Source organism: Gossypium raimondii, chromosome 4 (assembly GCF_025698545.1).
Source record: "Gossypium raimondii isolate GPD5lz chromosome 4, ASM2569854v1, whole genome shotgun sequence".
NCBI classification, from domain to species: Eukaryota; Viridiplantae; Streptophyta; class Magnoliopsida; order Malvales; family Malvaceae; genus Gossypium; species Gossypium raimondii.
The window spans coordinates 9,576,287-9,648,375 of NC_068568.1; the positions used below are offsets into that span (position 1 = coordinate 9,576,287).

General features: G+C 34.7%; 2 protein-coding genes across 6 annotated transcripts; one reads left to right on the forward strand and one right to left on the reverse strand.

Moving 5' to 3' along the window:
- Positions 1-22,591: 22,591 nt before the first annotated feature.
- Positions 22,592-26,796, reverse strand: LOC105780057 (auxin transporter-like protein 2). 5 transcript variants are annotated; one of them, XM_012604154.2, is made up of 9 exons: positions 26,273-26,796; positions 25,790-26,010; positions 25,509-25,694; positions 25,295-25,407; positions 24,998-25,181; positions 24,791-24,888; positions 23,974-24,181; positions 23,596-23,853; positions 22,592-23,085 (listed from the first exon to the last, which is right to left on the reverse strand). In XM_012604154.2, the coding sequence occupies exons 2-9, from the start codon at positions 25,964-25,966 to the stop codon at positions 22,858-22,860; spliced, it is 1,452 nt and encodes a 483-aa protein (XP_012459608.1). In that variant the 5' UTR covers positions 25,967-26,010; positions 26,273-26,796; the 3' UTR covers positions 22,592-22,857. The 5 variants fall into 5 exon arrangements, with proteins under 5 accessions (XP_012459608.1, XP_012459613.1, XP_012459611.1 ...); XM_012604159.2 differs by having other exon boundaries at positions 26,614-26,793; XM_012604157.2 differs by having other exon boundaries at positions 26,402-26,793.
- A 17,516-nt stretch (positions 26,797-44,312) lies between these two features.
- On the forward strand, positions 44,313-51,777 carry LOC128040417 (uncharacterized). Its single transcript, XM_052629161.1, has 8 exons — positions 44,313-44,352; positions 44,471-44,817; positions 44,923-45,025; positions 47,423-47,569; positions 47,649-47,740; positions 47,858-47,989; positions 51,412-51,462; positions 51,580-51,777. The coding sequence occupies exons 1-8, from the start codon at positions 44,313-44,315 to the stop codon at positions 51,775-51,777; spliced, it is 1,110 nt and encodes a 369-aa protein (XP_052485121.1).
- The last annotated feature ends 20,312 nt before the right edge of the window (positions 51,778-72,089 follow it).

Genomic DNA, 72,089 nt, shown 5'->3' on the forward strand with positions numbered 1-72,089 from the left:
GTTTTAAATACGATCGTTTGACACTTTTTTTTATTTTTTTGTGGACGACTTGGATACAATGATTCTTTTTTTCAGAAAAAATGGTGTTAGAGTTTGAAGTAGCTGAGATGGGTTGGGATCTATCACTGCAAGCCCAATCTTAAAGAGCCCTTGCGATGAATAGCATGTGGCTTTAAGAAGATGGAGAAGGAGTTAAGGGGGAACTTTTTTAGTGATTGCAATTTGGGTAGATGTATTGATCCCATGTTAGGAGTAAATTTGGAGGGGCATTTGAATCCCGCATCTTAGTTTGGTGAGGGATTGTAAAAAATACATGACTAGACGAATATGGAGCATGACTCGAAAGAGAGTGTAATTGAATAGAGTGATGGGAAGAAGAGACCTAGAAGAGAGGGTGACAAAGTTGTTGATGGGAAAGAATTGGGATCTCTTGTTCTTAGGAGTAGGAGAGGGTTGGGAGGTAATCATATTATATCGACGACTGTCAGAGGGCAAGCTGATCGGTCGCAATGAAAACATTCTATTAAAACGTCCGTGGTTTGAGGAGACCACGGGCTGTTAGGAGACTTCGGCACATATTAAAGGTGTATAATCCCTAAATTATTTTATAAATGGAGATGAAACTAAATTCAAGAAAGATGGAGACTTTTCGTAGGAGATATGATTTTTGAATGGGATTAATGTTGCAGTTGATGGATCTCGACGGGTTTTGAGTCTTGCTTGGAAATGTAATGTCACGATCATTCTGCGGAGTTTTTCAAAACATCATATTGCTATTGAAGTGAAGAAGGGTGAGAAGGGTAATAAATGGAGATTTAAAGGTTTCTTTGGAGTTCCAGATTTGCATCATAGGGATGACATATGGAATTTACTCAAGACTTTAGGTCAATCCCAAAATCTACCTTGGTTTGTGGGAGGTGATTTTAATGAAATTTTATATTCTTTTGAAAAGAAAGGGGGGCTACCTAGGGTGGAAAGGCGAATGGAGGCTTTTAGAGAGGCTCTTAATGATTGTCAATTGGTGGATGTAGGATATTATGGACTGTGGTTTACATGGGAGAGAGGTAATCTTCCGTAAACGAATATCAAAGAGAGATTAGATAGGGGTAGCAAATAAATGTTTGATGGCTCTGTTTCTTAATGCAATGGTACGTCAGCTTCCACACTCTTTCTCTGATTATTGTCCACTTCTCATTTAGCTAAAGCAAGAGAGATACAATTTTCGACCAAAGTGTTTTCGTTTCGAGGCATAGTGTGTGTTGGAGGAGACTTTTGCACAAGATATTTGAAATCTTTAGGGGGTGATGATATTCTTACTAGGTTGGAAAGGGTTCGGGTTGGCTTGGGAAGATAGATAATATCTTTATATATATTATTTATCTAAATTATCAAAATACATAAAGATATATATATTAATTTAGATAAATAATATATATAAAGAAAAAAATAATAATAATGTAAATAACATACGTATATACTAATAATAGTAATAAAATAATTAGTAAATTAATATAAAAAAACCAATAAAAAAGGGTTAAATCACAATAGATCTAAATTAACAAGCAATTAATGTAATTAAAACAAAACGGGGGACTATATCGCAACGTACGAATTATATGGGGGGATGAGTAGGAAATATTCCCTCTCTTCCAAAACGCAGCGTTTTATGCGGATCAAATTGAAACAAAAATAAAATAAAAGATTAAATTTAAAAAAGGAAATGAAAATGAAAAGGGTATTGAATTGAAATATCGCGAAACAAGAAGGACTCGGCGTGCAATTACCCCTCCCCCTACTAAACACACGGATCTAGCCGCAGTTGGACCGGGTCATCGGGTTAGGGCTCATACGGCACCGTTTTGGAGCCACTGATCAGACTCCAAACGGCATCGTTTCACAGTACGCATAAAGCCCCCCAAAAAACCCACGCATTACGCCATTTCCGCCAGTCCTACAAACCCTAGCCACTCTCTACTTAAAACTTAGCCTCCCAAACACCGATTAATCTCCGCCCAGACACCGGCGGCGATGGAAGGAGCGAAGATCCAAGGGCGCCGCAAAAGGTGATTTCCTTTTTATTTTACATCTCCTTATACATCTATATATTTGATAAGAAAAAGGAAAGAAACATGAATCGAAAATAAAGGGGCAGAATCCAAAAGAAAAAAATGAAAGGAAACTTGAAAGATCACCTTTCAAAAACTCCTCTATTGCTTTTTGATTCTTTCTGTATATGGATCGTGTGTGTAACGTTTGCAAAATTTAGAAAATGGCTTTATAGCCGAAGATAAAAAAAATCCAAAATACAACCAATATCTTTTTTCTTTGCTGGCGTTTTCTGCTTATTTTTTTCTGTTTGTCTGCTTGTCTGCAAGTACGGAGGAGTCTAGCTAGTGGTACAGAGGCCAACGTGGCGTGGAGGCACTGCATGCATGGAGAGTGGCTTGGCACGCGCGGAGGGTGGCCTTGGTGGCTGTGGCGCTGGCGAAAACCCTAGAAGCCTCTAGGGTGCTCCACTGATTTGGGCTGAGTTTTGGGCCTGGGAGATCCGAGTTTAGAAAGTTGGGAAGGGCAAATTTATTATTTAATTTGGGCCGGGCAAATTTGGACTATTACAGCTGCCCCTCTTTGCTCATTGTCGTGTAACGGGAATGCAGCAAAGAGTTTGATATGGCCAAATTTGCCTGGTCATGCAGGATTCTGGTATTCCTCTTCAAGTAACCTTATTCTATCCTACTGCATCTTCAGAGGTATAGGAATTGGTGCCTCGATCCGCTCCACTGCGACATCGAGGAGATAGGATTCGTATCTCGTAACTTAAATCTATTTAACCATGATGTTGGGGAAGCAAGATTCAATGTTGTAGCTTCAATCTGTTCCACTACATCGCCTGGGAAATAAGATCTGTAATTCTTCAGTCTATTCCACTGTAATCTCAGGGAGATAAGACCTGATGCGATCTACTCTACTGTAACTTTAGAGAGATAAGATCCTTTATCTTAATCCGCTCCGCTGTAATCTCAGGGAGATAGGATTACTAGCTTCAATCTGCTCATTGTAATCTCGGGAGATAAGATTTACGCTTCAATCTGATGCGATCTACTCTGCTGTAACTTCAGAGAGATAAGATCTTTTATTTTAATCTGCTCCACTGTAATCTCAGGGAGATAGGATTACTAGCTTCAATCTGCTCCGCTGTAATCTTAGGAAGATAAGATTTCTGGCTTCAATCTGATGCGATTTACTCTGCTGTAACTTCAGAGAGATAAGATCCTTTATTTTAATCCGCTCCACTGTAATCCTAGGGAGATAGGATTACTAGCTTCAATCTGTTCCGCTGTAATCTCAGGGAGATAAGATTTCTGGCTTTAATCTGATGCGATCTACTCTGCTGTAACTTTAGAGAGATAAGATCCTTTATTTTAATCTGCTCCACTGTAATCTCAGGGAGATAAGATTACTAGCTTCAATCTGCTCCGCTGTAACCTCAGGGAGATAAGAATTCTAGCTTCGATCTGCTCCACTGTTGCTTAGGGAGACAAGATTTGTAATTTTCCAAATCTGTTCTCTAGGGAACAAGACCTGCATAATGAACCTAATTATGCCTAATGATTAGGATGGCATGATCAAAATGAATCCAATGCTCCTAACTAGGCATGTGGATAGTGTTTGCATGAATGCAAAATTTTATTTTTTCCAAGAATGATCCCGCTTAGGTTGTCATTACTCGAAATTTATCAATGCATTAAGACTGACGTGCTACAACGCCTTCTCGCTTGACCGGCTTCTTCAAAGTATCACTTAGTCAGATTGCCCCCACTGTAAACCTTAAAGTTTAATCAATTGGGGCCCCAAAATTTGTACCACCACTCTCCCACTGTAATCCAAGGGTAAAAATATGTGGCATTTCCTCAATCCTCTCTTATCACAATTCAATGAGACAGGATTTGGATCGTTCTGGTTTCTTACACCATTCTCGGGGTGTCGTACCAAAGACTTATACGGAAGTGAAGGCTCTCTTCTCTGTGGTAACCTCTTCCCATTGCCCGATGATAATTTCTTACTCGTTTATTTAAGCTTTATGACATATTGTTATTTTGTTCAATCAATGCATTTGACAAAAAAATCCAAAGAGAAAGTCCAAATTTAGACTCTTCCTTTTCAAATTTCCAACCTTTAAATTTGGTGTGTTCTAAACAATAGTCCTGTTTCAGGTTTCTATATTATTTAGAAACTTTTCAAAGTAATATGCAAAACCTCCTTTGTAAAATTTTTATTAGTCCATTAATCAATATTCCAATGCAACATGCTTGCAAAAATGGTCATAACAATGGATAAGAATAAAATCGGTTCTGGGCATAGCTCAAAATGAATAAATTATCACAAATAGTAAAGAAGGATAATAAAGAAATTGATTGGGAATGTATATCTTGGAAAAGAAAAAAGTATTCCAAGAATCAACAAATTCAATATAAATAATAGGAGAATTAAGTCTCTCAGATATCGTAGCTTGAACTTCTCTGTACAAACTTTCTAAAGGCCATTCTGAGTTTAACATGTGTTTAGGAGATCTTCAGTGTTTTGTCGATGCCCTAAGACATCGCCTATCCCTTCCTGTTGATTCAGGCATAGCAAGATTGCCATACGCCCTGATCTGATCAAGGTACAAGCTGCTCTAAACACTTCATGCCCCATTCTGATCAATATTTGAGCCGCCCTTTTCGGGTTTTCAACTCAAATCCCCATTTGGCCTAAGGTGCCCTTTGCGGGTTTTCCCCTTAGCCTCTCCATTTTTATTTTTTCATCATCATTTTTTCATTCATTTTTTTTAGGAATCAAAGCGCCCTTTGAGAGTTTTCACTTTGATCCATTTCCTTCAAGTGCAGTATTTCTTGACTGAGTCTGAGTTTACAGGATTTGGCAAGTTTTTTCCATCCATCTCACTTAGAATCAAAGCTCCACCAGAAAAGACCTTCTTTACGACATAAGGACCCTCCCAATTTGGCATCTATTTTCCTCTAAAGTCTTTTTGTATAGGGAGAATTTTCTTCAATACCAGATCCCCTTCGTGGAATTCTCTGGGACGAACCTTTTTGTTATAGGCTCGCATCATCCGTTTTTGATACATATGACCATGTTGGATGGCTCTCAACCTTTTCCCTTCTATTAAGTTCAACTGGTCGTATCGAGACTGAACCCATTCTGCCTCATCCAATTTCAATTCAGCTAATACCCGAAGAGATGGAATCTTCACTTCAATGGGTAAAATAGCTTCCATCCCATAAACTAGAGAAAATGGTGTTGCCCCAGTAGAGGTCCTAACAGATATTCGGTAAGCTAAGAGAGTGAATGATATCTTTTCATGCCAATCCTTGTAGGTTTCAGTCATTTTTCTCACAATTTTCTTAATATTCTTATTGGTCGCCTCCACTGCACCATTCATTTTTGGGCGATATGGGGACGAGTTATGGTGACTGATCTTGAACTGACTACAAACCTCCGCTATTGTGTTATTATTCAAATTCAACGCGTTGTCGGATATGATTCTTTCAGGCATTCCATATCAACAAATGATCTCCTTTTTCAAGAATTTACTAGCCGCCGATTTCGTGACATTTTCATATGAAGCAGCTTCCACCCATTTGGTAAAGTAATAAATGACCAAAAAGATTAAACGATGCCCATTCGAAGCCTTTGGTGATATCGGCCCAATAACATCCATGCCGCACATGAAGAACGGCTACGGAGCAGTCATAGCGTGCAGTGGTGAGGGAGGCACATGTATCATATCTCCATAAATCTGACATTTATGACACTTCTTGGCATAGCTAATGCAGTCCCCTTCCATAGTAGACCAATAGTATCGAAATCTCATGATCTGGCTGGCCATTGTAAAACCATTTACATGGGTTCCGCAAATGCCCTCATGGACTTCCTCCAGGATCTTTCTAGCCTCCATGGCGTCTACACATCTTAACAGCACTTGATTTTTCCCTTTTTTGTACAACACTTCCCCATCTAAGACATACTCAATGGCTATTCTTCTCAGCATTCTCTTGTCGTTTTCTGTCGCTTGATCAGGGTATTTTCGATTTTTCACATACTGTAGTATACTCTGATACCAATGGTGATCATCTTTTCCCTCTTCTTCAGTACTGTAGCAATGAGCCAGAACTTCGTATATGCTCATCTGAATAGGCTTCATGATTTCTAACTTGTTCACCTTAATCATCGAGGCTAGAGTAGCCAGTGCGTCAGCCATCTAGTTTTCCTCTCGTGGGAGATAATAGAAAGTGATGTCATCAAACTCGTCAATCAATTCAAGAACCAGTTCTTTATAACTGATCAACTTAGGATCTCTGGTTTCGCATTCTCCTTTGAGTTGGTATATCACCAATGCGGAATCTCCATACACTTTAAGCACTTTGATTTTATGTTCAATGGCCGCACGAATACCCATAATACATGCTTCATATTCTGCCATGTTATTTGTGCAATCGAAGTCCAACTTGCTAGCGACAGGATAATGATCTCCACTTGGGGATACCAAGACTGCCCCAATTCCATTACCTATAGCATTTGAAGTCCTATCGAAATTTAACTTCCAGATGTGGTCTATTCGAGGGTTTTCTTCAGTGTTTGCCACATACAATAAGTCCTCATTTGGAAAATCAAAGTTCAAAGGCTCATAGTCTTCCAAGGCTCTGCTGGCTAGAAAATCAGCTATTGCACTTCCTTTTATAGCCTTCTGAGTTACATATACTATGTCAAATTCAGAGAGCAGAATTTGCCATCTAGCCATTCTCCCATTTAAAGTAGTTGATTCCATCATGTACTTTAAAGGATCTAACTTTGAAATCAGCCAAGTCGTATGATACAACATGTATTGTCTTAGTCTTCGGGTTGTCCAAATTAAAGCACAACACAACTTTTCAATAGACGAGTACCTCATTTCACAATCAGTGAATTTTTTGCTGAGATAGTATATTGCTCTTTCTTTCTTTCCTGTTTCGTCATGTTGGCCTAAAACGCATCCCATGGAATTGTCAAACACCATCAGATACAATATCAAAGGCCTATCTAGACTAGGCGATGATAGTATTGGAGCATTAGCCAAATATTGTTTTATCTTGTCAAAAGCTTTCTGACATTCCTCATCTCATTCTCCTGGGTTATGTTTCTTCAGAAGACGAAATACTGGATCGCATTTCTCCGTCAATTGTGAAATGAACCGAGCAATGTAGTTCAACCTTCCTAGGAACCCTCAGACCTCCTTCTGGGTGCTTGGAGGAGGTAGATCTCGTATTGCTTTAACTTTATCTGGGTCAATCTCAATCCCCTTCCTACTAACTATGAAGCCTAACACCTTTCCTGATCTGGCTCCAAATATGCATTTTGCTGGGTTGAGCTTGAGCTGAAATTTTCTCAATCTTAAGAACAATTTTCTCAAGACTCGGAGATGATCCTCTTCAGTTCTAGATTTTGCAATCATATCATCAACATAGATCTCAATTTCTTTGTACATCATGTCATGAAACAGGGTGACCATTGCCCTTTGGTATGTTGCTCCTGCATTCTTCAATCTAAAGGGCATTACTTTGTAACAAAATGTTCCCCATAGGGTAATGAATGTGGTTTTCCTCATGTCCTCAGGATGCATCTTTATTTGATTATATCCAGAAAAGCCGTCCATGAAAGAAAATAATGAGTAGCCAGTTGTGTTATCTACCAAAGTGTCAATGTGCGGCAGTGGAAAATTGTCTTTTGGACTAGCCTTATTCAGGTCTCTATAATCCACGGACATTATTACCTTTCCATCCTTTTTGGGAACAGGGACGATGTTTGCTACCCATTTTGAGTACTCAACCTCCTGTAAGAACCCAGCATCGAACTGCTTTTTGACCTCCTCTTTTATTTTCAACACAATATCAGGTCTCATTCTTCTGAGCTTCTACTGAACTGGTTTGCAATCCTCTTTTATAGGTAAACGATGTACCACAATGCTAGTATTTAGCCCTGGCATATCCTGGTAGGACCATACGAAAACATCTTTAAACTCTCGGAGTAATTCAATGAGGTCATACTTTGTCTTTGCGGTGCTATCAGTTCCGATTTTCACCTCTTTTCCTTCCTCTAGACTCACAATTTCTAATGATTCCTTATGAGGTAGGATTTGTTTATCCTCTTGCTCCATCATTCTCAACAAGTCCGGAGATACACCACAGTCTTCGTCATTTTCAAAGTCATGAGATCCTTCCAAACACATGTCTTGCTCAAAAAGAGACTCTGTGTTTGGAACAACATCACTCATGTCATTGATATCTGAGGACCTATAGAGATACACCAAAGAATATACAAAGTATAAATTTATGAATAATTATTTGCACGACTAGGTTATAAATGAAAAAAATATTTGGAAGACAATTAATCAAATGGAAAATATTTACTCGCTTGGAAAGAATAAAAGAATAATTGCTCGAAATGAATGCAAAGATGTATTTTATTAGGATAAAGATATTCAGACTTAAGCCTACGTCACAAAGGATTTCTTATCATTCTTAGGCTAAAAACAACAATAATGTTTTGAACATTACTCTGAATAAGCTCTAAAGACTACAGGTATTTCTTTCGCGGTCCAATTGTTTAGCTCACTCCCAGGTTCGTAAGGGTCAATCTCCAGCAAGGACCTTCTTTCAACTGTCTCTATAGCATTGATATGAACTCTTTCCAACATCTCTTCAATGCCTTCCCTTCTTGACACCCCTCGCTCAGGGTAAATAAACCCACCTGACACAAAGGATTTAGATATGTGAGGGAAGGTCAAAGGCTCCCACTTGACTTCCTCTCCGCTTAAACGTGCCCTTATTCTCTCCTGCCTTTCTCCACTTCTTTTCTCCTTTGTTTCATATCTAGCTTGTAACCTAAGCCAAAACGATCAAACTTTCCCTTCATCATGGGTGCTTCGGCCCTTCCTTGAAGGTACTTTCCCAACCCTTTTCTTGGCGAAGCTCCTCTTTCTACCATAAACCATAGACCCATCTCAGTAGTCTTGGATATCTTTGGTACCAGGATTCTATTTCTTTCAGCGATAAACATTGCGTTCACAAATTCCAAGGGCCGGAAAGAACATTCCACTGCCTCATCATTGGTCTCTACATAAGGTGCATCACCCGTTACCATCGCGATAATATCCTCCTCCGCACTTATTGTTACCAAACGACCCTCTGATATTAGCTTCACCTTCTGATGTAACGATGAAGGTACTGCCCCTGCCGAGTGTATCCACGGTCTCCCCAATAAACAATTGTAGGAAGGCTTAATATCCATTACTAAAAAGTCCACCTCATAAGTAATTGGGCCAATTCTTAATGGTATTTCAATTCTTCCTATAACCCTTCTTTCTATTCCATCAAATGCCCTTACTATATTCTGGCAAGGTTTCATATGTGAATTGTCCACAGGTAATCGATTAAGGGTGGGCAAAGGTAATACGTTCAATGCGGATCCATTATCGATCAAAACCCCCGGTAATGTGTCCCCCTGACAACAGGTAGTAATGTATAGAGCTTTAGTAGAACCCTTACCTCCAGACGGTATTTCATCATCATTGAAGAAGATAAAATTGTCAGCACATATATTGTTGACCAAGCGATCCAATTTATTGACTGAGATGTCCTCGGCCACATTGTTTTGTTTAGTACTTTCATCAGCGCATTTCGATGTACTTCTGAACTTAGGAGTAAAGCTAACACAGAAATGCAGGCCAGTTGTTTGTGCAGTTGCTCCACAACACTGTATTCACTGTGTTTCAAAAACTCCTTTGCTTCTTCTTCTTTTATTGGTTCATTAACCAATGGCTCAAATTCCACCGCTTTCCCTTTCCTCTGTTCCACCGTCGGAGTCTTTTCTCTTGGCAATTCTACTCGAGTGTCATAACGCTTCCCATTACGTGTATAAGAACCCCTTTCCTGGTATTCTTTTACCATATTGCCCTCAACTTCGTTCCTTGGGATTGTCACATTGCATCCGTAATTCCACGGGACCATTTTGTCATCCTTATATGCGAAACTTGACGGTTTCGTGATTACAATTTTTGGTGTTACCTGAGCCCTAGCCTCGTTACTCTTAGGTCGTGAGATAATGACTGTAGGATGATTTATTTTTGGGGTCCCCGTTCTCGACTCTGTCGCGCATATGCTCCTCCTTTCTTCCGCATCTTCATAGAACCTCATCTCCTTATTATCTATCATGCTTTGAGCCAAATCCCTGAATCCTTCACATTCTTGGATCTCGTGCCCTGTTTTATGGTGGAATTCACAATAATTTCCCATATCATACCTTCCTCCAAATCTAAAATAACTACCCCTCTTTTTGCCATCTCTTTCCATACCCGCTTCAATGGAGTTCTTACTTCAGCGATGTCAGTCTTGACTTCTTCCCTCGTACCTTCGCTCAACATATTCACTCCCTTATCATCATGATTGGGCAATGGACCTTCTGTGCTGGGTGAGTCATCAAATTTGACAACACCCAATTTTATAAGTCCTTCTACGACCTTCTTGAAAGCGGTACAATTTTCTATTGAGTGTCCTGAATCCCTACATGGTAGTCACATTGCGCGTTCATGTCATACCATTTTGGATACGGGGGTTGTAGAGGATTTAAGTAACGAGGAGCAACAACATGGGTATTAAATAACTTCTAATACAACTCTTTATATATCATTGGAATGGGAGTGAACTGGGGCTTCTTAGTATTTTGCCTCATTCCCGATTCTGGTTTCGATGAGCCTTGTTGATTAGCAACCATCTTCCCTGTTTGATTCACTGTAATTGATTTACTGTATGCGTTCACATTGTTTACTTCACCTTCTCTTTTCTTTGAAGCTGATCTTCGACTATTCTCCCCACCATATATTTTTCCACTTTTAATAGCATTTTCAATCATTTCGTCATTCATGATTATATCCGCGAAACTCTTCGAGGCACTTCCTAACATGTATGTGATAAATGGTGCATTCAATGTGTTGATGAAAAGTATCGTCATTTCTTTTTCCAAGAGTGGTGGCTGAACTTGAACTGCAATCTCTCTCCACCTCTGTGCATACTGTCTAAAACTTTCGTTCGATTTCTTTTCCAAGTTCTACAAAGTAATTCTGTCAGGCATTATTTCAGATACATGACTGTATTGTCTCATAAAAGCCTGCGCCAAATCCCTCCAAGTGTTGATTTTGGCCCGGCTCAACTGGTTATACCATTTAGACACCGCCCCAATGAGGCTATCCTGAAAACAATGTATTAACAGCTGATCATTGTTAATGTACTCAGTCATTCTCCTACAGAACATTGTAATATGGGTTTCATGGCAACTGTTCCCACTATATTTCTCAAATTTCGGCATCTTAAACTTGTAAGGAAGTACCAAATCCGGAACCAGACTCAGATCTTTTGCATCTATTCCACGATAACTTTCAATGTTTTCTATTGCCTTAAACTTCTCTTCAATCCATTTCCATTTCTCCTCAAACTGTTTTGCTAATTCTTCCTTTTCTTTATCCTTCTCAGCTACTTCATTGAAGTCCAGGATAGCAAGATTAACTGGGTTTTCACCGGGGTTAGAACCTGATCCAGCTTGGGAGTTCATCGGTATTGGAGTATCTACTTGAAACCACTGAGGCCTTATTGAGACAGAGGATCTACACGGCTGCACCTCAGTCTAAACCTGCGCATGCGGAGGTGTAAAGCCTGGAGGATAGGTGGGTCCAATCTTGTCTTCTTAATCATCATTGATCATAGGGTCTTTCCCCTTATTTAATCCTTTTAATAATTGCGTCAGCTTAGTCATCATATCCTTTTGAGTCTCCAACATCTTTTTTGTCATGTCCTGTTGAATTTTTTCCAATTGTTCCTTCATTTGTATCTGTAACTGATCTTGCATTTCCTTTTGAAGTCGCTCCAACTTTTCCAATCGTTGATCTATAATTTTTGATTTTACACGGGTACCGTAGCAGTGTTTGGTTGACGAGTTTTTGTTGGTTTCCAGGTTAATTGTAATGATTAATCAATTAGGTTCTTTCAATGGACCTTAATGCATATTATGCAATCTAATGTAATGCATGAATGCAAAGAGGCGTCGATTCTGATTCAATTTCATTTAGAAAACTTTCACTAGAAAACAAAATTCTTTATATAAAATAGGTTACATATATGCTCTTGCCCTAATACTCGGAACTTTAATTTTCCTAAGTAATGAAGCTAACTCCTGTCCTCGAGTTGATTCCAGCTCATACTTTACGCTCAGTGCATCGGCTTGTACCGCCAAAGTCTGCAAGTGATCAGCTACCTCCCGGATCTGAACCACGGCTTCTCCCATGATACGATATCTATTTTCAACTTGATTCTGAAGATGGTAAAGTTTCTTATTCTGACGACTTTTATTGGTTTCCAAGTACTCAGTCCGGATCTCACAACTTCGCAATGCAGATTCCAACTATTCTATTCTTCCTTTTATTTATTCGATTTTTCCCAAGCTTGCCCTTAATCCCATCACAGAATTTCTACTTCGATACTGATGAAGAGATCTTTCCAACTCAACCACTCTATCTTTTAGTTTGCACTTTTCCTTTTGGCTTTCTGACAAACTCCTTTCTAAAGCTCCATTTCACGTCTGAACCTCTCGAAATTTCTTTTCCCATCCATCAGCCTTGATATTTTCCTCTCGATTCTCCTGACGCCATTATTCTGGAGTTTTCCCTAGCCCAGCAGTTCTTATTGATAACCTCAACTTCTTGTAGTCTGTCTTCAAACTGTCCAAGTCTTCCTCAGCCTTATTCTTTCCTTTTCTTAATTTCTCCGTCTCTAACTTTTGAACATCTACATCTCATCCTAAGTGCATCTTTTCTTCTTCCAACTGCTCGATCCACTTTTCAAGCTCTGTATTCCTCTCCTCAAAATCATGCTTCATAATTTCCAGTTCAGAGGGAACAACCCGTAAATGTTCTTCTATTGACTGACTATCACCTTGACTTGGCATTGGGATGTTATCATTGATTCTTCTAACCCACCATTCATTATATTCAGGAGTCGTCGTCTGGCCTACGGCTAATCTTTTCATCTGTCGAGTCTGGTCCCATGCACTGGCTATCTCTCGAATCTTCTTTTTACATCCATTGTATTTATATGAGAATTCGAACTCAGCTAAGCCTTGGGTTGCAGGTATAAACTGCCTTGACATGTACTGTCTTAGCACTATCAATGGAGCATAACCAACCGCTCTCCAGATTCTAAGTAACGGGACCCAATCAAAGTTACCACATTGGTACAAGATTTCATCCAGAAGCAACTATGGGGCTCTCCACTCGACGTCCTCCTCACGAAGATTTTAAAGAATGACCAACCATTTCTCCTCCGAGATGTCATCTCTCCTTGGTGTAGCTGCTATCTCCTTTAACGGTGAATAATTTTAAAAAAAAACTCGATACGAAACCTTATCAATTTTCTAAAAATGACTGTGGAACCATGCAAGTAGAAGCTGCACACACCCAATAAATCTGCCTTCCCCTGCCCTTCGACATGCATTCAATAACCTGAAGGTTTCTGCCAAAATTGTCGGAACATATGTGACCCTCTTATCAAGTCGGTCAAAGAGATCTAAGGTTGCCTCATCTACGTGCCCTAGTGGCTTAGGGAAAATTACTAGCCCATAAATGCTTAGAGCAAAGGTATCGACCCTTTTCCTCGAATCAAGGTACCACAAAATCAACTCCTGCAGGCTTTTCCAAGGGATACATTTACTTTCTCCCTTTTGCTTGATCCGTGCTGTGACCCATTGCTCACTCATTCCAGTGATGTTCATCAACTTCTTTATAAAATTTGGATCATTAACGGCTCTAGAGTAGATTTTATCAACTTGGATCTTTGGACAACTTAGCAAAGCTGTATATTCTTCTATAGTGGGCACCAAATCAACCCCTCCAAAGGTAAAACAATCATACGCGGGGTTTCAAAATTGAGCGATGGCCCGGAACAAATGTATGTCTACCTTAATGTCGAGTAGATACGGTAAATCTCCATAACCTGAGTTAAACAAATGCTTAGTTTCGTCATTCTAATGGTCCCATATTACATTTAATTCCTGAAGGTTAATTTGCGTCACATTGATACGGGTGTAGTCCCATAACTCCGACGTATACCCCTCAGCTAGACCATCTCCTTTCTCTGATTGTGTTTTCTCTGACCACACACGGACAACAGCATTGTCCTCTACTTTATCAAAAAATTCGTTCTCCATGCCAAGCTTTCTAATTTAGTAATCGAACCTGAATCGACACTGTTTTTTATATGAAATGACATGCAAACATAAAAAAACATAAGTTAGTGCAACAAAAAAATGCAAAGATTCCTCGATCTTCACCCATTATAGGCTCATACGGACCGAGTTCGGTTCAGAGGAATACATTTCCCTATGGCTGGACGGAGATAAAAATCTCACGAAGACATAGGTACGGATGTATCCCGAAAGCGATCCACTATCCTGCACGGAGGTGAAAACCTCACGAAGGAATAGCTTCTTACTCCCACTTAAAGGGGTAAGACCAGAATAGACTTTATGCAATATGATGCAAAGATATTAAAACTTAATTCACAGTAATCATACAAAAAATGCAAAGCGGATCGTAATTTTTCAGATCAAATTTTTAATTTTTGAGAATAAGACAAAAGACAATCAATTTTACGACTTGACTCTCTAAATGGTTTCCCCAGTGGAGTCGCCAAGCTGTTGAAACCACTTTAAATTTAAAGAAAAAAGGGGAATCGAATTTGAAAATAAAAAAGGGAGTCGCCACCGATCTTTTATTAAGGTGTGATCGGGAGTCAATTACGCACGAAAAAGGGTTAGCACCCTCGTAACGCCCAAAACTTGGTACCGAATTGATCATTTTATGTCTTAGTGTTGAAACTTTGAAAAGCTTTTAAAATACGATCCTTCCCCTTTTTATTAATTTCATAAAAGATGCACGGATAAATCGATTTGAATACCAAAGACCTCCTTATCTTAGAGTAATAAAATGACACACCCAATACATTAGGGCACGACATTTTTAGTCCTCGAGAATAAGTTTGCCTTTTGATTTTCAAAACTTGCGTGGTGAGATTTAAAAAGTATATTCAATTGCTTTAAGTCCGATAAAAAATTGAAACCCAATACGTTAAGGCACGATTTCTTAAAGTTTCGAGCATTGAATATTGCCCTTATTATTTTTTAAAATCCTCATTTCGAGAAAACGACGTATCACATCCAATACATTAGGATACAACTTATCGAATTTTCGAGAGTGAGTTTTATATTTTGATTAAAGAAAACTTTCGATTATTTAGATTCAACGAGGAAAAATAGAACCCAATACATTAGGGCTCGATTCTCTCGGGGATTCCAAATATCGAGTATATGTGCTATTTTGAAAGGCTTTTGTATGAAATAACTTTGACATTTGTGAAATTTAAAAAAAAAACGATTGCATAATAATGTACCACGCGAAATAACAATTTTACACTAAAGCATACGCCAATACATAACAAAGATTCAATATATGAATAAATAATATCATACACATAAGAGCAACAATTCTTATATCCTATATTATGCAAATACTAACATCCACATTAGCAAGTAGAATGAATTAAAAGACAATCTTATAGAGGTAACAAGCAAATTAAACAAAATGTGATAAGTTTCTTAATAAACAACATTAAGCAATCGTGAAAGAAGGAAATTATGTATTAAGAGGTTTAAAACAAGTGTTATATGTGTGAAAATTTGAAATAAATAAAATACAATCAAAGAAAAATATGTCAAAAATAATAGTAGCTCAATAATTTTAAAATGAATATTATCAAAATACATAAAGATATATATATATTAATTTAGATAAATAATATATATAAAGAAAATAATAATAATAATGTAAATAACATACGTATATACTAATAATAGTGATAAAATAATTAGTAAATTAATATAAAAAACCAATAAAAAAGGGTTAAATCACAATAGATCTAAACTAACAAGCAATTAATGTAATTAAAACAAAACGGGGGACTATATCGCAACGCGCGAATTATATGGGGAGCTGAGTAGGAAATATTCCCTCCCTACCAAAATGCAGCGTTTTATGCGGATCAAATTGAAACAAAAATAAAATAAAAGATTAAATTTAAAAAAGGAAATGAAAATGAAGAGGGTATTGAATTGAAATACCGCGCGAAACAAGAAGGACTCGGTGTGCAATTACCCCTCCCCCTACCAAACACGCGGATCTAGCCACAGTTAGACCGGGTCATCGGGTATGGGCCCATACGACACCGTTTTGGAGCCACTGATCAGACTCCAAACGGCGTCGTTTCACAGTACGCATAAAGCCCCAAAAAAACCCAGGCATTACGCCATTTTTGCCAGTCCTACATACCCTAGCCACTCTCTACTTAAAACTTAGCCTCCAAAATACCGATTAATCTTCGCCCAGACACCGACGATGACGGAGGGAGCGAAGATCCAACGGCGCCGCAAAAGGTGATTTCCCTTTTATTATATGTCTCCTTATACATCTATATATTTGATAAGAAAAAGGAAAGAAACATGAATCGAAAAAAAAAGGGGCAGAATCCAAAAGAAAAAAAGGAAAGAAAACTTGAAAGATCACCTTACAAAAACTCCTTTATTGCTTTTTGATTCTTTCTGTATATGGATCGTGTGTGTAACGTTTACAAAATTTGGAAAATGGCTTTATAGCCGAACATAAAAAAAATCCAAAATACAACCAATATCCTTTTTCTTTTTTCTTTGCTGTCGTTTTCTGCTTGTTTTTTTTTGTTTGTCTGCTTGTGTCCAGGTATCGAGGAGTCTAGCTGGTGGTACGGAGGCTAACGTGGTGTGGAGGCACTACATACGTGGGGAGTGGCTTGGCACGCGCGGAGGGTGGCCTCGGTGGCCGCGGTGCTGGCGAAAACCCTAGAAGCCTCTAGGGTGCTCCACTGATTTGGGCCGAGTTTTGGGCCTGGGAGATCCGGGTTTAGAAAGTTAGGTTTAGGGTCTGTTAAATTTGGGTAGTTTAGGTTAAAACGGTTTGGGTCATATTGTAGTTAGGTCTTGGGCTAAACGGGTTAGTTATTATTGGGCTGGATGTAAATGGACCTTAAAAATGGACTTTTAATTTTTATTTATTTTTTGTATTTATTATTTAATTTGGGCCGGGCAAATTTGGGCTATTACACATGGTTTTTGGCATGTTTTGTTGTTTTGGGCCCTTATGTTTTGTTTATTTTATTTTGTTAATAAAATATCCAGCCCGGTATTATCTCAAAAAATAAAAATAAAAAATAATTATAGTAACGAAAGATTTTTGACTTTTTTATGTTAAACTAGATTTATGGTTTATGATATGGTGAGTTTAGAATTTTGAATTTTAAAATTATGCTTTTAGTAAAAAGGTTAGATTAAGGTTGGGGTTAAGATTTAATGAGGTATAAAATTTAAGATTTAATATTTACAATATAGGGTTTAGGATTTTGTGTTCATAAGTTTAGGATTTTAGGGGTTTTAAAATCTTATTGAAAAATAAATTAATTTTAATAAATTTCAATCTTAAAACCAAAAAAAATATTAGGTTAAAATCTAGTCGTAACTCCTCTTGGGACTTATGGATGATGAGGGTAGACAAACCCTTTTGAGTATTTGATTTTATTTTTTTGTTTCTTTGTTTAATAGAATTAAAATATAGTAATAAGAGTTAATTTGGTGTTGCTTGATATACTATATTATTCATATAGTCTAAAAAGAATGATGAGGCATGTTATTATTGGTGTAACACCCCTTACCCAATTTGATCGTCGGGCCGAGCTACGAGATGCTACTATTGTAATTGAAACTAAAAACATTAAAATAATCATGAAACAATCACTCGTATCTCAATCATAATAATATGATGTCATTCAAATAATAATTGAGACTAAATTGAGCTTACGAAAGCTCTATTGATGACCTGAGTATAAATTAGGACCAAATTACAAAATTTGAAAATTTTGGACTCCACATCATGACGAGCCATTCCCATGTTGTGACATCGCTAAACAATGATTCATGTCACGACGTCAAACCAGTTGATGTCAGGATGTCACAGGCTATTAGTCGATGTTGCGACAATGACTCTGTTTTTGGGAAAATAAGACCATTTGATACCTATTTCGTGCCAAGCCAAACCATATGCTCAAATGATGCATATTTGGCCATTCAAACTTGCACAAAACAAACTTAAATATGTATACCACTGTATTCATTTAATCAACCACAAGACCATTCAAGCTATCTCATATGAAATGGATATTTTGCTAAGCTTATCAATTTATGTATTCATCAACTACTCAAGTATAGCTTACCATTCATATTTCACTTTCCAATCTTAACCAAATCATAATAAAATATGTCATTTATGCTTCATCTATCGCCTAACAACATGCCAAAGTATACATCTTAATACGCAACACATTTACCATTAAAATTATTATATAAGGTCCAAAATTGGAACCATTCAAGATGACATCCAAACATAATAAGGAATATATATAAGTATCACATATTCAAGCATTCTAATATCAACTTTGTTACACACATGCTTCCTTCATAGCTTGAAACATTATCAACTATCTCATAAGAGTATGAAACATCTAACCGTTCCAAAAGTCCAAATCACATTCATGATTCAATACTCCATGTATTAAGGGTTCACATATGTGCATAAAATTTCCTATATACATGCCACATAACCGAGTCCAAAAGGAGTAAAAAATTACCAAATCGAAGACTGGATAGTGTGAGCTCCGAGTTGATTCGATCTTCACGTTCTGGAAAAGACAACTAAAGACAGGAAAACATGACAGGTTAAACATTATATATGCTTAGTAAGCTCATAGGTGTTAAAACAGTAAACTTACCTCATTTCATAATTAAACATATCAAAACAACAAGTTTAACTACATTTCCTGTCATAACATATCATAATTGAAAGGTGAGTATTTCATATACAACCATATAATCCATCAATTCATTCGTATAATTCAATTCAATATCATTTCATCAGAACCATCAAAAGAATACATCATTTGCTCAATCAAAACATAGGAACACATATACCGTATGAACACATTCATTTCCAATCATTATACGAAATTAGACAATACATTTCCTTTTTAAAATCATTAGTCCGATGAACTATATTAACAAATATGGATACGTGGGTAACTACACCACACTAGTAGGCATCGAAGTGCTTAAATAATAGGCACCGAGGCACTAAGCAATAGGCACCGTAATGCAAATTAGTGGGCATTGAAGTGTGAATCAGTAGGCACCGTAGTGAAAATCCCATACAAGCGCACAACTAACCCTATTGGCATGTCAATTGTATCCTATCCTATGTTCATCCGAGCTCAATACACATATCAGAACAACTTTTTACAATTTAGTCATTTTTCACCCTTTTGTACCATTTTGAATACATTTCAAAATACAATTTATATAGAAAATCCCATGATTTAAGCACATTAAATACATTTGTAAACATAGCTACACCATATGAACTTATCAGGTATAAGCAACAACAATAGAAGTGTCAGGGACTAATTTGTAATTTTCCCTTTTCCTTAATTATCTACCAGTTGATTCAATTCTTAATCTATATGGTAATTCATTTCAAAATATCAGTGACAATTACCTTAAAAGGCATATGACAACTTAATTTCATTTTACACAAGTTCCCTAAAGTTTCATATTTTATTCAATTTAGTCCCTAAAACCGAAATTATCATATCTTTCACATTTATGCTTCGTTTTTCAATTCGTTTTCAAATTTATCCTTCTACAGCCCTCTATTATCTAAAATTATAGAAATTTTATGCAAATTTCAAAGTATTTTTTATTTTAATCCCTAAACTCAAAGCTAATCAATTTCACCTTACAATCAAGATATTTAAACATCAAAAACTTAAAAAATCATCAATGAAAAACTTTTAAAACTTTAGCAGTTTTACAATTTAATAGCCAGGTTAGCTAGATTAAGCTACAACGATATCAAAAACGTAAAATTGACTAAAAACGAGCTTTAAAACCACTTACATGCAAGGGATGAAAGCTTCAATCAAACAATGTCTACTCCTTTTAAAGTGTTCAAACGGTGAAAATAAAGAAGGTTGAAGATGTCCTTTTTCTTTTGTTTTTACTATGTTTTACTTAAAATTTTAACTTAAAAATTTACTTTTATTATTTATTATAAAATAAAGCACTTACAGTCCATAATAATTAAAAGGGGATTATTTTCATATAAACCCTTGAACCATTTCCAATTAAGCTTTTTAGCTAGAAAAATTCAATAGCGATTAACTTTTACGACTTAGCCCTTGCACCTTAATTAATCACTAATTCAGTAAAATTACTTATCCAAAATTCAATTCACTTACATAACAACTTCGTAAATATTTAATAAAAAATTTACAATCTCGGTTAACTAAATCGAGGTCCCGTTACCTCATTTTTCAAAATCACTGACTTTAGGGTCGAAACACTTCTACTTTAACTAACTATCCAATCACTAAATTTTTTAGACCAAGAATTTAATATAACACAATAATAGACTAGTAAATATTAATGACTCAATCATCAGATAATAAGGTTCCGAAACCATCGTTTCCGGCACAACTGAAAACTGGACTATTATGAGTATCTAAAATGTTGCTTTTTAAGATTATATTAATAAATCCTTTTATTGAATCTCAATTTAAATCTCACACGCAAAATATTAAACTTCAACATTAAATCTCACACACCAAATACGAAATATAAAGTTGAAATTTACTTACCCATTGGGTATTAAATTTTGTTTATTTGTTTATTAGAGTAAATTTAGTGTTTGTTAATGTATTATATTATTCATATATATACTCTAAAATAATATGATATGGTATATTATTATCAAGTATCTAAACTGTAATATTTTGGATCATCTTAATCTAAGTTAAATTATATTTTATTGGATTTCATGAATTTCATGATGGTTTGGATCTTAAATATTTACTTTTATTGGATCTCAAGATATAACATCAATTATAATTCAATTAAAATAATTATTTTAAAATTCCAAATTTAATAGTTATTATTTACAACTCTGAAGGTGGCTTTGTTAAATGCATAAAATTTAAATTTACAATAAATTAATATATAAAATATATTTTATATTAAAAAAATAATTAAAATCAAACTTTCTTAATATGATATATATTTAGAGTGAATTCTACACTACATTTGTTAATTTGTAATTATCTTAATAAAAACATGTTCATTTCAATCAATAGAGAGAGGGGAAAGTTGCAAGTAAAATTAGATATGTATCAAAATCAAGAGAGGATCCTAAGATATTTTTTTCTCAATCAAAATCAACTTTGTAGGAGTGGAATAATAGGCAAGAAAGAGAACACAACTACTAACAGCATCAAACACAGTTAAAAAAGTGAGTATGGGCAAGATTTGGTCAATACCAACAAGATCTAAATGGAACCAACTATTGTAGAGGAATTACTTTTGTCAATTATTTCTTTACCTAATCATGAAAAAACACACAATCTAAAAATACCAAACCATGACTTGATTCAAATAACCCACATGAAATCAGGTAAAAAGCCTAATCATGCTGCTTGTTCCCATTCTCTTTTCAGCTTTGGTGTAAATGATTTGTTTTTGTTTTTTTTTAAATAAAATTTTCTCATCAAACTTTGATTAATGAGTCTGTCACCACTGCCAAATGTGGACACTTCCACACTTTCTCTTTACAAATCTAAAGACCAAAAAGAAGAAAAAACCCCGGCAAGAACACACACCTATCAATCGAGTGCATGTGGTAGCAGCAATAAATAAATAAACAAAGTTGAACACCAATGAAGAAAGATGGAAATGATTAGTTAGTTTATTATACTGGTTAATTATAGGGTTGTAATTAGCCATGGAATCAAATAAGATAAATACATATATTACTAAAAATGAAGTATTTAGTTGAGTCAAAGATGAAGTGATAAGTGATATCAGTCTCAGGTTGGATGATTAAACAACTCTTATTCCTATCCTTCAAAATTTTTGATACTTCATTTGCTCTGTATACCTTTTTTTTCTGGAAACTATGTTGTGTACATAAAAAATGAGGGAATATTTAGGAGTAAAGAGTGGCACGTGAGAAAGGGATAAGGCAACGTGCAAGCCATGTGAAAGTGGGGCGGGTCCACGGCCCACTCCTCTCTTCCATAGAATCTAATGTGAAGAGGGCCATCAAAACATGTCCAAATGCAAAGCAATAAATTAAATAAAAGCACTGTACACCCATACCCTTTGGTTTCTTTTCTTTATTATAACAACTTACTGTGGGAACATGATAGTTGTAATAATTGGCATTCCATATTAAAAATCAAGTTTCATTGTTTTGGAATGAACATCCAAAATTTTTATACATTATCTCAACCAAAGGATATGAGAAAAAGATAGTAGAAAGCTAAACATATGGTATTTAATTAGGCCTATGCTTTTGATTGCAAAGGAATCATCACAAATTCAACACACTATTTTTAATTTACTAATTTAAGAGAAGGGGTTGAGGGGAAAAAATAGAAAAAAAAAGAGACAAAATCCAGCACACATCACATGTAGGGGAGACATTGGTATCTTCCCATGTATGATACAAAGATATGGAGGGAAAACAGGGAATTCATATTGTTTCTTTCTTTGGTTTTTTTTTTCTTGCTATATATGTTTTTGGGTTGAGTCAACTCAGTGGTGGTTTGCAGCAGCTGCTGCTGCTCCGGTTGGTGGAGGTGGCTTGCATTGATAGCACTTGGCGAACAAGCCGAAAGTGTCGATTTGCCTGATGAAATTGGTCATGCTAGCCCATCCACCGAACCCAAATCCAACCACCAAAACCCACACCACTATGAAGGCATTGAAGGCATACATTGCAGTCCAGCTTGGCATGAAGAACGGAGGCTTTTCTGCTGCATTCTGCTTAAGAAGAAAACGTGAAAACTTAAAAATTAGAGAATGGGGTTTGGCATGTGTTGGAGTTGAAGACCGAAGTGGAAGGAAAAGGGTCAAGTCAGCCAGCTCATGCACATCCAATCTAACACAGTGTATACAGCGCTGCAACTGTAGCATATAACTAAATGAAAAGGACTTGCCAACTATCCAATTCTTCTCGTAATGTTTCCAAATCCAAGCCTTAAATGCATTTGTACATTTTCTGCAGACTTTTAACTCCCTTTTTATTCTCTCTCCACACATTTTGGCCGAAGCTAGCTACGACTATGTGGAATAATGTGTGAAATATTGCTCATCAAACCCACCTACAGGACTGACCGTGTCCATTACCCACTTCATTTTAAAAGACCAATTTAACCCAAATAAATAAAGATAACTACAACTTGCAGTCTAGGCTAGTGGGACAACAAGATAATGGTCCTAGTGAGTTGAAACTTTTGTAAAGGAAAAGGATCAGTAACTGTGATGATTTACCTGTCGGGCAGAGGCTTTTCTGTAGGTGAGCATATGGGCTAAAGCTGGGATGATGTAGACGGTGAAGCTGACCAAAAGAGCACCGACTGCGGAGTTAATGGGGCCAAAGAAGGGGAAGATGATGGCCAGGAACCAGATCGGAATCACCACTGGCAGCCTTGCCAGCGCCCTCAAACATATGCTTTTTGTGTCGTGCATCCCAATCACCTTCTCCCACACGAAGTACAATGGAGTGCAGGCGAACCCAAATGTTATGAACTGCAACCCAGTTCATGGAACCACACTGTTACTTTTACTATTAAAAGCATGATTCCATATTTAAAGTAACTCAAGTAATAGTAGTAGTCTTGCAAGCAATGACTTAAATATGGACTAGACCTGGTGAATAAGCATTAAGATGACGGCAGCATCACGGAAACCATTCTTGGGGAGGAGAGAGAAGGCGTTGGAATGGTTGAGCAGCTCGTCCCCGAATGCCCAGTAGACGGCAGAAGCGGATGGAAGGGTTAAGGTAAATACGTATAATGTGGCCATTAAGTATATGTACTTGAATTTTTGAGGCTTCCACATTGCATGCATGATTTCCCTGAAAAGATAAGGACAAAAAGAAATTCCTTTACTTAGAATTTCCTTACTTAGAAATTAAAAAAAAAGTGTAAAAATGGGGTAATTAATAATAATGATGTTCATTCATTATTAGCTTATAGTCATTTATAAGAAGCTTATTTGGAAATATTACTCAAACTGCCTAAATACCCTCCCGCCATTGGATGGCAGCTCAAGTAACAGGTAGGGGAATTACAAAAACGTTGCTTTAAAGTTCTTCTAATATAATACTATGATAGAGAAATTACGGTACAGGTAAAGACAAAGGAGACTAGACTAGACTAGACTAGACTAGACTAGATTAAGGTCAGAATCACGGTGTAACATGGAAAAACAATTCACAAACAGTTGAACATTTGACTATTATACAATTTAAATTTCCCTAGAGAAATGGAGAAAGGATTTTAATGTTGGTTTCTGAGTAAACAAAAGTAGTTTAGTTTGCATGATTTTGTCTGGGCCTCGAACCCCAAGATTACCGGCAAAAGCTGCAAAGAGAAGCCGTGTAGAAGCAAAAGAAAAAGGAAGAAAGGGAATAGAGTGAAATCAACTATTATCTTGTAAGTTTTGAAGGGGGAAAAAAGCTTACACAGTCACAGCATGTCCACCAAAGGTGTATAGAATGTTGGTGGCTCCGGTGAAGTAGAGCACTAACTTTTTTGGACCGCTGTGCGTAACTCCGTCAACCTGATCAGCAAAAAGAGAATCATATGTAAAGAGAAGATAAAAAGCATTGCATGTGGAGGAAGACGATGGCCGTTTATTTGTTGGTTTTTAACTCTTTTTTTCCCCTTACCTGACCGTGAACAAAGGCAGCTATTGCCAAGTACCAGGCTGTATAGGTGGTCATCCCAAGACCTAGGAAAGACCAAATACGGTAGTTGTGAAAGGAAGGAATGAAAACTGTGGTTGCGCAGCAAGCTCCAAAAATATAGGTCCATGTCCTTTTATCCAATTTATCATTGATGTAGTAAATATTGCTGTTATCATACAAGTAACAGAAATGGTTAAAAAAGAATGATACCCAGTTTCAGAATCAGCTTAAATTTGACGTTGAATGAAGAAGAAAGATGAATAGTTTACGTATATTAACCTTGCACAAGCTATAAGTTGTATGACAGATCCGAATAAGAGGAAGGTACAGTTGAAGGCAAGTCCAGCTGCCTTCCAGTATGGACCCAGCAGCCCATCAAGCACTTCAAACCACTGCAATCCCAAAACAGTGTAGTAGTTAACAACAGTGATCGTTTGAGATTTTTTTTTCCTAGGGTTCTTCTGCTAACTAAGCAATAACAAGCAACACGAACCTGGATGACATGGTTCTTGAAGCTGACGTTCTCTTTCTCTTTCCTGCTTCTGTACTCTATATAGAGCACACTGATGATATAGGCAGTCCAGCTTCCCATTAGTCCATAGAATACCTGAAGCAGAATTCCCGACAGCATACCCAGTTGAGAGAAAGAATAGGGTAGTGTCAACAGCACTTGAGCCACCTAGGGAAGAGGGAAAAAGAAAAAGATAGTCATTTTAAGAGCAGAGAAGGAAATGATGGGTTGAACGTAGTAATGGTTGTGTTGGAAAAGAGTACTTGATTGGAAGCGCAGCTGAACCAGGCATCCCAAGCTGAGCCACCATGCCAGAGGAGGTTTTTAAAACTAAACAATGATTGTTGTTCTTCTTCATCTTTGTCTTCTTCTCTGGTTTCAAGTTCCATCTCGGTTAAGTTTGAGACTATTGCTTCTTCTGCTTGCTTCTGAGGCAACATTGTCTTGGTTTTTCTCTAAAGCCAATGTCTAAATCCTGGTAGATCTGGAACATATAAAAGACAATCAATGAGACAAAAAAAAAAAAAAACTATGTCTATAATCAAAACGGATCAGTCCCAAGATAACGAAAGTCAATAGCACCCCAGATCCAAAATCCCAGCAATCTCATCCAATACGTAGAAAAAGATAAACTAAAACTTCCATCCCATAGAGAACAAAAAGGAAATAGTGTTATTGACATTTTTCGCTATCCCAACCAAAGAGAAAGAAACTTCCCCCTACCCTGACTACCACTTTGAACGAACCTTGTTTCTGAGTTGTCTCTTTCGTGTAAAGAAAAAAAAAGGATTGTAGAAAATCAAGCAGAGATCTATCAATGACCCAAGAATGAGTGGGATTTAAAAGGGTGTCCTTTGCTTGAGTTGATCTATCACCTTTATTTGTTTTCTCCTTCTCAAGAATGGAAAAAGAACAGACTTTGATAAAAGTATTGTATCAGATGGAAAAAAAGGAAAAGCCAAAGAAGGTATATTGGAGGGGGCAGTGTGAGAGTTTATGACTTCTCCATCCCAAGAGTTGGCAGAGAGACAGAGAGAGAGGGGTTTTATATGGTTCCTGAAATAATTGCCACAGTAAAGCTCCTTACTTTAATGCAGCCACCAATTTCCTCAGCTGAAAGAAAAAATATATATATGAAAAATGAAATCAGTGCAGTGAATCAGCCAAAGACGGCGAGACCTTAAAAGAAGGGAAAAGGAAAATATCTCACTCTCCTCCACTCACCCAACTCAACTTAAAAGAAGGTATACAGTGGTTGAATAAAAGACCCTTTTTGCTTCTATTCAACTAGCTATTTATATAATGATATACAGTACCATTTCATCATACAGTATTTCACTATTTGTGTTTTCAACTCCTACCCTCAACAGTAAGGGGAAGAAAAGGGTGAGAGTGACTAAACCCCGAATTGGGAGTGAAATCCACTTGGGATTCGATGCTTGGGGGTATTGTGTGGGTTGGTTTGGGTGGGTGAAGAGAGAATTAGAGATCCAAGCGACTGAGACGTTGTTCTGATCACAAATGAGTGTGAGACTCAACCTAACCAAAACCATTACACCCTTCGCTTTTTATAGCAGAGCCCCTTTGCCAACTTCAACAGCTAACTTATTCATCCCTGTCAAGTGCTTGCTTGCATTTATGAAACGGTGGCTCAGTGCATGCCAGGATTATTTTATTTATTTATATCTATCTCTAAACTTCTCGTTTCCGATGCTCTTAAATTACGTTATTTTAAAGAAATACTGCTGCTGTTGGTATTGCCTAAGCTGAAGGCTGAAGCTTAGATCCAAATCCAAATATAGGGGGTCTATTAAATTCCGTAGTGTCTTGTATTGTAATGCTGGATTCATTTTTTCCTATTCAATGGAGACTTCATCAACCCCTCCCCCAATCAATGTAAAGGAATCCCCATCTCCCACTCTATCTCACCAACGCGTCAACTTAACTGCCAATCATTATTTCCACAACTTGTCCAGTGTAACCGGGGCGTTGTACGCACGCTCCTTACGATGAGAATTTTTTCTAAGAAATTAAATATAATCATGATTATAGTTGTCACTTGAATTGAATTTGAATAATTGGGTATATTAATTTATAAGTTCAAGTTCGACTCAAGATTTAATTGAGTTATTCAAGCTTCAATTTTTGTACGCAGATTAAAACTCAAACTTGATTCAGCTTAATCGTATTTAAGCTTGAATTCGTTGGTATTTGTGTTCTTTTTATATAATAAGAGTAAAAATATAGTTACAACTAAAAAATATATAAAAATAAAATTGCTTAAATAAAAACAAAAAATAATGTATTTATAAAATAAATAGACAATGCATTAATTAAAACCATTTTGATATATCAAACCAAATGTATAAGTAATAACCTGAAACTTGGACGGCTCAACTCATTGTGTGGCCCTTTAATCGGACGGCTTCATCGTGTGGCCCATTGTGGCCCTCTCTCCATTATCTTCACAATTCATTAAAACTCCCAATTTCATTTACTTTTGTTAGGAAAAAAATAGAATTTATATTTATTTCTACTTTTTTACAAAGAATAATTGGTAAAAAAAATCAATAAATATTAATAGTGTTCGCTAGATATCCTAATTTTGATAGGAAAAAGGTGTGGACAGATTTCAATTAAAAATAATTAAAATTTATATTATTATTTTTAAGTGTTTGAGTGAGTTGGTATCCTATCTTAATTAGAAAATACTAAAAATTAATTTTTCTTTATAAAATGACAAATATTACTATGATTATGTGTTGTTTTAAATATTTTTATATAATTTTTTAAAAAAATACACATAATAAAATCTAAATTTAAAACACCATAATATTTAACATTTCAACTATAACCTCATTTAATTTTTTTATCACATAAGGTTTTTGTTTTCACCTACAAATATGCCACAACCTAGTATAAGTTAATAGCTTGCTAAGAACATATCACTAAATCTATGAGAAAAGCTGTCATAATTAATTTATCCAAATTAAAGTACTTAAAGAAGGTGGTGAGGGCGGCAATGGTGGTGCGGAGCCACCACAGGAAACACCCACGAAGACCCGTTCAAAGGGGGATTTGTCGGCTTGGTGAGGGTTATGAGCTTGGCCCTCGCTACTCATCCAGCACATCTTCCACTATTGCTTTGCTCACTTCAAAAGAAAACTAATCCCTCTTTAGTCATTACTCAATACTTTTGCCTCTCCTTTCCATCTCCCTTTGAGCTAAGTGACTCTACATTTTGACCAGTAAAATCCACGTAAGTTTTATTGTTGAAAACTATGAGAAGACTGAATAAATGTTTGAGGGAATATCCATTTCTTGACCAATTTTCAATAGATTAGATTATTTCTATATTTGAGTTATTGATAATTTATCGAATTAATTTTTTGGATTGTGCTGATATTGTGGAATGTATCTATTCCACCAACGAAGATCATATCACTTAAAAAAACATATATGGAGGATAGGATCAAGTTTATCTAATCCTTTGAATCAATGAAGTTAGATTGGATCGAATCACTGAAGACTTAGCTGCCAGTAATCCTTGTTTACCTTGGTTGTGATTATTATATTGTATTCAACTTTTTTAGTTGTTGTTAAATAGTGATTATGATGGATCTTCTTTATGTTTGCAAGTCTTGAAATAGTCTATATAATTGAGAGACTTGTTTAGGTTGATGTACAGAATATAGAGAGCACTAATCTGTTAAAATGAGGAACATTATTTGTGAGAGTGAATTTCTGATTGTAAAACTTTTGTGCTGTGGTTTTACAAACTAAGTTCTTAGGAGGAGAATTTAGTGGTGAGAAATCTAGTCTTCAAAGGTACAAGAGTGAGAAATTGCCAGGAGATGTGATAGATTTAAGTTCACTGATTGTAATTGTTTGAGTATAGTAGATTATTTTCACTGAGCTAGACCCCGCAAATGTAGGGAAACCGAACTATGTAAATAAACTTTGCTATCCCTTCTTTTATTCTTTTCTTCGTAGTGCTTGAAGAAGTGCCCACTCCCTTAACTACTTCTTCCAAGCACTTTGCTTGTGTCTCAACAATTGTTCACGCTAACATTTTACCATAGTACTTTGTTTTAAATTTTAGTAAAATTAGTTTGGTTATTAAGTGAAATAGAAGTTGTAATATTATTTTTACAAAGTATTTAAATTTACATAAAAAACTATTAACAATATTTTATTAAATAAAAAAATCATCTTTAATAGATAATATTACATTTCTAAATTTTATTAAAGCCACAATATGATTTTTAATTTGAAAATTTTAAAAAATCTTATCTAAATTTCAAATGTTATTGTAAATGTATAACAATCACCTCTTGTATAATATCCACAAATTAGGTAGGCAATGAGACTATTATAAAGAATGTTGATTGTATAAATAAATTTTGTTGAATCAAACTAAAGTTTTGTTTGAAAATCTAAGAAATTAAGTCTTGAATTTAAATTATAACAATTTTATTGAGAAAAAAATTATAACAATTTCTTGGTATTTACTTTTTAGGTTTTCAATATAAATATATTGTTTGATAAATGTAAATTTTATATTTTAAAAGATAAAATATAAAAATATTAAAAATATTTTAACAGTATCCAAAACTAATAATAAAAGAAATTATTTTAAATTATTCTGGTTTAATTTTATTTAAAAATAATATAATGTTGTGATGAAAAGCAAATTAATGATTTTCTAATTCATTTACTTGCAATTTTTAATGATTTTGTTATAAACATAATGTATTTAAAAAATTAAATTAGTCAAAAATTAATTTTTTGAGTGAAATATGAAGAAGCTCTAAAGCCCCAATGTGAGGTAATAAGTGCAAAAAGTAGTTGCTTGTTTTATTTTTCTTAAAAAAGCCATTTTCAAACCATTAAAAAAAATAGTAATGAGATTTTTAACATATTGGGAGAAATATCATGTATGCTTTAGTGGGAGAAGTAATGATTTTGTTGGTGTTTTCAAAGAGGATCAAAATTCGGAGCATGTTTCATCCATGCACCTCACATGGGTCCAGCAATACCAATTTCTATCTCTCCTCCATTTTCTACTATCAAATTTCTGTGTGGGAAAAAACAACTAAAGATTAATTACCACAAATGTTCTGATTTAATTAGCATCTTGATCAACTTTTTCTTATCTTGATTAACCATTATTATCATTCTTTGTCATGTAAGATCATGGAGATTGAAAAACTACAAAATTGATTGACCAAATAGTTCAAAGTAACGTTAATGTCACTGCAGTACCATGCATTGCTGTCGAGCTGCTGAGTGAAAGTTATGGTCTAAAGTAAATGTAATTGTTTCCATTCACAAGAAGAGGTACAGAAATGTGCAATAGTGATTGGTGGGTATGTCAAGCTCATAGACTTTAACCAAACCACTGAATTAATGAACTTGGTTACATGAATTAATCCTCACTTAAACTTTCATGGGAGTTAATAATGTAATCATGAAGGAATGGTTAGTGGATCTTTTGCATTGCCCCTATACTTTCCGCTAGGAGCATGCTGTAGAAAAAAAATATATTGTTAAACAATGGAATCTTAAATTAAATAGACAAGTGGAACTGTTTGGGGTTTTAAGTGGAGCGGCCATAACATCAACCCAAAGACGGAAATTGCCTTTTTGGTTTAGGGTAATTAGTGCCCTTTGGGGTCACTCCATGCCCAAAACTCACTTACGCAATGGTAGGACTCACCATATATTTCCCCCTTTATGGAAAATAACATGGAGTCTTACACAAAAGACGAAATATAAGTTTTAGAGTTATGTGATCCGAATTCTTATTTTTTTGTGAAAAAAATAAATACCAAACTAATTACATAATAGTATTCTGAAAAAGAAAATATTCTTATTCTTATCCAATTCCATTAATGTGCGCGTCATCAGATGAGGAGCATCGGACACTTGCAAATTATTTGTTCCGATCAAGGCTTGTTTTGCTAAATAGTCTGCAACTTGATTTTGACCTCTCGAAATGTACAGCAATAACCATCGCTTTTCTTGAAATAAAATACTTTGCATACGCCTAATTAACGCTAAATTCGCCACGGTAGAAGTACTTTCAAGTATAGCTTTAACAACTTCGAAACTATCAGATTGTATGATGACTTCATCGTGACCCCTTCATTGAATTAGCCTGAGACCCTCCAAAATGCCCCAAAGTTTAGCATTAAAAATAGAACATTTTTCAAGGCGACGATTGTACCTAAAGATCCAATCTCCATTAGCATCACGAACAACTCCTCCGGCGGCTGCATTTTCAGATCCTAATTGCAATACCCCATCAGTGTTAAGAAAAATCAGATCTTCAAAAGATTCTTTTTCAACGGGAGGCTTAAAATTGCCTTTAAAATCTGCACTCAAAGCTGAGAAGAGCTGATTCACCCAACTTAAAGAAACTTGAACAATCGTCCTTGAGCTCCAAGATTTTCCTTGAAAAATGAATAAGTTGCGGTTCTTCCAAATGCGCCAAATAAGAAGACCAAATAGACAAGCCCAATTGGATCCTTCCTCATGAACCATGCTATTATTCTGCAAGTTAGCACGAAGCCAATCCTGTGAATTATTAGAGAAAAAATTTGATAAATGATTACCTGGGATGACTTGATTCTAGACGTCTTTAGCAACATCGCAATCTCTCAAAATATATAGAATGTCCTCCGAATGGAAACCACAGATGGAGCAAGAGGGGTCAACTGCTAGACCCCGTCTGACCCATTCCACATTACTAAGGAGCCTTCATTGTAGAGTAGTCCAAATGAAAAACTGAACCCGTTGAGGACCTGGTAGCTTCCAAACACTCTTCCATTTCTCATCTTCCGGATTCCAATCACCTTCCTTTAACATCTTATAAGTTGATTTGACTGAAACAACTCCAGCCGAAGTGTGACACTAAGAAATTTTATCAGGGCCAATAGATGGATTAGGAGGCGGAATGCCCTTAATAAGCTGAATCACATCATCTGAAAGCCAAACCTGAAAAAGATCAAGGTTCCACGAACCGTTCTTAGTGATCATCTCATTAAGGAGGCAATCCGAATCTTGAATAACATTATTTGAAATATGTTGAAACAAAGGCCCCACACTTGGGATCCAATTATCCCTCTAGCATTGAATTTTATTTCCATCTCTAACGGACTAGAAAAGATTTTCACGAAGTAACAGCCAAAATTTAGAAAGAGACCTCCAAAGAAAAGAACTTCTGTTTCGAGCAATGTAATCCGAAAAACCCTCCTTCAAATGATACTTCGATCGAAGCACACGAACTCATAAAACATCCTTGTTAGACACAATATTGAAACCCAATTTCAAAAGAAAGGATATGTTTTGATCACGAAGTCTTTTCAGCCCTAGACCACCACGCCACTTAGGTTGACAAATTGAATCCAACCCCACCAGCGACATCTTTTTTCTGTTGTCCGAAGATCCCCAAATAAAATACTTCACCAGACTTTTAATCTCATCACTGTTTTTTTAGGAATCATCATAGATTGCATAAAATAGCTAAGGATGGATAAAAGAACTGACTGAGCTAGAGTAATACAACAAACAATAGAGAGTTTTTTGGAGTCCCAACTGTGTAGCTTTCCCCGAAATTTTTCAACCACAAAATTCATAGTGTTATTTGTCACCTTTTGACGGAAAAGAGTAACCCCAAGGTAACGCCCGAGATCGTGAACTTTTTGAAAGCCAAATAAGAAACTGATCATATCAGTTAAAGAATCATCCACCCCTCTAGAGAAAAAAATTTTGGTCTTCCTTGCATTAATATGATGCCCAGAGAAACCTCAGAATCGATCTAGAATATCTTTTATGATCTTGCCATGCACCAAGTCCGCTTTGCTGAAAATAACTAGGTCATCAGCAAAGAACAAATGTGAGATAGGTAGCCTATGTTGAGAAAGTCGTATTGGGTTCCACTTACCCACCGAAATAGCTGAATGAATCGAATGACCAAGCCATTCCATGCAAAGCACAAAAAGATAGGGAGTGAGCGGACACCCTTGTCTAATACCTCTAGCAGGTCTGAATTTAGACAAAGGGACGCCATTCTACATAACCTACATAGTAGAATTCAAAATAGAAGACATAATAACTTTACTGAGGTACAAAGGAATACCTGCGACTTGGAGAGAAACATGAATAAAGTCTCATCTCACTCTATCATAGGCTTTCTCTAGATCAATTTTAATTGTCATCCACTTCCTTTTTTTTCTAACATCTCATGGAGTAAATTACCTATTGAGCGGTGATAATGTTGTCGGTTATGTTCCTATCTGCAATAAAGCTAACATGTTCTTGCGCAATAATTTTTGGGAAAAATTGCTTAAAACGTTTAGCAATTTACCTTCATTACCAGCTTATAAATGACATAACAGAGGCTTATTGGACAAAACTATCCAAAGCCTTCTGGATTCGCCACCTTAAGAATGAAAACGATCAGGGTATTATTCAATTCAGCCTCAATAGAACCCCCATTGAACACCTTTTTGACCCAATCACAAATTGTCCCCTCAATTTTACTCCAGTAATTCTAAAAAAAGAGGGCATGAAATCCGTCACTTCCCGGAGCTTTAAGAGGAGCCATATCAAAAAGGGCATCCTTAATTTCATCATTAGTAATCGGCTTCCCCAAAAAATTAATATCATCATGCTCCAGCTGAGGAAACTTACTAGGAGGAAAAACACCAATAGCACCAAGACGTTCCCCATAAATATTTTGGAAAAAAGTATTCGCCTCAGCCTCAATAGCTTCCGGGTCAAAAATCCAATCCCCGTCGTTATTCCAAATAGTAGTTATGCAACTACTTTTCCTTCTTTGCAAAGTCCGAGAATGGAAGAACTTTGTATTATGGTCACCCAAGCGCAGCCAATCAAATCTTACTTTTTGCTTCCAAAGGGGTTCTTTATTATGTAAAACATACTCAAGCTCCTGTTTAAGATTCTTATCCACCTGAGCTAACCGATTCGAACAAAAGAGATCCATTCTACTATGAACATTAGCAATTTTAGGAACACTGTGTCTCTTTTTGGCAGTGATATGCCCGTAGACCTGCTTATTCCACTCTTTTAAATTAAGAGTAAGCTTGGATAAGGAATCAACCATATCTCCAGTGAAAACCCAATTAGCATTCATAAAATCATCAAAATCAGGATGTTCAGTCCAACGTGCCAAGAATCGAAAGGGTCTCCCTCTAGGTAAAATAACCCCCGGATTTTGATTCAAAAGAAGAGGACGGTGGTCAGACTTGATCTTAGGTAAATGAGTAACCAAACTATTAGGGAAATTACGATTCCATGCTTCATTACCTAACGCACGATCTAACCTTTCAAAAAGCGCACCTCGATGCAAAGTAAAAGGATATCCTCTAAAACCCAAATCGTGCAACTCGACTTTCTCCACAAAATCTCCAAACTGGGGACATCTCATTCCATTAGTAAGACCACCAAACTTTTCAGAAGAAGATAGAATTGCGTTGAAATCACCAAGAGCAATCCATGGAATATGACCTGACGGGATCAAAGACCTTAAGACATCCCAAAGATCTTTACGTTTTTGCCAATTGGGGCTGGCATAAACAAAAGAAATAAAAAACGGACTTGTAGAGGACATTTGCCAAACTTTAGTCAGAATAAACTGAGGATGACTACGAACCACCTCGACACGGATGGAATCTTTCCAACCAAGCCAGATACCTCCAGAGTAACCAATCGCCTCAACTCGATGGAAGTACTAGAAACTTAACTTTGCAATAATGCTATAAGCTTTAGCTCTACTGACTCTTGTCTCAAGCAAACAAACTATATCTGGTTTATTTTCCACATTATATTCCCAAAAAATTCAAGGGAATTTAACACTGGCACAACCTTGGCAATTCTAAGAAAAAATTGTAAAATTCATAATAAAAACAAAAGGCTAGAAATCATACCATTATTGCTAAGAGACTAAATTCCCATCAATGTTTAAACCTACGGCTCCCGAATCATCAATAACATTTTGACTGGGATTTTGAGTAGAAAGAATACTCACCATCACCTTCATGGACTCTGTAGAGGGCTTAAGGTCGAGGGTCTCGGTGCGGGGGTCGGAGTTCCTTGTGGTACGGACTATGTTGCACAAGTAGTATCCGTATAGAACTAAATTTCTTCCATTTGATATTGATTAGACTAAACTTTTTCAATCTTTAAATAGATATAGTTGAAACTCCTCTTGTATTATTCAATTTTCAACATTAGTGAATTTTCTTCTCCTCCACCCGTATTTTTTCCTGAAAAGGATTCCACGTAAAATCTATATGTTTTATTTTTCTTTCTTATTGTTTTATATTGCCATTATCCACATTCAATTTTACAATAAGAAAAGATTTTGTTCTCGTCTTCACCTTTTCCCTACCTTATATGTCTGGCCAAGCAAGCTTAACACTAATTCTCATCAACTAAGTTAAACTATTTGACAACTTTAATATGATTAAAAGATGGTTAAAGTTAAATTACATGACTTTGATTAATGTGCCTCTTAGGGCTTGTTGAAAGTCGAAGGCAAACCTCTAAAATGGTTACAACATTAATTTTAACAAAGTTCCACCTCTCTCTTTCTCTCATCGTCGCTTTTTCTTGTATTAAATCACTCCATACTTGCAGCATTAACTATGCTTTGTCCTTGAATGATTGGAATTATAATGACGTCCCTTTCATGTGATAAAGAGCTCTCTCCAACTCCATCTGTTTGAAGGAAACCGCAGCTGTATACCACTGCTACATGCACTCGTTGGCAAGGAAGCCTTATTCCTATATACATATATAGTTGTCAAAGATGTACGTTAAATCGACATTATCGGTCAAGCTTCGAGCCTATAGCGAACTGCAAAAGCATTCTGGAAGGACCATTTGCTACCCAGTACCTGTTCCATTTACTTCAATAAGTCAAGGTTACCCTCCCTAAAGGACTAGTCGTTTATGGTTTTAAGTTGAAACACGTTGGCCAATTTTTATTGTGGTCCATACATTATTAAGCTTGTCAAAAACACCTGATATCGTTTTTCTTTTTATTTGCATTAATTTCTTTAACGGCTTCCTAATTAACTTTATTAAGTTTGATGTTGATCCTTTCTAATTAATTAAATTTTTTTTGTATATTAAATTCGAACCTGGGAGTGTAAAACCATAGACATATATATTATTAGGGGCTAAATTGATTAATGGTGAGTGTTAGAATAATTATTATAAGCAGCCCATATTAATTGTCAAACGAAGTTTTCATAAAGAATAATGAGATGGGACATAAGTAGCATATGCTAACACACAGCACAATTGTCTATCCTTTTCATATCTTCAATAATTCCCTTATCTCCCGCTTCTTGCAACCCATATATCTCAAGCTTGAATTATTGCAACCCTAAATGTGTATCTATATACACACACATACATATACATATTTATAAGTGCAGAAAGAAAGCAGAGAACTGTCAGTTTGGAGGAATTGGTCAAACCTTAGCAAAACTCTCAAAAAGTGAAAAAGAAAAAGAAAATATGAGATGTGATGTCTTAATATTTGGAGGGGCCATAGTCAAATCAATTAAGAATTTTAATTGGAATTAATTAAAATTTTGCAGATTAAAGTAAAGAATATTGTTGTTATGGGCAATACCAGTTGGTGATAATCGACTTGACGATAAACAAAACGTGAAGCAAAATTCGGATAAGAGACGAACCACTGCTGTAATTTGGAGCTTAAATGGGACCTAGCATAAAACAAAATTGACGTGTAAAGGAAGGTCCATCATATATATTATTTTGTACCAAACTGTCAACTCTTGGTCCCCACAGCTATCAGAAATCAATGCTGTCATAAATGGCTACTTACCATAACCTAATTTCCTTCTTCCTTGGAATATTGTTATGAGTTTGCTTTCAATATTTATTATTAAGATTATAAACCTTTTTTCTTTTCAGGTTTTCAAATTAATTATGATTTTCAATATCTATTATCATTTGATTTATTGATAATTTGTGTATTTCGAATTCTAAATCTCTACCATACTCCTCTTTCATGAATTAAACTAATGTATGCAAATAAAAGGCAAAAATACGCATAATAATTATTTAGGTAAAAGTATTATGAAAGTTTTATATTAACATTCAGATTTTATTTTATTTTATTTACTTAAAATATGGATAAATTAATCCCTATACATTAGATTAAAGACAAAATTAGTTCTTTTTGTTAATTTTATTTTTCATTTTACCGTTAAATATTAGTGTAATTGATTTAAATAACTAGATAGTTACATGTAATGTATTAAAAATAATTAATAGCCTGTTTTAAACGTATAAGACGTGCTCTTTTTTACCAAGTTTTATAAAAAGTATTTTGTTGAAAAGAAAAGCTTCTATTGATGAATTTTATATTATCTATGACCTAAAAAGAAATTCATTTTTACCAACTCTATTTACTGGAATTTTCTTTTGGGTTGTGATGTTATTAGAGCATGTTGATTTTACTGGATGAGAAAATATATATTGAATGCAAAATCGATCAGATATATCAAACGTGAAATGCCATGGGGACTTGTGTCATTGCCAAGGAATAGTCGATTTCAATTGAGAATCTAGGGCCTACGGAGAAAAAAAAAAGGGGGGGAAGTAATTAAGAAGAAGCATAACAATAATAATAATAGTACTACCATCAAAATCATCTCAAGTAAGATTTGAGCATCGAAACATGATGAGGAAGGTGCGTACGTGTTTATCCAGTTGGACAAAGTTGAGTCCATATCTAAGCATCACTTTGGGAGGGTCCCAAATTCTCATAGCAACCATGTGAATGCCCCCTTGGTTGCTGCAAAGAGAAAATTAAAAGAGTTCCATACATGTATATAGATTCTTCTTCGTATGCAAGCATCAGCATGACGATTATGCTCAAGGGAAAAAGAAAAAAAAATGCTTTGGTTTTTTGTATTCATTAATTAAGAGTATGGTAAGTTGTTGGATAATGATGATGGGAAAAAAAAAAGAACCAAATTTGTTAATGCTAGAATAAAGAAAGAAAAATATTGATTAGAAAGGTCATAAGTGATGGAGTGGAATGATGAAAAAAAGGTGAAACTTGTGAGTTTCCAAGCTTCCCAAATATGCTTTTCAATTGGGTTTGTTTGTTTATGCAATTTGTCATACGATCATGGTTTGGTCAATCAGTAAAGTGGAAGTGTGAGGCTTCTTAATTCCCTCTTTATAATTAACATCAATATATGGAGAGGGTTTGACTTATATAGAGCTAAAGTAGTTTTATTAATTGACACATTATCATGGTTGGATGTGTTTATACCATTTGTCGTGGATGGATTGTTTAGGGACGGTAATGTAGTGGGTGGGAGTGTGGGCAAGTACGGATATTGTTAAATTTATTAATGTTATGGATATATAATCTGGACATATTTATGAATGTTAATTCTATCCATCCTCTCCCCACCTTGCTCCCTTTCAATTTAATTTTTGCTACTTTTCTTTAATATATTTAATATTTTTAAAGTTAAGTAAACATTCAAACATAGTTCTTCAAAAAAAATTCAAAAATAAAATATATATGTTTTTTTTTCTATATTGTGTTATTACATCTTTACTCTTTTAATAGTTTATATATACAAGGATAAAATAATAATTTCATATAATGGAGTAGGAAGAATGAGGCAAATAATTACCATAACTGTTCCATACTTACTATTAAAAAAAAATCCACCTCGCCTCACCCGCACCCACTTTAAAAAAAAATGTACTTCATTCGAGAAGGACCGGTTCAGAATTCATTAGACAGTTAAAAATTATCCTATCTTAATATTGTTAAATTATTAATAAAAAAATTACAAGAGTATGAATTTCTCCTCATATATATATCCATATTTAATATTACAAACAGTGTTCAAATGCTGCCATATATTTCATTTTTCAATACTTATCTTTTACTTTTCTTTACTTTACTATAACTTAAACAGAATATGTGTGACACTTTTAATTCTGAAATCTAAAATTTTCATTCATAATATATTAAAATAATTTATTTATATATTCCTTTTTAAAATTTTTTCCTCAATCTCCTTAGAATCTTTTTCCAATAATGGTGGGGTCAGGAAGGACCTTTCCACGTGATGATTTCACCCTAAATAATCTTCTTTTAAGAAAACAACTAATTGATATTTAGACTCTTAATTTCTAAGGTGAAATGGTCTGTCAAGAGTTCTGATTCAATGGCCAAATTTAATTTTTGGTAATCTAAAATATATATCAGGGATTTGATTTAAATATATTTAATATAATGCAAAAGAGACCTAGAACAAGCTTTTTTTTACTGTAATATATACTAAATATATTACTATTAAAATACAACCGAACAGTTAAATTTTAGTTGAAAGAAGGCCAAGAAAGGTATAAAAGATACATATGATCTATAATTGAAGAAGTGATCAAGTGAAGCTTTCAATTGGTAGGGTACGAGAGCAAAATGCGTGGCGAACATAAATCATGGTATCTTTCATGCTCGATAGAGTTAAATTGTTGACTAATTATGACTGACATATGTATTTATATATTTTAAAATTTAATAGAGGTAAAAAGAATTAGGTATATAATGCAAAATGATATATATATATATATATATATATATATATATATATACTTCATTCCATATTGTATAAACAAATTTATGATTAATGAGTGGTGAAAAATCTATTCCAAAAGGTTAAAAATGAAACCCCAAGTTGCAATCATCGAGTAAAAGCATATATTTGACTTTATATAATATCATCTCTTGATTTTGTACATTCTATGTCTTTGACTTTATATAGTATGCCCCTTGGCTTATTATTATGCTTGATTGAAATTTTCATCAATCTATGGAACAGCTAGACGTAGAACTTATCTGCTATATGATAGGATGGGTTCAAAGTTATTTCTATGCTTAAGAAATCGGTGGCCTTGTAACACAAAAAGAAAATTATGGGTCTCTCGAGTGGTTCAGTCAGAGGAGGTGAAGGTTGTTAAGGAGGGATTTTGACAAAGTAAAGGTAAGCTGGAAGGAAAATGGTCTTGAAGATGCGCATATATGAGTATTTATACCAATGCCTTTAACAGCCTCTAAAGTATTCATTGGCATGAAAGTATGTGGGGACCATGTTGCCCATTCCATGTGATTGACTGAGGCACGCGTCTTTAGTCTGATAAAACTATGCCTTTAACCCTTTTATTGATTCTATTACCTAACATTGTGCCTCGAACCCTGTCGTTCGTTAAGTCACAAGCACTTAAAACTGTAATTAAACCAAGGACCTAGTTGCAATATAACCATGACCAAAGTTTGATTAGTGGCAAAGATCATTGCAATCCATTTCCACTAATGGTAATTAGATTTTATAATGGCCATTGGGTTTTACATAATCAGCTTAATTAAGCAGCTAATTGTATGTACTCAATTATAGAAAAATGTCATTTTTTAAAAATATTTATTAGATTAGGCCGATTTTTTTTTTGTAAAATGACAAGATTGGGCCAAAATAATGAAAGTTTTCAGCTGATTTGTAGGAAAACGGTTCTAACTCTCCCAACGACTATTTTCTCCAACGGCTCCCCCCTAAACAGTCACTTTTCTTTTCTATATAACCCCATTTCATTTTTTTCAACTCAATCTCAACTCTCTCTCACATTCTCAAATCTCTTTCAAATTTCTCTCAATTCTATCTTAATTTCTGTAACACCCCAAAATTTTGAGAATTTAATTGTGAGAATTTGTAGTAATTAAGTCTCTGTATTTGTGGTTGTGTGCTTTGTTTTTGTGATTAGGGTTTGGAGTTTGAGTCTCGTTGTTAACAGTTTTATTATTATTTTTAAAACAACCCTTGTCCATGTGTTATATAGTTAAGTTCAATTCAGTGTAAACCTATGATAAGAATGAGCCTATTGGTTCACTAGTTAAGCATCTGTCTGTATTCTATCTAGTTTCGAGTTCGAATCCCCAGGTATGCGATAGGGAATATTCTTTTTTCAAAGTGCTAGTATCTAACTGGAAGTTATTATTAATTAAAATTTTCGTCATCTTCCATTCGTCCCTTTTTGTCACTGTTATTTTATTTTTCCTTTTTCCTACTTCCCTTTACTTTTCTTTTTGATTCTTTAATTTTCTTCTTCATTTTAATCATGATCGTAAGTACGGGTCTAGACGAAGTTATACACCGTTAATTGCATTGATCGAAAGGTTAGTAAGTAAGTTTCACTGTTAATTCATTAAATTCTAGGGTTTATGTTCTGAATGGGGCATCTCGAGCGTATTGTGTAATCTATGATAATTAGTTGCTTGGTTTCCCCTTAGGCGGGGGTGTCGTGAGTAGCAAACCTCAACTCGACAAATTGAGTGACCATTGTTAACTTTTCGGTAAGTTTGATTTCGTTAAAGGTTTCCTGTCGAAACCTTCGACATAAAGTATTCTGTGTAAAATGTGTGTTATTGTCGACAAAGTTGGTTGATTAAGTTATTGGATGGTTGTTTTAAGTTTCAGAGACTCTCCTCATTGTTGTTGCTTTGAAATATCTCAATGTGAGTGCTGAAAACCTTAAACTTTGCAAGTTTCAGTTACCGAAAAATGTGGCTGTCGATGCCACACGACCAGGCACATGGGCATGTGTCTAGGCCGTGTGAGCCATACGGCCGTGTGCCAAGCTGCGTGGTTCATGTAACTCACTGTTTATCAATTTGGGGACACACGGGCAAGGCACACGGGCGTGTGTCTAGGCCGTGTATGGCCATATTAGTGCAGGGTTCACACGGGCAACGGACACGGGCATGTGTCTAGGCCGTGTAACTTACTGTTTGTGGCTCAATACCATATGGCCACGGACATGAGCATGTGCCTCGGCTGTGTGAGTCACATGGGCAAGGACAAGGGCATTTGTCCAGGCCGTGTAACTCACTGTTTATGCTTTAGAACCATACGGGCAAAGGAAATGGGTGTGTGTCCAGGCCATATGGCATGTTAATGGGGCCTGAAACCTATTTTTGAGGCCTTGAGTGTTGCTCAAAACTGATACTGGCCTCCCCAATGTATGAATGATTGAATTAGATTATATGAGAATTGTCTGATACTCTGATACTGATGTATGAATAACTTAATTGTATATGTACTGTGATACTTATTCTGATGTTGAACTGTCTTATCTATATGTGAAATAATTTAGAATGACTGAATACATGTTATAATTATTTGTACTCTGCATTTGCATAGGCTGAGATATTGTGAAGAAGGAAGTAATCTGTTCTAAATTAGTGGCTAAGCCACAATGCGTATAAATCTGATTTTGGCGATTTGTCACATTTCGATCTAGTAGCTAAGCTGCGTCTCTGTAAAAGAGTTAAACAGACACTCTAAGGTGTGCAGGGTTGGTTGGGCATTGAATGTCCTTAACAATGTGTTGGAATGGCTGAAGACGGTGTGTAGCAGATAGGGGTAGGAATATTGCATCTTAATCTGATCTGTATCGTATATGAAACTGAAATTGCTTATATATATAACTAATCTGTTCTGAATCTGAACTGAAATTACTTATGTACAAAACTAAACTTTTGAATTCGAAACTATAAATCTATTCTAATTGAACAAAATTCTTTTACGCACTAAGTTCACAACTCATTTTGTTATTGAATGGATTTCAGGTGGTACTTAAACTTGAACGGGACAGCGCATCGGGACCTCAGTCAAACTTTTATCTGTCTTTAAATTACTACTAGTAAGAAATTTAGTATTCTATGGTATTGTAATGTTTGGAAAGACTGCATGCTTAGTTAATTTTTGTGGGGATATTATGTGATGAATGGTTCATTTTGACTGCGTAATAAATGTGGTGTCTTTAGTGTCCTTAGTGTAACCCTCTGGACTTGGCTTGGACGTTTGGGTCGGGTTTAAGGTGTTACATTTAGTGGTATCAGAGCCAGGTTTGTCAATACTCGGACTGTGTTTGTGGCTCATAATGTGTGATAAAAGTAATTGGGTACTAAGTTAGTATCTGAATTATTTTGGAAAGTGAGACTTTAACGAATGACTGAGCCTCCGACGCTGATCCTGTAAGTATTTTTGTTTTGTATAATGATTGTATTACCTGAACTGTTATCTGGTTAAATGTTTTGATGTGAATTAGTGAAATCATCTTGTTGGATGTCTGAACTGATCTGTGCACTCTAACATTGTAGCTAGATTGTCATAATGAGTTTATGTGGTAGTCGTAGACGCGGTATTTGAGAGCGTCAAGGAGGAACTCGAGCAGAGTCATCCTCTATGGGTAGTATGCCAAACTTGGAGACTAGCGAAACAATTGGTACTCCCACTGCTGAGATAGAGACCAAGACTCCGATGGCTGAGGATGACGCACTATTCCAGGCCATGATTTGAGATTTGGAGAGGTTCGCAAGGACCCATTCGGGATCAAAAGGCTGAGGGTTGGTTACTGAACGACTCCAATCGAATAGGGCTGAATTGTTTAGTGGCATCATAGGAGTCGCTCTTACTGTTGCTGAATATGGGCTCGAGGCTACTAAGTGAATTATGATTGATCTTGACTATACTCCCACTCAAAAATTGTGGGGTGTTGTGTCCCTACTCCGGGACGAAGCTTATCAGTGGTGGCTGATAGTTGAGTAAGGTGCTCAGCTCGAACTGGTTAACTGAGATTACTTCAAGAACGCCTTTCAGGGTAAGTATATGGGGCGAGTTATGTTGAGGCTAGCCGATGCGAGTTTATGAGCCTAGTTCAGGGCAACTGATCTGTGGTTAAATATGAAGCCGAGTTTTTACGACTAAGTAGGTATGCATGGACTCTAGTAGCGTCTGACTACGACAAGTGCGTGAGGTTTGAGGGATTGAGATATGATTTGTAAGTTCTGCTAGCTCCTCAGAGGGAGCTGATTTTTGCGGTTTTGGTTGACAAAGCAAAGATAGAGGAAGAAGTGAAGCGTACTAAGCGTAAGCGGCGTGATCGTAAAAGGGATCAGAGTAAGACTAAGAGGGATTCGAGTCCCTCTGGTTCTGGTCAGCACTCTAAGAAACGAGCGAGATTTGACAGGCCTCCAAGGGCCAAGGCACCAGTTGTAATGACTATGGTTCAGCTATGCAGTGATTGTAGGAAACACCATCCAGGCGAATACCAGAGGAAGTTCGGTGTGTGCCTCCGTTATAGGTCGATGGAGCACCGAGTTAGAGATTGCCCACGTCGACCAGATCAAGTGCCAACTAAGGTACAGACTCCGCCTCTAGATTTTGTTCAGCCTCTGAGAGTAGTTTAGCAATCACTCAGAGGTCATAGTACTGGTAAAGGTGGTAATGGATTTGGGAGAGGATAGAGAGCACCGGGTAGAGGTGCAGGTCAGACTGAGGCTCGTCAGCCTGCTTTAGTATATGTGGTGAGACACTGCGATGATAGTGATGATGCTGATGTCATTGTAGGTATTTTCTTTATTCATTTTATATCGTACTGTGCTCTCATTGATATTGTAACACCCCTAACCCGTATCCTTCTCCAGAATAGGGTTATAGAGCATTACCAGAGTTTACAAATTAATTTTCAGACATTTCATTTCATCAAGCATTCGTATTTATAACCAATCAAAATCAAAACATTTATGAGCTAACATTAACCAATTTAACTTATACAAGTCATTATAACCAGAATCAAATCATCCAAAACTACCAATAGCACCAATGGATAATGTGATATATCTCCAACAAGCTTCCAACCCAATCAAGCTTCTGATAATCATTTCAAAACATCTAATAATTATACCTATTACCAATAATAATTCAATTCCAATAATAAAACACACACATATATAATATTCATTACCAAATAGCATTCACTTCTACTAAAATTATACAAAATATAGTTCATACGAACTTACTAGGCTAAATTGCAAAAATAGCAAAATTCGGGACATTTTGGAAAATTTCTATTTTCTCAATTTCCACCCAATATTTGTCTAAATTAATATTTCATTCAATTTACTAATTTAAATAATAAAACAATTCATTTCATGCAATTTGGTCACTTTTTGACATTTTACAAATTTACCCTTAAAGTTTCATATTTGTTCAATTTAGTCTCGAACCTAAAACATGTAAATTGGTCATTTTTAATGAAAACTCATGCTAGTTGAATAATCATATATTTTCATTCTCATTCTCATCCTCTCCATTCAACATCCTTAATGTATATAACATGCTTATATGTAACATTATCTATAATTTCACCATTTATTTATATATTCATTCAAAGTCATCCACTTGAGTCATAGTCACTAAATTATTTATATCTTGAGCTAAAGAACTCCAGATGAAGATCTGTTAATTTTATCTAAAACTAGACTCACATATCTACTTACCATAAAATTTTTAGAATTTTTGGTTTATCCAATAAGTAAATTTTATTCTTTAAATTCACCTTTGTTCGTTGTCCACAGTTCCGACCCTTCTTCACTAAAACTTAATTATCTTTTGTAAAAAATCATATGATATCCCTGTTTATTTATATTGAAAATAGACTTTTAAGGATTTTAAATATATAAATTATAACCATAATTATTTTTGTACAATGTTTTATAATTTTCCAAAGTCAGAACAGGGGAACCCGAAATCATTTTGACATTGTCTCACAAAATCTATTATATCTCATGATTTACAATTCCATTACTTACACCGTTTCTTCTATGAGAAATTAGACTCAGTAAGATTTAATTCCATATTTTGTTCATCCTCTAATTTCATTTACACAATTTGTGGTGATTTTTCAAAATTAGCCTACTGCTGCTGTCCAAAATTGTTTTAGTGCAAAATGTTAATTACTAAGTTTATAACTTCCTTATTCCCTTTCTCTATAATATTTCCCATCACTTTCACTTATTTCTCTTCACTAATATATCAAGACCATAAGACTTTATATAATAAAACTCTACTATAACATCTTTTCCATGCTATTTCAATAATGTCAAACTTAAAAATATATTGAAATCTCAATGTTCTTACCTTGTCCTATTGATTTCAATCTTTAACTTGATTTTCTCTCTCCTCCAACTTCAATTTCTTGAATCCAACTTGATATTCTAGCTCCCCATAGTCTCCTTGTTATCTTTCTCTCTTTATGGATATGGAAATTCTTTTGATTTCTAGGTGAAAATGGTAAGTTTTTGGAGGAATGACCAAATTGTAAAGAAAGCAAAACTTTCCTTCTTTCTCTCTTCTTCTCACGTTGGATGCATGGAAGATGATGGGTTGGTTGCTTTTCATCTTTCTTTCCACATATATATATACTAAATAAATTAATAATAAAATAATAAAATATCATTTAAAATCAAATTAAAATATTAATAAACTAATATTTATTTATTTAATTAATCTAAAATATCACAAAAATCATCATTGCCTTCTAGATTTCTCTCTCTTCTAATTAACCATTTTTCCCTTTATGTTCTTTTAAAATTTCATCCTTGAGTCATCACTTAATTTGGTAAAATTACAATTTAGTCCTTCAAAATTCTTCACATTTTCAGTTTGGTCCTAATTTATCCATTTCCCTTGGTTTCTAGATTATTCTACCCTTAAAATATTTGCACTATTGGTCCTTCAACTTTTTCATATTTCCACTTTAACCTTTAAATTTTGAGTATTTACTCTTGGGCCATAAAACTTTTCTCACTTTTGCGATCTAATCCTTTCTTGAATTAATATGTCATAATATGCTTCTCAATGTTGATATAACTCAAAATTGCCCCTTTTTTATCACTTTATTTCCTTATTTTACTATATCAAGAATATTATCTTACTTTCTTACTCTAGTAATGTTTTTTTTAGGTATTACAGATATTGGCTCTACTCACTCGTATATAGCTAGTGTTGTTTTTATAAACCTGGGTTTAACTCTTGAAAATACTGCTAGAGAGTTTTCTGTGATTAGTCCTTTGGGACAGCCAGTATGGGTTGATAGAGTATACAGGCGGGGTACCCTTAGAGCTCCAAGGTATAGTATTTCCAGCTGATCTGATGGAGTTACCCTTTAATGAGTTTGATTTAATTTTAGGAATGGATTGGCTCGTAGAATATCGGGTCAGTCTAGATTGTGCAACCAAGAGAGTTACTCTGAGAACGGATAAGAATGACGAGGTAGTCATGGTTGGTGAGCATTGAGATTACCTCTCTGATGTAATCTTCGCCCTTGTAGCAGAGAAGTTAGTCTGAAAGGGGTGCAAGGCATACCTTACCTACGTATCTGATTCTGTTCCCGCAAAGCTTTCTGTGGGAGATATTCGCACTGTGAGGGAATTTCCAGATATTTTTCCTGAAGACTTGCCCGAGGCACCTCCGAATAGGGAGGTGGAATTTGGTATTGATCTGTTACCAGGTACGGCTCCGGTGTCTATTGTACCTTATCGTATGCTACCGAAGGAGCTGGCCAAGCTAAAAGCGCAACTTTAGGAACTTCTCGACAAAGAGTTTATCAGATCGAGTGTGTCTCCATGGGGGGCACCGGTATTCTTTCTTAAGAAGAAAGATGGGTCGATGAGAATGTGCATAGACTATAAATGATTGGACAAGTTAACAATCAAGAATAAGAACCCGTTACCAAGGATTGACGACTTGTTTGACCAGTTTCAAGGACTATCTGTTTTCTCCAAAATCGATCTTCGCTCTAGTTACCATCAGCTCTAGGTCAAAGAGACTGATGTGTACAAAACTCCTTCAGGACTCGTTACGGACATTACAAGTTCCTGTTGATGCCTTTTGGTTTGACGAATATCTCGGCGACACTTATAGATTTAATGAATCGGGTGTTTCAACCGTACTTGGACTAATTTCTAGTGGTTTTTATCGATGATATCCTAATATACTCTAAAATTGAAACTGAGCATAATAATCATCTTCGCATTGTACTTCAGATACTCCAAGAAAAATAGTTGTATGCCATGTGTAATAGGCCAATTTCGCCCGAGCCCAAAACCATACAAAAAATAAAACCCCAAAAAAAAGTCCATTTACAACAAACTCAACAGGCCCAAATTACTAAATCCAATTTAAGCCCAACAGCCTAACACTAACCCTAGCCCACAATGTTTTCAGGAACAAAAATGAAACCCTAGCTTGCTGCCGTCGCACCTAGCCCGCGCGCCACCACAGCCACGTCGACTTTCGTACCTGCGAGTAAGAAAAAAAAGAAGTGCAGAGATAGAGGCAAAAAGAAACAGTAGCAAAATATTGTATTTTCGGCTATAAAAGGCCACCACACATAAGTTGTAACTTTTGGAGAAAGAGAATCAATACAAAAATCAGTAAATTTCGAACAAAAATAGAGATTTCAAAGGTAGTTTATATTTTTTTCTTCTTTGTTACTATTTTTTTTCTCTTTGTTTGCTTTTGTTTTTTAGAAGGAAACACAGAAAGTAAAAAAGGTGTCGAACCTTACCCTTTTTTTGGTATTTGCGCCGCTGTGGGAGGCCAAGGTTCGTCGTTTCCGATGAAAAATGACTTTTTTAGGCCTAGGGAGATGAAAAGCCAAAAACTTTACCTTCTTTCGATTTTTCGGCCACCGCAGACGGCGGCGCCGTTGCTGGCGACCGATGGCCGCCATGGTGGCTAACGACCAAACCCCTTACCGAAAATCACAAGGGAGGGGAGAGTTAAGAGAGTTTTTTTTGGAGGAGAAGAGAAAAAATAAGTTTTAAAAAAAATTGACTTAAATAAAGGTGCAAAAAGGCGCTGTTTTGAGCTAGGGTTCACAGGCGCCAAATCGGTGTCGTTTAGATGTGACTCGCACGCGACCCGACCTGCTCTTGGGGGATCCGCGTGTTTTTGTCTTTTGGGTTATTTATGCCCCTAGTCCTTCCGCATTTTTGGATTGTTTTAATTCGGTCCTATTTTCATTTTTTTATTTTTCTTAAATTTGACTGCTTTTTTTTTGTGCGTTTCAATTTAATCCACCGCTCAAGAAGGAACGCGTGTCCAAGGGATTGGTTTATTTACCTATTTGGCCCTCTACGCTTTCGTGCCCTTTCATATTGGTCCTTCTTTGTTTATTTTATTATAGTTTTTACCTTTAATATCATTTTTGTCCTAATTTAGTCCCAAATCTATTTGATTTCAATTTATTTTCGCAAATTTGTTATTTATTTATTTATTTTTAACCTTTTTTCTCATATATTATTTATTTTATATTGTTTTATTATTATTTATTTTAATTTTTCCACATGTATTTTAAACTACTTCAAACTATTATCCATTTTAATTTTTTATATATTATTTATTTTAAACTGTCATATATATTATTTATTTATTTTGTCTTGTCTTTTTTATATATCGCTTATTTTTTAAAACTAATTTTATATTATTTATTTTAAACTTCTTTTTACATATTATTTATTTTAAGCCTTTTATATATTATTTTAAATTGTCTTATATGTTATCTATTTTAAACCGCTTTGTATATTATTTATTTTAATTTGTTTTACATATTATTTACTTTAGATTGTTTTATATTATTTACTTCAAATTGTTCTATATATTATTCATTTCGTTTTCTTTGATTGTTAATATTGATCTTAAAGTGACATGCGTTGTGTGATTATTGCTATTACGTGTATTATGATTCGTTTATTTGTATTTTCATGTTATTGTGATTCATTAGTGAAACATTTTATTCGTAAATTATTACTCCATATCGTATGTTATTATTCGTTACATTTCATTAAAATCACTTCAAAGGTCGTGTTTAATTTTTTTTCCTTTATCCATAACTGGCCATTTTATTATATTTCAACTAAATAGCACGCATCGTTTAGGTTTTGTAATCGCTATTATTCAAAAAAAATTTAAAAATAAGGCAATGTTTCGTTTTTTTGGAAATTTGAGAAGTTTTACCCTAACTTACGGGGTTTCAATTTTCTCGTTAAATCTAAACAACTGAACATCATTTTAAATTTAAAATACCTAAGTTTTACATAAAAATCAAAGGCAAGCTTATATTCGAGGGTTCAAATGTCGCATCCTAACTTACGGGATGTGGCATATTGTTATTGCGGGATGAGTGGACCTTTGCTGCTCATTTCAGTTTAATTCAAGCGTTTTTAAAATTAACATTAACAAAAAAGGGATTGTATTTTAAAATCTTTTCAAAATTTCAACTTTCGACATTAGGACATTAAGTAATCAACTAGGTACCAATTTTGGACGTATCGAGGGTGCTAATCCTTCCTCATGCATAATCAACTCCCGAACTCGTTTTTTAGATTTTGTAGACCAAAAATTATCATTTTAGTAAATTTAAAATTTTATTAAAATGATTAAATTATGAGGTGATCCGATCACACCTAAATAAAAAGGATTGGTGGCGACTCCCATTTTCATTTTCGTTTTCAAAATAAAAGTCGACCCTTTTTGTAAAAAAATGGTTTCGACACCATGTTCAGTAAGTGCGAGTTTTGGTTGCAAGAAGCTGCTTTTCTGGGTCACGTGGTAACTATGGAAGGGAATTCGATTCCAAGAAAATAAAAGCTATTTTTGAGTGGAAACAACCGAAAAATGTACTTGAGCTTCGTAGCTTATTGGGTTTAGCTAGTTACTATTGGAGGTTTGTCGAGGGATTTTCTTTGATTGCATCACTTCTGAGGAAGCTGCTGCGTAAGAATGCTCCGTTCGTGTGGTCTGAGGCACAATAGTCTAGTTTCGATAAGCTCAAGTCAGTTTTGACAAAAGCTTCTGTCTTAGTTCAACCGGAATCGGGTTGGGAGTTTGTCGGGTTAGGATGTATTTTGATGCAAGACGGTAAAGTGGTTGCTTATGCATCGTGACAGGTTAAGATTCATGAGGGTAACTACCCTACTCATGATCTTGAGCTGGCTGTGGTAGTGTTTGCTCTGAAGATCTGGAGACACTATCTATATCGTGAAAGGTGTATCATTTACACCGATCACAAGAGTCTCAAATATTTGTTAGCTCAAAAAGAGTTAAATCTTCGGTAGGGCAAGTGGGTTGAATTACTTAAAGATTATGATTACAAAAGAGAGTACCATCCGAGTAAGGCTAATGTGGTAGCTGATGCCCTTAACCGTAAAGCGGTGACTGATCTGAGAGCAATGTTAGCTCGTCTGAGTTTGGTTGAGGATGGTGGGCTGTTAGCAGAATTATGGGTTAAACCGACTTGGATTGAGCAGATTTAGACTAAATAGTTAAGTGATAAATCCTTAGTTTAGCGATTGCAACATGTTGGTTCGAATGAAACTTCCTATTTCAGCTTGAAAAACAATGATGTGTTGTGTTTTAAAAGTCAAATTTGTGTACCTAATGATAAATAGTTGGGACAGTCGATTCTACAGGAGGCGCATAGCAGTCCCTATGCTATGCATCTTGATGGGAACAAAATGTATCGAGACCTCCAAGAACTGCTATTGGTGGCCCGGATTGAAATGAGAGGTAGTCTCTTTTGTGTCTCACTGTCTGACCTGCCAAAAGATTAAGGTCGAACATCAGCTACCTTTCAGTCTGCTTCAATTAGTTAAAATTCCTCAGTGGAAATAGGAGTGAGTAACGATGGATTTTGATAATGGGTTACCTTTAACACCCACCAAGAAAGATTCAATTTGGGTCACCGTTAATCGATTGACAAAATTCGCCCACTTTATACAAATTCGGACAAATTACTCCTTACAGAAGTTAGCTAAACTATATATCACCGAAATTATGAGACTACACGGAATCCCAGTCTCAATCATCTCTGATAGAGATCTGCGATTCACATCTCGGTTTTGAAAGAAACTCCATGAGGCTTTAGGCACCCGAGTTAATTTCAGCACTCTGTATCACCCTTAGACTGATGGACAGTCTGAGCCGGTTATTCAGATCCTAGAGGATATGCTTCAGAATTGTGTGATTGACTTCAGGGGTGGTTAGGAGGAGTACTTATTTTTGGCAGAGTTTGCATACAATAGCAACTTTTAGTCTAGTATTTAGATGGCACAATACGAGGCTTTGTATGGTCGTAGGTGTCGTAATCCGTTATGTTGGACAAAATTAAGTGAACGAAGGGTTCTAGGTCTGAGATAGTTTCTGAAATTGAAAAAACTATGAAAGTAATTCGGGATCGTCTGAAAGTCGGATCTGATAGGCAGAAGTCTTATGCTGATTTGAAAAGAAAGGACATCGAGTTTTCTATAGGTGATCAGGTATTTTTGAGGGTATCACCATGAAAAAGGTTCTCCGATTTGGACGCAACGGTAAGCTGAGCCCGAGGTTCATTAGGCCTTGCTGTATTTTGAAGCGAGTCAGACCAGTTGTGTATCTGTTAGAATTACAGTTGAAACTAGAATGAATTCATGATGTGTTTCATGTCACGATGCTGAGACAGTATCGGTCGGATCCATTGCATATTATTCATGTCAACGAGATCATATTGCGACCGAATTTAACATTCGAAAAAGAACTTGTCTAGATCTTAGAACGTGGTGTTAAGGTACTGAGGAAGAAAATTATTCCTCTAGTAAATGTTTTATGGCGGAACCACAATATTGATAAGGCCATGTGAGAACCTGAAGAATCGATCAGATGGCAGTATTCGTATCTATTTGAGTTAGCTAAATTTCGTAGTCGAAATTTCTTTTAGGGGGAGAGAGTTTTAACACCTCAAAATTTTGATAATTTAGTTGTGAGAATTTGTAGTAATTAAGTCTCCGTATCTGTGGTTTTGTGCTCTGCTTTTGTGATTAGGGTTTGGAGTTCGAGTTGCGTTGTTAACAAATTTGTTATTTTTTTAAAACAACCCTTGTCCATGTGTTATATATTTAAGTTCAATTCAGTGTAAACTTGTGACAAGAATGAGCTTGCTGGTTCACTGGTTAAATATCTGTCTGTATTCTGCCTGCTAGTATCTGACTGGAAGTTATTAAGAATTAAAACTTTCTTCATCTTCCATTCATTCCTTTTTATCACTGTTCTTTTATTTTTCCCCTTTCTTGCTTCCCTTTTGTTTTCTTTTTTATTCTTTAATTTTGTCCTTCATTTTGATCACAGTCGTAAGTACGGGTCTAGACGAAGTTACACATTGCTAATTGCATTGATCGAAAGGTTAGTAAGTAAGTTTCACTGTCAATTCGTTAAATTTTGGGGTTTATGTTCTGAATTGGGCATCTCAAGCATATTGTGTAATATCTGATAATGAGTTACTTGGTTTCCTCTTAGGCGGGAGTGTCGGGAGCAAAAAACCTCCACTGAACAAATTGAGTAACCATTGTTGACTTTCCGATAAGTTTGATTTCGTTGAAGGTTTCGTGTCAAAACCTTCGACATAAAGTACTTAGTGTAGAATGTGTATTTTTGTCGATAAAGTTGGTTGATTGAGTTATTGGGCAGTCGTTTTAGGTTTCGATCTCTCTGTTGTTATTGCTTTGAAATCTCTTTAGGTGCGTGTCAAAAACTTAAACTTTGCAAGTTTTAGTTACTAGAAAATGTGGCTGACGACGCCATACGGTCAGGCACACGGGCATGTGTCTAGGTCGTGTGTGGCCATATTAGTGTAGGGTTCACATAGGAAATGGACACAGGCGTATGTCCAGGCCATGTAACTCAGTTTTTATGCTTTAGTAGCACAGGGCAAAGGACATGGGTTTGTGTCCAGGCCGTGTGGCATGTTAATGGGGCCTGAAACCTATTTTTGAGGCCGTGGGTGTTGCTTAACATTGATACTAGCCTCCCCAATGTATGAATGATTAAATTAGATTATATGAGAATTGTTTGATACTCTGAGACTGATGTATGAATAACATAATTGTATGTGTACTGTGATACTTATTCTGATGTTTTAGAATGACTGAATACATGTTATTAATATTTGTACTCTGCATTTGCATAGGTTGGGATATTGTGAAGAAGGAAGTAATCTATTCTGAATTAGTGGCTAAGCCACAATGTGTATAAATCTGATTCTGGCGATTTGTTACATTTCGATCTAGCAGCTAAGCTGCATCTCTGTAAAAGAGGCAAACAGACACTCTAAGGTGTGCAGGGTTGGTTGGGCATTGAATGTCCTTAACGATGTGTTGGAATGGCTGAAGACGGCGTATAGTGGATGGGGGTAGGAATATTTCATCTGAATCTGATCTGTATCATATATGAAACTGAAATTACCTATATATATAACTAATCTATTCTGAATCTGAACTGAAATTACTTATGTACAAAACTGACATTTGAATTCGAAACTATTTTATAAATATGTTCTAATTGAACAAATTTCTTTTACGCACTAAGTTCACAACTCATTTTGTTATTTAATGGATTTCAGGTGGTACTTAAACTTGAGCGGGACAGTGCAGCGGGAGCTTGGTCAAGCATTTATCTTTCTTTAAATTAGTACTAGTAAGAAATTCAGTATTCTATGTTATTGTAATATTTGGAAAGGCTTCATGCTTAGTTAATTGTTGTGGGGATATTACGTGATGAGTTGTTTATTTTGACTGCGTAATAAATATGGTGTCTTTAGTGTCCTTAGTGTAACCCTCTGGACTTGGTCTGGACTTTTGGGCTGGGTTTCGGGTGTTACAATTTCTCACTCAAATTTTATTTCTTTCTCAAGTCGCTCTTTTTTTTATTACCATTTTCTTAATTATTTCGTAAATTATTTTTTCTATTACAATTTAGTTCGTGTTTTTAGAAATTAGTAATGGCATAATCAAATACTATTTTTCTTTGGAAGTGAATTCAACCACTGTTTTACCTTGCTCCTCAAAGAAAATGGGAACAATCGTAAGCGTTTGGCAAATGAGCATTCGGATCTTCATCTTGCAACCCATCAAACTGAACATACTTCTGTACCATTTGAATTATGTTATGTTTTACCTCAAAATTGTTTGCAACACTACTCGGTCTAACAATGCTCAATTTAGTCCCAAATCAGTGTAGGCTTAGCATAATCAAACATAGTACGAGGAGCAGGAGGTGCGTGAGGCTGGTGATTATTTTGATTATCACCCATCTCTACAGTAATATCCTTTGACTATATTCTGTTGATCGTCTACTATATTCTATTGACTTTTCTTTGCTTCTCTAGCCTCTCTATGATTTCTGCGATCAGTCTTTTCAATCTCACTATCAAAAAGTAATGGATCCAATGGGTTTCCTCTAGTCATAACTAAAAGGACTTGCCAGAAGCAAACAAACAAAAAATTAGAATGTGAAATTTAAATAAAAAACAAAAAGATTAAAATAAAAATGACTAAATTAATAGAAATAAAGTTTTCCTAATATTTTAATCCCTGGGAATGGCGCTAAAAACTTGATGTCCACGAAACTAACTAAAAATCTGATTAAGGCAAGTGCACCTATTAATTAATAGTCTAGCTACGGTGAGCAAAGATATTGTTCCCACGAGGACTAAAAGTACTAGTAATACTGTCTTTACATTATTTAACTGACAAATTGGAGTGATTGATTAAAACTAAAATGAACTAAATTAATTAAATAAAGAACACGACAAAGAACAAATTAAGAAATGAACGATTAACAACCAAGAAGTGAGATGATACCTAGGAAGGAATTCACCTAGACTTCATCAACCATTATCAATCTATATTACACAATTTCTTGACTTAGTACTTTGATCCATAGAAATCCTTAAATTATCCTAATTTCTTTCTTCAAGACTAAGAGCAATTGACGCTAGGTTGATTAATTGAAATTTCTTTCTAATTTAAACTCCTATTGTCGCATTAACTCGATCTATGGATACCCCTATTAGATTTGACTCTAATCCAGTAGATTTATGTTGTGCTATTTCTAGGATTGGATGTAACTCCACTCAATTACGCTAGGTCTACTCTTAAACATGGTCTATTCCTTCTCTGATTTAAGCACATCAAACACGGACTAATAGTCTAGAAATATTAAACCAAGAATTAAGCACACATAATTGAGAACAAGATCTAAGTATTTATTGCGTAAAAATAGAAATCAAATAACATAATTCATCTTAGGGTTCATCTTCCTATGTATTTGGAGAATTAGTTCATGATAGCAAATAAATACATCCCAAAGACAGTATAACCACAAAAAACAAAGAAACTCATAATAAACTTCAGAGAAATCAAAAGGAGATCTTCAATCTTGATGAAAATCAACTTTAGAATCAGCTTCAATGGTATTTTTCGAGTTGTTTCCTTAAGCATCCTATGACCGCTCACTCCTATCTTCTTATTTTTGTCATATATAGGTCTTAGAATGTTTGAAAAACCTAAAAATTGTGTTTCTCTGCTATTTAGAGTGCAAATCGTGATTTTGACACGGTCTGGTACACGCTCGTGTGGCTCACACTTTCGTGTGCCCAACCCATGTGAGAGAGTCTAGCCCGTGTGGTCCCTGTACCTTGCTTCGATTTTCTAATTTTCTTTCATTTTCTGCTCATTTTGCTCCCAAATGCTCTCTTAAGTATAAAAACATGAATTTAAAAGATTAGAAGTATAAAAACCACCATTTTACATCGACTAATCATCTAAAAATGCATTAAAAATGAGGCCAAAGCATGTTATTTTTATCACTTATCACATGCGTAATTTATTTTGAATTAGGTTGGGAACATTATTTACCTTCAAGCGAATTTGTGTACAATAATAGTTTCCAGTTCAACATTCAAATTGCTTCGTATGAAACATTATAGGTCATATGTGTCAAACACCTATTTGCTGATCGGATTTGTGGGAAAGAAAATTTGTTGGGTTGGAATTGATTCAGGAAATGGAAAAAATAGTTAAGGTGATCTGAGACAGATTGAAAACAGCTTTTGGTAGACAGAAATTGTAGATGGAACTAAAACATCGAGATATTGAGTTTGTCATTGGTGATAAAGTGTTTCTAAAGGTTTCTTCGTGGAATAAAGGTCTACAATTCGGTTGAAAGGGAAAGCTAACCCCTCGATTTATCGGACCATATAAAATCACTAAAAGGGTTGGACCAGTTCTGTGTCGGTTGGCATTACCGACAGAGTTACAAAAAATACATGATGTTTTTCATGTGTCGATGCTTAAAAGATATCAATCGGATTCGTCTCATGTTATTTTAGAGGATGAAATTGAAATTCAGCCTGACTTGTCATATGAGGAAGAACTGGTCCAAATCCTATCTCGAGAGGTGAAAGAGTTAAGAAATAAACATGTTCCGCTCGTGAGTGTTTTGTGGCATAGCCATAGTGTGGAAGAAGCGACTTAAGGATCAAAAGAGGCAATAAAATCCCAGTATCCTCACCTCTTTTCAGGTAAATTTCAATGAAGAAATTTCTTAAGGGGTAGAATTATGACGACTCGAAAGTTAGTGGTGTCGAAAAGTGTGGTTTTGAAACCCTGATTCCTTAACCTGAAACCTTAAATATCAAGTATTTACAGAGTTATATTAGAAATGAATTGAATATCGGTCAAGTAACTTTGTAGAAATAGTGCTTAATTAGGGTGCAGGGACTAAATCATTAGAGTGTCAAAAGTTCAATTTCAATATGTTTTTATTAACTGGAAATGGAATAAGGACTAAAGTGGGAATTATACCACTTATAAGTATAGTGTATGGTAGCTTGGTAAATTTATAAAGAAAAATGTAATAAAATTATAATAAATTAATAAATTAAACATAAACGAATTAAACAAATCATAAGAAACAAATAAACTCAGTGGATTGAAAGAGAAAGAAAATTTTCTCTTTACATTTCAAATTTTCGAAACCAAGGGGAAGGAGAGAAGATGAGAGACCTAGGGTTCTTTAAGCTGAAGCTTCAATTGGTATGTTCAATTTAGTCATTTTATTATCATTTTTATGTTGTTGAAACCTTGGGAGCTTAAGCTAGCTGACCTATATACTATTTTTCGGTACTATTAAAGATTAAAGATGTTACCATGGTTGAATAGGTTGAAGTTTTAGGGGTTATTTTTATAGATTTTATGTTTGGAGTTGAAAAAGGACTAAATTGTAAAATCAATTGATGATTTTGTGTAATAGGGGCCAAATTTCAAAAATTTAAAAATTTTTGGTAAAAATGAGAAATAGAATGTGTAATTAGGCCTAGAGTGAAATTGACATGAAAATTTGTGGTTAAATTTGAAAGTTATGTTAGTCTCGGTTTTAGGGACTAAATTGAATAAAATAAAAAAATTCGCATAATTTAGAAATTGATTATGAAAATGGTTGAGTATTGATGAAATACCTTTTTTTAATTTGCAGCTAACATCAACCTGGATTCGTCGAAAAAGAAAAGAAAAGATAGAGTTATCGACTAATAGCTCGAAGTTTACGGTTTGTGTTTCCATAATTCGAACTACTTTGTAATTAATGCATATTAACTTTTTTGTGCATTGTAAGAACATAAGGTGAGACAATTTGTGAGAATGAGATGTTTTGGATTGATTTGAATTGATTGATGTCCATTAGGACTAAATTGAATAGATGTGAAAAATGTGTATGTTTATATAAATATGAGATTGAATACATAATCAGACGTTTGATGTTGCCATATGTTCAAATAAATGATTTCATGATAAAAATTTATAAATTGAAATATTATTGAGAATGAAATGAATAATGAATACCCTATTAACTGTTCGGGTAGAGTCGGATATAGTTGGCATGCCATAGGATAGGAAGAGTTCAGGGTTACTTCGACTACGAGTCGATGAGGCACTAGGTGTCAATTTGCTTTGGTTATACCAATGAGACACTTGTTTTCAAACTTATTGATAGTGTTGGGCGCAACTATTTGCTTCGTTTTTATCCGATGAGGCACTGGGTGCCAAACTGGTGTGTTAGCTGGATCCGTGTATCCGTTCGAGTTTGAGTCATGTTAATAGGGGAATAAAATATAAAAATGAAATGTTATATTTGAAATGATGATGATGAATAAGCCTTTGAATCCATGAGATTGGAAAATTGATATGAGATGTGGTAATTGATATTAAGATGGCAAATGAAAATGAAATGGAAGAAAAATATCAAATGGAATGTCTATTAGTGACATGAGTTGAATAATTGTCGATATGCTAATTATATACATAGAATTGGAAATTGAGATACCAAATGATATGTGAAATGGATTGTTATATTTTTATATTAACAGGATGTGTTAGTTTGAACAAAGAATATATGTGAATTGGCATTAACTGCATGTTAATTGCATATTACCATTCACTTTTAGTGTATACATTTAAAATTATTTATGCTATGTTTAATGTTCGGATTATAGAAATACCACTGAGTTATACTCAGCATACGATTTTATTTTTCATGCACGTGATAGGTACTTTTTGATTCGATTGTCGAATTAGCATTCAACGACAATCCTGGACTTAAGTATTGGTGGTGATTTATCTTTGTCTTGGCATGTACATAAGAAGTCTTATGGTTATATGATGTTCATTTTTAATTTTGTTGGCATTTTGAGAAACATATGTATATATATATTTGTATGTGATGGCAATGATCATTATAATGACATTTTGTTAAATAGTTGGTATGCATGTTTTTTGTTTATAAGTTATTTAGGTGATATGCCATGGAGTAGATATGGAAGAGTGGTATCTATGTCTATGCCATGCTTGAAATGATTTGGTAGATTTAGTGTATAAATTATAAGGTTGATTTGGAGCCAATTGTAAGATAGTTTGAATGGTTAAATGAGTGCATGTTTGATTTGTTGTTTTGAGGTGCCATTGAAAGCATATTGGTATGGTTGAATGTGGTCATTTGGTTGATTTTGAATTGTTGATTGAGGTGTCAATTGTGACATATTGGTTAGGCACTTAGAATGATTGTTATAAGTGATTTTTTTTATGATTTTGACGTTTTTGAATTGGTTGAGATATGATATGATGGTTGTTTGAGGTAAGTGAATGAAGGTTAGAAAATTTGTATTGAAAGGTATTTTCAGGTATACACGGTCTAGCACATAGCCGTGTGCCATACATGGCATATGGCACTGTTGTATGGTTTGTGTGTTTTGAGTGAATTTTAGTGCACACGACCACATTCTATTTCACAGCCCAGTGACACGGCTGTATGACTCCGACCTTACACGACATCAGGCTATTACATGGCTTGTCCAAAAGGCCATGTGATCCACCCCACATGGTTTCACCCTTCCACACGGTCAGAGAACATGGTCATGTGGCCCCTGTTTACATATTTTTCCTATCTTTTTATTTTTATTTTAAATTGATCCCTATTTGATATCGGGTTGGTTTTAAGCTTTCATAAGCTCGATATAAACTCGAAATTGATTCAATTACATGTTATACTTGATCATATGTGATATAATGGTATTTAATTGAGATTTTTTATTAATAAATTTCATGTAATGGATTTGTAATTGTTTGTGACATCCTATTACTTGGGTTCGACGACCGGACAAGGTGAGGGGTGTTACAGAATTTATCCTACATCCATTTATGGATTTATTCATTTATGACATTCATGGTGTGACTTATTCAAATAAATTCTACTTTTTTGGAGTTTGGATTCTAGATCAGGAGCAATTATTATTGCAATCATCTAGCAACTATAATTAGGATCTGGAGGTTGAATTTGGTTTTGGGAATACATGGGGGTTTATGCAAGAACTCTCCTTAGGAATCTCAAATTTTGTAGTTTGTTTGGTTCTTTGAATTAGGGCTCACTTTCTAAGCATCAGAGAGTTTGAGAATAGTGTAGAAGATCAATTGGTTGAAAGCTTGAAGAGATCAAACATCAATTCGAGTTAAGTGGAAAGTACAAGCACTTTCTTAGAGCCTTATTCTAACAATGATTATCTATGGGAAAATTATTTAGAAAACATGTCAGAGTTTATGCAATGAAATTTTGAATTTTTCTAAAATGACATTTGTTGTAATATCTAAAGTAATAAATTTGATCAAATAAGTACATGTGTTTTGAGGCTTGAGGAGACAATCCAAATCACAAAGGGCCCTTTAGGAAGGTGCTCAGATTTTTCGATCAACTCGAATTAAAGCCCAAAGCCTTCAAACTTTCAACCAAATGGTTCTCTCTACTATTCTCGAACTCTCATATGCTAAAGAGTGGGCTATAACTCAAATAACCAAATAAAAAACGAAAACCAAGACTTCACAACGGTTGGAAGTCAAAATCCCTTATATGTATCCTAAATAAAAAAAGTACAAATTCTAGATTTGAATTATAATCACTAGATTATTACAATTATAATTCTCACAAATCTAAAAGTCAAATTAAAAAAATAGAATTTATTCGAGTACAAGAAAATTACTCAAATAAAATTTCACTAAATTTCAATAAATTTTTCCCTACTATGCGATATATAGATAGGGATATTTTTAGGAATTTAATTCTTATTAGGAGTACATTGATTAATTAAATCGAAGTAGTTCAAGTCCAACTAGGACTTCCCACCTATAGGATTCGTAGATCCAAGGGGAAAATTACCCTTACATGCCATGACACATTGGTCTTAATGGGCTAGTTATGCTTGTAACACCCTTTACCCTTCTCCATCAACAGATTAGGGTTACGGAATGCTACTATTCAAAATAGAACATAAATGAGCTATCATTTATACATTAAACATGTAATAAAAATATGATATTTATACATAATCGAAATTAAGTTGAGTTTCCGGAAGTCCTAAAATAATTCGGAACAAAACAATGATTAATTTGAAACTTTTAAGAAAAACATGGCAAAAATACAAAACAAGTGTCACACAGCCGTGTGGTGCAAGACCACATACTCGTGTCCCCAAACCATATAACAACCTAATGCCATGTGATAAAGGGTCACACGGCTATGTTGTCAGGCCATGTAACAAATTGTGGCCATGTGAACCATCCTACACCAAAATTCAACAGAGTACACGGTCGTGTCCTGCACCCTTGTATGGCACACGCCTGTGTAGAAAACCGTGTCATAGGTCATGTGTGCATAAAATACCTTCAACGAGAAGCCAAATTTGACCAAAGATCCCTTAAGCCACAAACCAATGCATTATACCCTTGAACAACATGATATAAGACACCAAAACATACCAAATTCAACTTAATTCACTCAACCTAAGTGTCTAAACAATATTCCACAATTGGCACCATAATTCAATCATGAAATAACAACCATTCATTACCATTCATGCCAAGATTTATCATGTCTAAATATACTCACACAATCATCATTTTCTTAACTAAGATATCAACAAACAAAGCTCAATGAATGACCTAAAACATAAGTACCTATTTTCACAATTTAAGCGTACTTCATTCAATCAGGCCTTTAAACATTTCATACCATTCAAGCAAAGCATTCCAAACATAAAAAATTACCAACATTCATTATCAAGTCATGCTAATACCTAGACATACACATACTGCCATTCAAATCTTAAATAACATCATCAACTTACTAAGTATCAAATAGTTAGCAATCACTTAATACATCAAAGTTATTTATAATCTTATTCATAAGGCATAATTGCAAAATAAACCCTTAACGTTTGGGGGCTTTTGGTTTTCTTCCCTTGACCTTTTTTTTTTATTTGGGCCTTAAACATAATGATTTTTCCACAAATCAACCCATTTTTAATGGGAAACAAGCTGACCATTAGTCAAGCACCGATAAACATAAATGCCCATGTGGCGTGCCAGGTTGAAGGATGACGTGGAAAAAAGTTAATTATAATAAATAAAAATAAAGACATAATCTGAAAAACCTTAATAATCGTGAAAAAACCCAAAATCTGAAAATTTCAATTTGTAAAAACCCCAAATTGTGAAATCCTTAAAAACTTCAGCAATCTCCAATTTGAATAATGGATTGAGGAAATTTCCTACATCCTTAATCCCTTATTCCCGAATCTTCATTGAATCCCTAATCCTTTATTCCCAAATCGTAAAATCCCATAATCTCTAAGAAATTGTTATTTTTCTTCCTTGTCTAAAATCGTGGATTCAGGAAATTTTTTCAAATTTGAATCACATAGTTCGAATAGTTAGTCTAGAGATTGGGTATCGCATGGTTCGAAAAAAAAATCAAGGTAGGCAAATATTGTTACTTCATCGCAGAGGGAGTATGTGCACGATGGGGAAGCAGTAAAATGTCACTATAATAAGTTAGCTCCAAGAGACACTCCATGGAGCAATTTAAATTCGGGGAGGAGATTTTAGGGTTGTTTAGATTTTCGGGTAAATGAAGAAGAATTTTATTTGCTACTTGAGCTTAGTTTGGATGATTTAAAAAATTTCCCTAGGTTAAGGGTTTATGATTTAAAATTTTTGTGTTGTCAATTTGGATGATTTCAATTTGGATGTTTGGGGTTGTTTGTAGGACGGTGGTTGTGGTTTCTTCAAGTGGTACGATGGGAAAATGTGTGACCATGCGACTGAGTTACTGCGTCAATTGCATGATAGTGAACGAAATCTTTCAAAGGATATTTTAGCACTTAGAAAGAAGGTTATGGATTTGGTTGCATTTGATGGTAGCCATAATGGTGGCAGTAGTGCTGTTGAGACATAGGTTGAAGGAGGTAGACCAGTTTATGGTGTTGAAGGAGAACTAGTAGAAAGGAACAAAATGTTAACCATGAAGTAAAAAGTGAAAGTTATCAAGAATGAGAAGTCAATGTATAAGATATTATTTTCTTGCTCCATGTTTATGTATTGTATGCATCACCATAGGTTTTTTTGTTGGCAGTAGTGGTAAGACGCATATGCAGCTAGTAGTTGGAAATGTTTATTGAATGTAAAATGATCCAACATATGTTGTTTATGTAATTTAGAACCTTGATATACATTATGCTTGGAACTTATGACCAATTTTGGTTGTTTATGTAATTTAATTTAGCTTAGTAAACAATGCAGTGAAAATAAACATAAGATTGAGAAAATAAGTTTGATTATTTAATCATTTGATTTCCCCAATGCAATTGGGATAAATGTAATTTACAAAAGCTTTTCATAGGTAATAATTTAGCCTATACACCATTCATGCTATACTAGCCAAAAATAAGTTGATGTAACAGATATAACATACTATTGTAAGTGAGCTATAACTAGCTACATCAACCACACACACAAAAAAAAAACATCTTGGTTATCAATACAACAAAATAACATTCAACCTTGGTGTATTCCAAAACTAGAAGGTTCTAGGCTCAAAATGTGACAAAATAACATTCACCCAAGGCAACTATTTCTTCGATGATTTACTCATGTTTCCTATAACTGATTCTTATGTTCTCAGATGGTTGAGAGGAGCCTGTCTCTTTTTATTTGGCAACTTGGGTGTTGAAGAAGTTTGCCCACTACTATCCTTACATGAACTTGTCACCATGCTTCTTGTGGTTCTACCAAATTGTAAGAGTATTTTATATTAATATTCAAATAATATGCAATGTTTAATATTCAAATAATATACAATGTTTGATCAATAGTGAAAGGAAAAAACCTCACATAAAATGTTTTATTCCCAGTACTCAAGTCTTTATACAACCCTGTTCCATTGATTTTTCCTTTCTTGAGTTGCTTTCCCTTAGATTTATCTGAGGTAGTTGAACTTTTAACGGGACATTTCCCCTTTTGTTTGGGTGGTTGTGCATCTTGCTATAAAACATGGACCATAATGAAAGTGGTTAGACAAAATAAATGTAAAATTTACTCAATATATATGAGTGAAGAACAACATTATACCTGTTTAGCATGTTTGTTTCCTTTTATGCAAGACCGCTTGTTGTGGCTATGTTGGCCACATTGAGTACATGTTATAAGTATACCTTTCCTACTCAAGTGGCTAGGCTTTAATTTTTTTGGTTCATCTTTGGCTATCCTCCTATTCTTTTTGGGCCTCTCATTCATCTTCCTTTCAATAAGTGGTAGCTCTAACTCGATACCAGTTTTTGCCAATCATGTGGCCCATTTATCAGTTGCATTTGAAAAGAGTAAGCTTTCTTGTAGGGTTCAATGTGATAACATTCATACAGATAGTCATCTGGTTGAAACCCTAGGTGATACATGGCAGCACATGCATGGGCACAAGGAAACTTACTAATTTGCTAACTTCTACAACTACATATCCTTTGACTTAGGTCAACAGTATATTGATAATTTCCTTTCCTCAACTCACATCTATTTTCACCATTCCATATCAATTGCCACTCTACACAGTCCTTCTTGTTGGCATCAAATTTAGCTTTCACCAATGGTCCATAATTTTGCTTCCATCCATTACGTAACTTCCTTTTTTCTACTATCCTAGCCATCATCTTGGTCCTAATATCCTAAAAAATTCTGATAATGCTTTTGAATCTAGCTTCAACAATGCTTGAATTAAATGATTCACATAGATTGTTGTTAACTATATCTGATTTACAAGTAGTCCCTAAAAATGCCCTAGTTCACATCTTTGAAGACTTTCTCATTAAATTATCATAAGCATCATTATCTTTCTTCTCCACTACTGCACATAGTTCCTCTCACTCCCTCACAGTCGTGCACTTCACAATCTGCCAAGAATCAAACTCATAAGATTTCCCTAGCTTCCTCCCTAACCGATTTGCAAACATGTGTCTCACACAATTCCTATGCTCTACCTGGTAGTATGTCAAAAATTACAATCTCAACGACCTAATTGTGTCATAATGAACTAGATAGATTGTTAGAAAAATATAGCTAATAATACTTAACAGAATAAAAAGACAGGACCAAGCCCAAATTATTATATTCAGTAACTTTTTGTTGGTCACTAATAATTGTGTATACATACCTATGTTCCAACTCCGAATCAGTTGATAGGAAATTGAGAAACCACACCCATGAATCAGTGTAGTCCACTTTAACCACAACCCATGCAATAGGGAATATCTGGTTGTTTGTGTCCCTTCCAACGGTTTGGAGAAATTCACTCTTAAATGAGTCTTCTAGGAAGCAACCATCTAGCCTAATGAGTGTCTCATTGTAATACCCCGAAAACTTTTGCAGTAAGATATTATCTTTGATATAGTAAGAAAATAAAGTGACAAAAAGGAGAATTCTGAGTTATGACAACATTGAAGTATATTATGACATATTAATTAAAGAAAGGATTAAATTGTAAAAGTGAGAAATGTTCTGTTACCCAAGAGTAAATACTCAAAATTTGAGGGGTTAAAGTGTAAATATGAAAAAGTTGAAGGACCAATAGTGTAAATATTTTAAGGGTGGAATAATCTAGAAACTAAGGAAAATAGATGAATTGGGACCAAATTGAATAGATGAAGAATTATGCGGGACTAAATCGTAATTTTATCAAATTAAGTGATGACTCAATGATGGAATTTTAAAATATATAAAGGAAAAATGGTCAATTAGAAGAAAGAGAAATCTAGAAAATAATGATGATGTTGGAGATATTTTAGATTAAATAAATAAATATTAGTTTATTAATATTTTAATTTGATATTTAAATGACATTTTATCATTTTATTATTATTTTATTTAGTATATATATATGGAAGAAAAGATGAAGAATCATCATCTTCTCCCATGCATTCCAACGTATGAAGAGGAAAGAAAGAAAGAAACTTTTTTATTTACAATTTGGTCATCTCACTAAAAATTTACCATTTTCACTTAGAAATCAAAGAAATTTTCATAGCCACCAAGAGAGAAAATTGATAAGGAGACCATGGGGAGCTATAATATCATGTTAGATTCAATAAATAGAGGCTGGAGGAGAGATAAAATCAAGTTAAAGATTGAAATCAATAGAGCAAGGTAAGAACATCAAGATTTCAATATATTTTTGAGTTTGATATTATTGAAAAAGTATGAAATTGATGTTAACATAGGATTTTATTATATAAGGTTCTATGTTCTTGATATGTTAGTAAAGGGAAAGAAGAGGAATTGATAGAAAATATTGTAGAGAAAGGAAAGGAGGGTGTTATAAATCTGATTATCAACATCTTGCACTAAAACAGTTTTGGACAGCAGCGGTAGGTTAACTTTGAAAAATCACCATAAATCTTGAAAATTGAATTAGAGGATGAAAATAATATGTAATTAAAAATTATTGAGTCTAGTTTCTCACAGAAGAAACGGTGTCAGCAATGGAATTGTAAATCATGAGCTATAATAAATTTTGTGAGATAAGGTCAGAATGATTTCGTGTTCCCCTGTTCTGACTTTGGAAAATCATCAAAAATTGGATAAAATTTATTATGGGATTAAATTCATTTTTTTAAAATCTCGAATGAGTCTATTTTTAATAGAAATAAGCAGGAACATCATCCAAATTCTGTACAAAGAGATAATTAATTTTTAGTGAAGAGGGGTTGGAACTGTCAAATAGTGAAACAGGGGAAATTTTAAAGAATAAAATGTACTTATTGGATAAATAAAAAATTCTTAAAATTTTATGATAAGAATATATGTGATTCTAGTTTTAGAGGAAATTTGCGGAACTCAATTCGGAGTTCTGTAGATTATGATACAATTAATTTACTGACTATGACGCAAGTGAATAGCTTGTTATGAGTAAACAAGTAAATAGTGGTATTATGTATATATCAGCGATGTGGAATGGAGTGGAGGAGGAGGAAAAATATATGTGAATATTTAGCTAATATGAGTTTATTTTAAAATAGCTAATTTACATGTTTTAGGTTCAGAGACTAAATTGAATAAAAGTAAAATTTTAATGGTAATTTTGTAAAAAATGTCAAAACGACCAAATTGCATGAAATAAATTATTTTATTATTTAAATTAATAAATTGAATGAAATATTAATTTAGATCAAGATTGGGTGGAAATTCGAGGAAAATGGAAAATTACCAAAATGTCTCTAAATTTTTATATTTCTACAATTTAGCCCGGTAAGTTCATGTAACTTGAATTATATTCTTAAATGCCTGAAATGTTTGTTATTGATGTGAATATGATTTGAATGTTCATTGTATAAAAATTGATGAAACAATGATATATTTGATAAAAAGGGGAAGAAATCCCGATTGAATGGAAGGAAAATTCGATGGATCTCTGAAAAGGAATTGACGGTAAAAAGGATCTAGCCCGGACAGGTGATCCTATCCTAATATAGCCCTCCCAAAGAATATGTGGAAAATAGATTTAGTCTGGATGGGTAATCTGAATTAGGGTCTGAATTTAGCCTGGACTGGTAATTCAGATCCAAGCTCATTAGAGTAATTGTCATTCTGGGATTTAGCTTTGGTGGTAATCGACAATACTCTATGAGTTTATATTCTGAGGATTTAGCTTGGTGGTAATCCATTGTAAGGATGAGGTTCATGAGTGTGCTCTTTGAAATGGAAATGTGTGCATATGAATATGAATTGACGGACCCAGATTTGTACACTAAAGTGTACCCCTGAAAATCCATCGAAATTCTGAGAAATTCAACGGGGTATATATGGAAAAATAACAAGGAAATGGATATCATGGAATTGATGAGCTCATCAATCATGGTATATATATTATTGATACATGGAAACTATTGAACTAACTTGAATGTTGAGTTTGTGCATGTTAGGGGAATAATGCATTGAATGGCATGTATAAGTTAAACTTGCCTATGTTACCTCATTAATGTTTTGATTTTGTTTGGTTTTAAATATGAATGCTTGATGAAATGAAATGTCTTTAAATTAATTTGTAAACTCCGATAATGCTCTATAACCTTATTTTGGCAATAGATATAGGTTAGGGGTGTTACACTCATACCTCATTTTCCAGCCTATCTTTAGTGCATCAAAGCACACATAAAACCATTTAAAATGAGGAGGGGAGTTTACTGTCACTCTTTGAACAACCATTTTTATTGTGCTTTCTGGTATAGTTAACCTTAACTCATGAGCATAGTCTCATAACTGACCAAATTCCTCCTTATGATTCCCAACCATTTTCTCCTTCACTATTTTCTTGGCTCTATAGCAATAATCAATGGCCACATTTAAATGCATCTCTGAAAAACATCTTTTTTTAATTTCCCTCAGCTTCATCTTAGGTGATCCTTGATAGTTGCTTCAAAATGTTGGGCAGTCATTGCAACAGTCACCATTTTGTTCTTAAAACTAATCGAACAATGGTGCTCATCTTGAAAAGTATTTGGCAACAGTGATTGAATGTATTAAGATTATGTTTGCAATGATGTATGAAATGAATGTATTAATGTTTCGTTTGTACAGTAATGCTCCGTAACCCTATTTTGGTGACGGATACGGGTTAGGGGTGTTACATTATTTCCATAAAACAAGCCAAAAAAAAAAAAATTTTCTAAATTTTTACGAAGGTATTACATAGATGAATTAAATTTTAGATAGGTAATTCCGTCGACTTGGTGACTAAATAAGGTATAGGGTCTAAAATGTAAAAGTGGTAAAAGTTAATTGCTCTAAATTTTTATTTACTAAAGGACTTAGATAATAATTAAATCAAAGTAAAAAAAGGAAAAAATACCATTTTGGAATTTAAGTGGACGGTTAGGGTGAATAGTTTATAATTATATAAAATTTACAAATTAAACTTATAATGTATAAAATATAAAATATAAATAATACAAATGTGGTGGAAAGAAAGAGAAAGCATTTTTTCTCTTCTTCTTTCCCATGCACCGAACCACCATAGATGAAAGAATAACACTTTCAGCCTAAGGGTTTTGAGATTGGAAGCTTAAATTAGTGAGTTTAGTTTAATTCATTTCTTGTAATTTTTATGTTTTTGAAGTCTCGAGAGCTTGATTTAGCTAACCCGTGTGTTAATTTTCGAAACTTCTAAAGTTTATAAATATTTCCATTGTTAAATCTTGAAGCTTTTGGTGTTAAATTGTTAGATTTAAAGGCTAGATATGAAAAATAACTAGTTTATAAAGTGAAAGTTGTTAGTTTTGAACATAGGGACTAAAGTGTAAATATTTCAAAATTAGTATGAATTTTTGTAATTATGAATAGTAGTGGGATTGTAGAAGTCGAGGCTCATTTAAAAGTTATAGGTTTTAGGGACTAAATTGAATAGAGAGCATTCAAAAATTAAATTGAACTGATACATGTTTATAATATGATGAAATAAGAGGTTAAAATTGATAAATTGAATTGAATAATTATATAGATCGAGAATTGAACCAAATTGAAAATAATCGGGAAAAGACAAAATTGTTGAATAGTTCTTAAAGTTTCAACTTGTATCTTGTTTTAACCAAGTGAGTTCGGAGGGTATGGTTATATATAATTGTAACATATTCTTGAATTATGAAATTTTGTGTGTGGTTATAATTTGAATCATTTACAATTTAGTACAAGAAAAGGTGTGATATGGACTAAATCGTATGGTAAATTACAATTTGATATATTTAATGAATTGATATTTGATTATGATTGACCAAATAGGATTGATATGAATTTGATTGATTATCGAGATAGAGGATTAAATTGAATAATTTTCAAAATATTTATGACTTGAAATTGAATGTGGTTTGAATATATTTTGATATTATACCATTACTGAATTATTATTTGTATCTAAAAATGATGTAGGATCATCAAAAGGGAAAGGGAAGGCGAGAGTCGACAACAGGTGAGACGAGCTTTCGGTTTGTATTTCTATGACCCAAAACTAATTTTAGTTAATGTAAATTTATGATATATTGCATTATTTAGCATTAAGGTAAGTTATTAATAGATAGAGTGAAAATGCTAAGAGTTGAAATGAATATCGAGATTTAGATTAAATTGAATAGAATAGAAGGTTGTATGATTTAATTATTTCTTGAAATTGGATGTGCATAGTGATAGTAAATAAAAGAGCATGTACTTGGTGAAGTCCCTTCAATTTCACTATGTTCGGGATATTTGAGTTAGAAACTAATAATGCTTATAGTTATGTTTTTGAAAAGTAGGCAATGGAAGTTAGTATAATTTGATTATATGTTTTAATATTGGTATGGAACTTAATGGTATATTTTGAGCATATGGGTATGGTGATAGAAAGGTTTTGAAATGGTTCATGGTGATATGAATTGGTGTGTATTTGGCTAAGTATAAGTAAATCATAAATAGGCTCGAATATGGTATGAAATGTTATAATAGTGATTGGATTTAGTAGTTAGGTAAATATGCTAATTAGTTTAAATGAATAATGACTTTGTTACATGAAGGAATGTGAGTCTTATGTGTTTCGGGCATAATGCGAAGCATATATGAACATCAATATGAATTACAAAGTTTTGAAGGCTCAAAGGTAAGAGTTGAACTTATGAATGGCTTGGAATTTAGATTGGTTGAATGGATCATGTCATAGAAATCCTAGTATGTGTAAGTGTCATTTGGATGTTAATGGTTATGATGTGTACATAATACTTGAACTTGTTGACTATATAATAGGTGTTTAAGTTTTGTTAAATGTTTAAATTCATTTGAATGGTGGTGTTTGGATTTAGCTTTTGCTAGCATCTTGGATATTTCATGCTTTGAAGTTAAAGGTACATAAGTATGCATAAGGGCCAATGATA

What these genes read in the sequence shown, in the direction of transcription:
- LOC128040417 (XM_052629161.1), top strand. Translation starts at nt 44,313, where the DNA reads ATGCGAGTTTATGAGCCTAGTTCAGGGCAACTGATCTGTG. An exon ending in AGAATGACGAGGTAGTCATG is followed by an intron (nt 47,741 to 47,857) that starts GTTGGTGAGCAT and finishes GTTCCCGCAAAG; the next exon opens with CTTTCTGTGGGAGATATTCG. An exon ending in GTACGGCTCCGGTGTCTATT is followed by an intron (nt 47,990 to 51,411) that starts GTACCTTATCGT and finishes GCATCGTGACAG; the next exon opens with GTTAAGATTCATGAGGGTAA.
- LOC105780057 (XM_012604154.2), bottom strand. Translation starts at nt 25,966, where the DNA reads ATGTTGCCTCAGAAGCAAGCAGAAGAAGCAATAGTCTCAAACTTAACC. An exon ending in TCAGCTGCGCTTCCAATCAA is followed by an intron (nt 25,695 to 25,789) that starts GTACTCTTTTCC and finishes CCTCTTCCCTAG; the next exon opens with GTGGCTCAAGTGCTGTTGAC. An exon ending in GGTGGACATGCTGTGACTGT is followed by an intron (nt 24,182 to 24,790) that starts GTAAGCTTTTTT and finishes TTATCTTTTCAG; the next exon opens with GGAAATCATGCATGCAATGT.